The sequence below is a fragment of the Cornus florida genome, unplaced genomic scaffold, assembly GCF_030987335.1.
Source record: "Cornus florida cultivar Cherokee Brave unplaced genomic scaffold, ASM3098733v1 CherokeeBrave_3.0.0_Hap2_Chr10, whole genome shotgun sequence".
NCBI classification, from domain to species: Eukaryota; Viridiplantae; Streptophyta; class Magnoliopsida; order Cornales; family Cornaceae; genus Cornus; species Cornus florida.
The window spans coordinates 116,123,503-116,195,591 of NW_026775580.1; the positions used below are offsets into that span (position 1 = coordinate 116,123,503).

Sequence of the window (72,089 nt, forward strand, 5' to 3'; positions counted from 1 at the left end):
AAATTGAAGGTAAATTTAATGAAAAATATCTCATCTATGAATTTTTTCATAATTTTTTTTATAAGAAAAATATATTAAATGTAATTCAATAAGAAGGGGCATTATGGTCATTTAATGAAATATAGTATAGTCCTTGGGGTATGTTGTAATAAAATAAGATAGTTTAAGGGGTTTTATGCACAAAATATAGTTCAAGGTGGGTTTTTTGTACTTTATCCTATTTTTTTTTTAACATAACTTGTGCTTTCAGTTGGCTATTCGATCACTCTAATTTTCTTCACTTAATTATTACAACGAGCAAGGTTTTATTATTTTTTTCCCTAATATATATTTTTATTTCCTTGAAACTCGGTCGAATATTTTTGAGAATCCAAATCTGGGGTGGTCATGTTTATTTTCGTGAATTCGTGAGTCAATATCTATATATTTGGTGATTCACACATAAAAATATTTGTTGGTGACTTGAATCATATAATATACAGTATGTTTTTAGAAAAGAATTTTTCTATTGACTTGATCTTGGACGCGGCTTGACACTTTAAATGATGTCCAAATCTGAACTTTGAAGTTGAATTCTGGATTAGTCCTGGCTGGTCTGTTGGAATTCAAAGTGGTCCAAGTATATTCCCATTTATAGCCCTGAGTCCCTGACAGCCCTACAGATTTTCAAAAGATTACGTGGATGCAAGCTCGTCTAAAATGCTTAAAAGGTTCTTGTAAAAAAATATTCTTATATATCTTTTAAGATAAAGTGTAATAAATTCTCCTTAATTATACCTCAATTAGCAATCGCAACTTGCCCATTCCAGTGACCTGCGGATGCTTTTTTAAAGCATGCCTGGCACGTGAAAGGAATATTTTCTGTAAAGCCTCGTACAGCCCTTGTGGAATTCAGAAAACTATAATGCCGTTAGTTGACCATTGGTATTTGGACCCAATACCCACCAAAACAAGCGCTAACGTCTCTCGCCCTACACATGTTTTGATGTTCCGTAATCAATTATGTCATGCGTGATCATCAACCCTCGGTATTTGGACCCAATACCCACCAAAACAAGCGCTAACGTCTCGCCCTACACATGCTTTGATGTTCCGTAATCAATTATGTCATGCGTGATCATCAACCCAGATCTCCAACATCAAAGATATGTAGAGAAAATCTGATATCCAAAATCAAAGATGTCCGTGTGTATATGCATATTTGGATATATATGACCCCCCGTCCATGGACGTAGCCGCCTCTGCATCAAGCCATGGATAAGGAAAAGCTGCCTACATTGCCGGCATGCTGTCATCTCCCATTTTAGAGTCACACACTTAAACAACAACTCGCGCATAAAACCCGACACCCCATAAGGTATAAAGACCCAAATCGTCGTGGTCTTCCCTACTTGTGAAGGCTAGAGAATTTTCAGGTTTTGACCCCTCTTTTATTGTGATGACTCCAAAATTTCGAAAGTAAGCTATATTATGAAACTCAATAGGAATCAATATTGGCTGAAACTAGAAACTGACTCAGAAATGAAATTAATTAATTTCCATTTCTTGAGTGATAAGAAGAATCTATACGCTATACTTTGAGGTATACAGATAAATAGATTTTTAAAAGAGGAAAACTTGGAACGTTGTAGTATAAATATTATTAGTAATTGAGATTCTTTGCTAATTGAGATTATGTAAGGATAGTTTTGTTTTTAAAATTTTATCTTTCTAAGTACAGTACAACTGTTGTGACACATCACCATCGGCTTGAATTTTGGGCCTGGGAGTATCTCCAGCGGTATGTTAAAAAACTCTTTTGTGTAAAATATACACTTCGACATATGATTTGTAAATTTTTTTCACCTCCAGCAGTCTGTTAAGAGCATCTCCAGCGCTATGTTAAAATACATTTTTGTGTAAAATATACACTGCCACTTATGATGCGTAAATTTTTTCCTAACAGTATGTTAAGATACATTGCCACACCACCAATGTGTAAAAAGGTTGTGTAAAATACACAACCTATTTACACAGCCAAATCAATATATTTCCTTTTTCATCCTTCTTTCTCATTCCATTAAAGAATCAACCATATATAAAGTAAGTTTGTAAAAGTTATGTGGGTCCTGGTATGACACATGGTTGATTGTTATTGGGAGATATATTTTTACACAAAAGGTATAAAACAACCGTTGGAGCTAAAATTAAATAATTCAAAATTTTTGTGTAAATCCATCATGACACATTAGATTTACACAAAAAAATATACACAACGGTTGGAGATACTCTAAGATACACTGCCACATCACCAATGTGTAAAATGGTTGTGTATTTTATGTAAGCATATTTTCTCTCTCCTCTCCATTTTCCACTTGCGATTCTCTTTCTTCTCTCTCATTCCTTTACGTCTCTTTGTTTCTTACTTTTCAAGAGTGCAATAGAGAATAATCTGTAACTGGCGGCAAGGTAAGAACTGCTTGACCATCTTTTATTTATTTATTATTATTTTTTTAATAAACATAATTTGATTCATCACTTTCATTTGATCTTATCTTCTGTAATCATACTATAGATTCTACGATTTTTTTTAGATTTTTTATATGTACTAGCCAAAGATTAAATATATATTTTAATCACGTAGTTTTTACATACTTGAATCTTATTTTATTATTTGTTATAAGTTAGAATTTCGGTGGCGATGGCGTGAAAGGTTTGCTATTGGCGGGATGGAAAAGTGAAATATAGAGGGAAATTATTATTTTTTTTCCTAATTGATGGGGATGGGGATGTGAGGCTTGATCGCCAAAAAGTAAACGGAAAAAAGTAGGTTTGTAAAAATTATGTAGAGCATTGGGTATGACATGTGGTTGGTTGTTATTGGGGGATAGTGTTTTACACAAAAGGTATAAAACAACCTCTGGAGGTAAAAATAGTTAATACAAATTTTTTGTGTAAATCTACTCTGACACATCAGATTTACACAAAAATTTTTAACAAATCGCTTGAGATGCTCTGAGTATTTGGTGCAAGTATCATATTTTTCCATAAATATAAATGTTAGAGTAGGCCAATGAACAAATTCAGTTTGGTCCATTGTGAGCTAACTATAGTTTCAGAATTAACTAAGTTTGAACATTGTTTTATTAAGATACTTTCCCTTAAACTCATTAAAATATCTTCTAAACCATGCATGCCAGCCAACTTTTAATGTTAACTTCCCTAATAAGCTTGTTTATACCCTACTATATATTAAGAATCAACATATATATAGTAGAATAAAGAAAAAAGATGAAACCTTCAACCACACCTCCCCCTTGCTGGCCACCTAATCAAGGGCGGATTTAGCATTTCTGAATGGGGTGGGCTAACTTTGGATTAGGCTAATTTGGGGTGGGGTACTATTAGTAATTCTTTTTTTTTTTTTTTTTTTTTTTTTTTTTTTTTTTCCGGCTGGGCTTAAAGTAGTATGGCAAAAAAAAAAAATTTTTTTTGGGGTGGGTTTCAAATCACCTAAAACCATTATTTCATCCACCTTTCCACACCAAAAAACTTCACCCTTCCTCACCACCTCAACTCAGCACCATTCCTAGCACTCAAAGTTCAACACTGAAAGATTTAACATCACATCCCACGAAAAGAAAACCTCCCCTGCCACCCAAAGTGGCCTACTCCCTGTAAACCCTCACTGACCCACACATATCACATTCCTTGTAAGCCCTCACCACCACCTGAATCCTTAGGAGCAAAGGACTCGAAAAACCACCTACCACGTCCTCCTTCGGTCACTGGTGCAACAAAAGAAAGAGTAAGGCTCACACTTCAAAATGATATAATTCTTAATCCCAAAGGTTTGGAAGTCAGCGATGTGGTCCTGTTGCCGGATGGCATTGATGCAGCCATCATGAACACATCTATATTCGAGCTTTTGGAAGAGGTTGCAAGACTCAAGGCCCTGCTACATGAGAAAGATTTGGAGCTTTAAAAGGTATGCAGCAGGATCAATGAGGCTATAAATGTTTCTGTTTCTGAGCTATTGCGGGAGCTGAAGATGATTATGGATGGACTTCGGCCTACATGTACAGAGGTATCACTGGGCAAAGGTATGGCACACGCGCCAGCCAAACAAGCAACAATGTAATTGGGGGTTGTTGCCTCTGCACCAGCTGGATTTCCGGATCTGCAGGTTTCAAATTCAAATTTAAATAAGGATTCAAACTCCTATTTTCCCCCTGTTAGCTTTGCAGTACCACCTCACGTGATGGGCCCCACCCCATATTATTAGGTTTGTTATGACTTATTCTTATTCAATCCCAACCAAACGAACCCAACTAACCACAAATAAACCATATCACAACCAATCACATAACCAACGTGGATGAACACAACAAAGACACTTTGGAGGAAGAAAATAAGGGTCACAGCAGGGCATCAGTGGTATAGTTCCCCTTGGATTACTGGGATTTTGAGTACTTTGAGCCTGCATTGGAGGATGATGGTATTATTGTCGAACCACCAGATGAAGTTTGGGAGGAAGGCAACAATTATTGGAGCAGCTGCCTGGTTGGTTTTTCAGAAGAACCTTGCCATTTAAATTATCTCTAGAATTGCTTTTAAACTTTGGAAAAATAGAGGGCTTCTTAAGGTTGTTGTCAACAAAGTTGGTCTTTTCTTCTTCAAGTTCCAGTCCCTGAGGGAATGCAGATCAATTTTGGCTGGCAAACGATGGATTATTGCAGGTATGCCAATCACTTTAAAACTCTGGCAGGATGATGAACAATCTTCAAGTTCAAGTTATATCATTTCAAATACACTCAATATCTGGATCAATCTCTTTAATGTACCCTTTAATCTGTGGTCACCCAAAGGTTTCAACTATATAGCTAGTGCAATTGGTAAACCCTTATTTGCAGATGCTAACACTCAAACAAGAAATAGGATTGACTATGCAAGGGTGTGTGTGGAAGTTAGTCCTATGTCTCATCTCCCCAAATCATTCCCAGTTAGAAACAAGGGTAAAATGGAAATAATTAAAGTCTAGTATCCCTGTCCCTGGATGCCTTCCAGTTGCACCAAATGTGTTGCCTTTGGCCACTCCACTAACATATGTAGGACATTGAACAGATCCATTTGACTGATAATGGGGGATTACAGCCTAATGAATGGCAAAATGTCACAAAAAAGAAGAGAAACCACTTGACCAATTGCACACCAATCCCCAATCTTTTCCTATAAACCCTTACTAGTATAACCCAGTAAGAGGCTTCCACTTTAAATGGTCTTCTACAACTAGCTTCTGAGATTGTGAACTGTCCATCAGCAACAGGAATTTGTAGGAACTCCATGCCTCTCACTGCAAATCCACTTGAACATTCATTGTAAGCTGAAAATGACAATACTTCTCAATTGGACATAACCACCTAAAGGTTTTCTTCTGAATCACTGGAGCAGGCTGATAGACAACATGTCTTAATGGTCAATGTGGAACCATTACTTCAAGCTGGTTGCCCAATGGGTTTAAATTTGGTTGTAGACTTATCAAGCCATAAAATGTCTGATTCACATGGAGCTATGCTAGTACCATCTACTGTCCCAACCTTAAATTCCTTTGTAGCATTGGCTAAGGCTCTAAACTCTGAGGATAATGTTGAAATCAATGACTGCTATGAGAGCAGTGAACCAGAAGAAAATGATTTAACTAGTACCAATCAAGATCCATCATACTCACCTATCATAAACAAGGCCCTCAAGCCTAGAAAGCCATCACAGGGCAAACATTCCAAAATAAGTAGAAAGACAAAGGTGATTAAGCCATGTTTGGCTAATGTTGCTACCATGAAGGGGTTTAGAGGGTTGTGTAAGCTCACTAGTTCTTCTCAATGAACTGGGGAGCATGGAATACCAGAGGGCTGAACTCCCCCTTCAAACAAGTGGAGGCAAAAAAATTAATTGTTGATAATGAGTTGTGTCTTTTAGCTTTGCTTGAAACTAAGGTTAATTGTGTCAATGTGGATAGTATACATAGAGCCATTACTCCAAATTGGCATATTAAATGTAATTAAAGTTTCTCTGTGCTGGGTAGAGTGTAGATCTTGTGGAATCCATTGAAGATATCACTCCTTGCAATGTCACAAAACAGTCAAGTGGTTAACTGTACTGTCATGCTTTTAGAATCTAATATCAAATGCTTGGCTTCATTTATATATGCTGCTAATACAACCATTGAAAGGGAGCCACTTTGGAGAAGTCTTACAAGGCATAATGATCTTGGAGTACCATGGATACTCATGGGATATTTTAGTGTCCTTTTGCATGTGAATGAAACATTTGGTAGAGCTCTAAGGTGGACTCAAGGAATGGAAGATTTCAAGAATTGTTTGCATCACAATGAGTTGGAGGATATGAGATTTTCAGGAATTTTCTTCACATGGACCAATAGTAGTTTGGGGTGTGCCAATATTTCAAGAAAATTGGATAGGGTTTTGATAAACCAAGTATGGATGAATGTTTTCCCTAATGCAGCTTGCGAATTTTTGACCCATGGAGTCTCTGACCACTCACCAATGGTGGCCAAATTCGGATTAAAAAGGCAAAAGAGGAACCTCCCATTTAGATTTTTTAACTTCTGGACTGCCAATTCTAAGTTTCTGGACATTGTTCAACAAGGATGGCATACACATGTCCAAGGTACAAAAATGTTCTCAGTTACACAGAGATTAAGAGCCTTGAAACAACCACTTAAGCTGCTATCAAGAATGATTATGGGGATATTTCTTCAAGAGTTGCTACTTATAGAGATGAATTGATTCAATGCCAAACAAGCCTAGATTCTAATCCAGCTGATGATCTTCTGAGGCTAAATGAGAAGACATTGCAAGGAGATTAAATGAGTTTTGCTCGGCTGAGGAGATGTTTTATAAGCAAAAAACTCAGAATCATTGGCTGAAGGTTGGGGATCAAAACACAGCATTCTTCATGAAATCCTTTTCATCCAAAACAAACAAGAGAAAGATTGTCTTAATTGAGGACTCTAATGGCAATGCTATCTAAGGGTTGGAGTTACAGAGGGAATTTATCAGACACTTTCAAAGCTTACTTGGCCATAGCTACAACCATTACACAAGTATGTCATCTTTCTCTTCCTTTATCTCCAAGTCTGTCCCATCTCATATATTACCACAACTTACTGAAATTCTGTAATTCCCCTAATTTTAAAAGGATAGTCTCGGTATTTTATTAATTATTTTATTACATTTTTATTTGATTATTTGTTTATTTGCTGATTTGTTTAATTGTTTTTATTTATTTAAATTAATTATTTAATTATTTTGTTTATTTGAATTAATTGTTTAATTGTTTTGTTAATTTAAATGAATTAATTGTTTAATTGTTTATTTAATTGAATTAATTGGTTAATTGTTTTATTTGATTGATTATTTGATTTATTTGTTTTATTTACATTTATGCTTAGGTGGACTTAGTTTAAATATGAATTAAATGTATTATATAATTCTAGGGTTTTATATTCTTCACGGGTTAGCCGACTTGTGTTTTCTTTTCTTTTCTTTTCATTCCCTAAGTGTAATTAGAATTAAGTTATCCTAAGTTAGCTTATAAATACATCATTAGTGGTCTGTCAAGGGTTTAGAACCCTATTCCCGTAGCAGTAGAGGCAGAGAGAAAGAGCAGTGAAGTTTGAGAGAATAGAGAAAACCAGTAGAGTTTCAGCTGTAGATTAAATGACGGACCAAAGAGGAGGGAAGGTATTGCTTGTGGATTTAAACCAGAGCAGTAGGAGGTTGACAGTGAACAAAAGTTGTCAGAAAACTTAGGAAGATGACGTTAAGGTTTCAAAACTGAAATCTTCAAGGAAAGTTTTATTCTTACTCTTTGCCCTTGACTTGTGTTCTGTGCATGCCTAGAAGATCTTTAGGATTTTAATCAGACATTAAATTAATCTTCTATGCTTATTAAATCAGAATTAATCTGTATATGTGTTGTAAATTTAATCTGTTTCTTCGTATCAATTATTTTCTCATATGTGTTCTAAATTTATGTTAATGATGAATACTGGAGTTTATATGTTTTCTGGGTAATGTTGGGACATACATTGAACATTAGGAAAAGTACTAAACATTACAGAGGGTTTTGCAACGTCGTTGGAGGCGAAAAAAATGAACCAGGACAGTTTATGGCTCTCTGGGGAGAGAGAGCCGGCTCCCTAAGTAAGAGAGCCGGCTCTCCATGTAGGAGAGCCGGCTTCATGAGTGGGAGAGTCAGCTCCCTTGTTTAAATACACTAGAAGGTGTATTTTTGGGCATTTTTGGCAATTCAGGGGTTGAAATGGAATTTTGGATGTTAGTGGGGGGTTTTAAATGATTTGAATCAACTTGTTAAAATCCTAAAATAGTTAGTATATGCTAATATGCTAATATTACTGGAGATCATGAAATTTAATTATTTATTTGCATGCGGTCAGTGGATGTGGAATATTTATTTACTTGTTGTTCTTCTAGCAAGTTAATTGGATTTGTATAATTATACCTAAGTATAATTGAATATAATATGCTTAGTTAGTTATCTGATTTATATTATATCATTCTCTGGATTTTAATTGACGCTTTATTGATTACTACTTTGTCAATTATTGGACTGTCTTGTGGATTAATTGAAGTTTAAATTAAATTATTTAAATTGCCAATTACATGGATGTTATTCTGGATGTTAATTGATGAACCATTAAATTATGTTTTGTCAATTAAATGGATGTTATGGATTGTATGCACCAGTATGGAACGGTGGCATACTAGGGATGGTTTAGCTCAAAGCGCTAAGTCCTACCTACTCTGAAATAAGGGAATGGATTATAAAGTTAAATCCTTCTTATATTTAAGTCAGATCAACTGAGTAAGTTGAGTGACTAACTGGATTACTTGTTAGTTGTATTAAAGTCAGATCAACTGAGTAAGTTGAGTGACTGAATGGATTACTTGTTAGTTGTATTTAAGTCAGATCAACTGAGTAAGTTGAGTGACTAACTGGATTATTTGTTATTTATATATAAGTTAGATCAACTGAGTAAGTTGAGTGACTAATTAGATTAGTTGTTACTTGTATTTTATGTCGGATCAATGAACAATTGAATGACATACTCTGGTTTTGGATGGATTTTAAATATATGATTATTGTACCACGATTTGAGCTTGAGTTTCAGAATCGATGGTTAGGGAGTGTATATGCATTGGGATGCATAGCTGGCTATGATGGTTGAAGTGTACCCTGTTAGGTCTAGGTACTCATGCCCACCTCTGGTGCGTTTTGCATGTTGCCTTCTATTCAGGTTGAGACCCCCTTTGTAGTCCAGTGAGAGTTCCTTAGTGTGGATATATATATGTATGGACTAGATAGATATTGTTGAGATATCTAGGATGTATCTGCGTATCAGGTGTCTGTTTGGATTGTAGTTAGAATGGAACTTGTTCGTGGGTCTGACGCACTATCATTTTTTAAGTATCGGACGGTTCTAGTCTTAAAGCTTGTTCAGGCTGAGCAGAGACGGTCATTCACTCTTCCGACAACGAAAGAATTTCTTTCATATTTTAGTTTTGGATTTTATTTCTGTAGTTCACTTTTTATTGGGATTTTATTAGGGGTCCACTAAATGGATTCCCAAGTTGTACGTATTGAAGGTTTTAGAAAGTTTGGATTATATTAATTTATAACTTTTGAGGATTTTATATTTAGAATTTTTTTTCAGCTTTATTATGTATTCATTAAATTCTTTTATATTCTGTGTTAATTTAAATATTAATTGTTTGGTATTCCCTCGGGTTTGGGCTTGGGCCTGATCAACCTACGTCTCGGAGTCGAGGGGTATCATAAATTCTAACAGACTTGGAGATTCAGAGCTGCATTATTTCCTTTCACCCTTATAAAAGCCCTGGACCTGATGGCTTTAATTATTGTTTCTTTAATCATGCTTGGCCAATCATAGGCCAAGACATCACTACTGCAATAAGGGATTTCTTTATCTCTGGAAGAATGCTCTCTGATATTAACTGTTCATATATTGCTCTAGTTCCTAAGGTACCAAATCCCATTACAGTTAGTGACTTTAGACCAATCTCTTGTTGTAATCTTCTATATAAATGCATATCCAAGCTCATTACAACCAAGCTAAGCACTGTATTACCTACTCTCATTAATCCTGCATAAAATGCTTTTATAAAGAATAGACAAATCACAGATAATATCATACTTGCACATGAGCTTTTGATTAATGGTTACCATAGTGCTTCACACTCACCTTGTTGTATACTCAAAATTGATCTTAAAAAAGCTTTTGACTCCTTGCACTGGCAGTTCATTTTATACAAACTATTTTTGTATGATTTTCCTGATCAATTTATTAAATGGATTGAGCAATGTATCACCACACTTTCTTACTCCATCTCTTTGAATGGAGAGCTGTTTGGATTCTTTAAAGGTAAGAGAGGAATTAGGCAAGGGGATCCATTATCACCCTTATTGTTTGTTTTTGCTATGGAGGTCCTTTCACTGGCTATCACCAACTCTGTTTCACGGAATCCTAGCTTCAAATACCACTGGAGGTATAGAAAGTTGGGAATTACATATTTGACATTTGCAGATAATGTAATTTTGTTCAGTTATGGTAACCTTTCCTCTGTGACAGTCGTGTTTATAGCCTTAAATAAGTTTTTAAATACATCAGGCTTCTCTGTCAACCCCTCCAAAAGTCAACTTTTCTTTGCTGGGGTAGATCCACAAACAAAATCCAATATCACTTCATTGTTACAATTTGATGTTGGTGTTTTACTAATCAAATACCTGGGCCTTCCACTCTCTTCCTCAGCTATAAACTCCACTGACTGTCAAACTTTGGTACAAAGAATCATAGCAAGAATAGGTATATGGGCCTGAAGGTTTTTGTCAGACGCAGGAATAACAGTCCTAATCAAATCCATCTTCTTTTCTATACAAGCCTATTGGACACAAGCCTTCATTCTTCCATTGAAAGTCATTGATCAGATTAATCAGATTATTAGAAATTATTACTGGTCAGGGATTGAAACAAGAAAGGGATGGGCAAAAGTGGCATGGTCAGCCATTTGTAGAACTAAACTTAGTGGTGGTCTTGGTTTTCCTTGTTTGGATTTGACAAATAGATATTCAAGCCTTAAGCACATTTGGAAATCATGTATCAAAAAAGATAGTCTTTGGGTTGCTTCGATTTATGAATACCTTATTAAGGCAAAGAGTGTCTGGACTGTCAAACCCTCTTCATTGAGCTCAGGGTTTTAGAGAAGAATACTCAAGCTAAGGGGGTATGGCTAGGGGTCTTGTCAAACATAAGGTGGGGGAGGGAAAAAATACAAGTTTATGGTTGGACTACTGGTTACCTGATGGCCTTATATCATCACAGCTTGGTTTGACTGATGGTGAAGTTTTACAGTTGGACCCCAGCTTAAAGTTGAGTGTCTAATTGATAATTCACAATGGACAGTCTGAGGTTTTCTACAACAGCATTCATAAGCATTTATTACACAACTTCAATCCCTTTCTCCCCCAACTGCAGCACTTGATTTAATACAGTGGTTTCCAAGTGCCCTTCTTGATTACTCTCACAAGCTTACAATGGAATGCTATGCACCACCCTCTTTGTTATTTGCTTGGCAGCATCTCATCTGGTTCAAAAACCACATCCCCAAAACATGGACATATTATGTGGTTGGCACTCAAAGCGAGGCTGTATACTCTTGATTCTATTGTAATGAGGAAAACATTACACCAATGCCTGTTATCATTGCCTTGCGGACTGGGAATCATTGGACCATATTTTCTTCAAGTGCAGATACGGTTGTGCAATTTGGGAGTTCATTCAACATGTGGCAGGCTTCTACACCAAGCCTAACAGTTGGAGAGAGCTTATTGATTGGTGTTCTTATAATTGGTCTCATGGTAAATGGCTTACTCATAAACTTCTTCTCTCTGCAACTATCTATTTCATTTGGCAAGAAAGGAACACAAGGGCATTTATAAATAGATCTTCCCATCCCTATCTCATCATAAGAATGATTAAGACTAGCATCAGAGCTAGACTTGCTTCAATTCAACTCAAGTGTGGAACTGATTTGAGGCGTTTAAGACCCCGAAACAAAAAATTAATTTCATTAGCATAATTTAAATTTTTGTTAAACATGATTTATATATAAATATTTTATAGAGTACGTACGTGGGTTATTTTTGTGAAATTTAAGTGTTGGGTTAAAGCTTACAAAGTAAGCTAGTAGCATGGACCTCGTTTGTGGGTGTGATTACATGAATATATTTGGTGAATTTAAGTTGTGAAGTGGGTGCATGATACATAGGTGTTGGTGAACTTAGTAAAATATAATATTATGGTAATGGGTTACATTATAAAGTTTCTTTTGGATGCTTGTTTTGTGACTAAGCAATTAAATGCATGTGGGTGGCCAGTACTAACTCACACATACAACACGTAGCTACAAATTAATATGTGTATATATAGGATTGATAAGAATAAAGTGTGGTGGAGTCTTTTGTCGTTCAAAGTTTTATTAAAATAAAAGATATATGTATATACATATCTGCTGAGTAATGGGACATGTGTTTCCATTATGCTTGTTTGTGGAATGTAAATTGATTATGTATAGATATGTGGTGGTGTTTAAGATATGTGGTGGTCTTAAAGTTTCTGCTGGAAGCTTGTTTGGTGACCCATTTAATTGTAGTCAAAATAATATTAAATGGGTATATGAAGGTTTCTTTAAGTAGTTTTTTTTTATAAGGCGGTGGGTTCTTACAACAGAACCAAGGAGTAACGAAAAAAAAAAAAAAAAATAGAATACAGTGAACTTTGAGAAGTTTAAGCAGGAGAGAAGAGAATAGGTTGAGGGAAAAAGAGTGAGAAGAAAAGAGAGAGAAAGAAGGAAAAGAAAAGAAAAGAAAAGAAGAAATATTGCTGGGCTGTTCTATAAAAAGTAGTAGAGCTGAAGTTCATACTTTTCTTTTTATTATTTTATATTGGGTATTTATTTTGTAAACTCTGCAGAAATAGCCTGGTCAATTGGTTATGTGTAATTAGCACCTATACTTATTTATTTTATTCAGTTCAAGTATTGAATTCTTTGGGTTGATAAAAGCGTTAGTGAATTAGAATTGTTGTTTTGAATTTTGATATAAATATTCAGGAGTAATATTCATGTTATGATGGTATATGGAGATTGAGGTTTATTAGTAGGGTGATGTTTATTATTTATTTCTCTTTAGAAATGAATATGACATGGTTATAATATTGTTTAGGTAAGGAAACGGAAAGGACCACATCAACAGTACCGAAGGAAAAATAAATAATTTGAAAAGTAGCCAAGATGAGTGTACTCACTGGAAGTTTTATATTTGACTGTGATAATTGATGTATTGAGAATGTTTATATGAAATGAGGATTGTTGATATAATATGAATATATTATATAAGGTCCATACTCTGACCTGAAAGGAGAGTAATATATTTATATAAGGTCTATACTCTGGCCTGGAAGGAGAGTAATATATTTATATAAGGTCCATACTCTGGCCTGGAAGGAGAGTAATATATTATATAAAGTCCATACTCTGGCCAAGAAAGAGAGTACTATATTTACATAAGGTCCATACTCTGGCCTAGAAGGAGATTACTATATTTTTATGACTATAAAGCTGGAAGTTATATGTTAATGTAATTTAATTGAAGTTGTCAGATAATATTTGTTAATATTATGCTGATGTGGTAGTGATGCATTCACTGGGCTTTAAGCTCACTTATTCCATATCTATATTTTCAGGTACAAGGTTGGGTCGCTACTGCAAGGTCTAGAATCTTGAGTGGGAATGGGGAAAGGAACAATGGAACGTCTTATGTTTAAGATGTAAATATTGTAGTAGAATTTAATAGTGTAACTTGTCGTTAACGATTTAGTTTGTCAAAATTTGCATAACAGGCCTATAATTTGTTTTAAATTATAAATTGTTAAGCAGGTACTCTGATATATAATTGGTGCGACCAAGCGTGTGCACAAAATAATGCACAACACTTTAGGTTTAGAAATAATGTCAAGTGGGCACCATATTTTAAAATTTATAAAACCACTAAACACTTATACTATGGAGTATGAAGTGAGCAGGGATCGTCCCAAGAGATCTAAACAATTATAGGTTTTTCAGAATTGAATTATACTTTAGTGCTTATATAATTGCTAAAAAGGTTTGGTTTTGTGATTAGACTAATTTTAAACTTAATAATGCAAATAAAGAGTAGAGTATAAAAGATTGGAAATAGACTTAGGGTGTAGGATTCACCACTAAGCACATTCCTTAATTCACTCACTTTCAACTAATTGGGGAAATAATTAAATGTAATTCTAATGTAACTGATACTCGCAAAGAAAAGTATGAAGCATCAATTTCAAGCTTGAATTGCATACCTAATGACAAATAAACTAAGTGTAGTGCAATTTACCAATCCAAAGAATGGTCCATCAATTCAAGTTACAATTCTAGCTTACATTAATCTAGAAGATAATGCAATTGTGACAAAAAGTATAGAATTCAAACATAAGTATGGATGGTCTACTTATCTAATAATTGAATTGCAATTAAATTAATTAATCTTAAATTAAACTAATTAAACATGAATTTAAAACTAATTAGACAATAAATTAACCTAAACATGTAGTGCCATCCATCAAATAAAAGTAATTTTCCATCAATTTGAACACGATTACAACTAATTAACCACATGCATAGACATCACAAGAATCAATTTACAAGGAATTCAAGTGTATAGCTTGTTTATTCATCAATAACACATAAGACAACATGAGATTAATACGAATAAACAATTGAAAGAATTAAATTATGTTATTCAAGCCTATACATCAATTACATAAATAAATCCCCAAAAAGTATGAAAAGAGAGAGAGAATAGGTTACATGCTTAGGGTTTATCCAACCCTAAGTAGGAGAATTAGCCACTCATGGTTGATGGAGTTGAAGACAGAATAATCTCCATCCTTGGATTCATCATCTCTGAGCTTCTTCTCAAAACCCTAGCCTGTTCTTACTTTTTCTCCTCTTTCCCGTGTTTTTCCAGAGAATAAAAATATCGATACAGAATACTAAAAACTTAATAATCAAAATAATATTCACCTAAATAAAATAAATACTAACCCTAATCTAATGGCTTACTGGGCCTTAAGTAACAACCCTATTGAAGTCCAATAGTTCACAAAATAAGCCCAAACAATAAAAAAAAATCTGTAATGTTGCCAAGTCCTGGGGGATCGATCCCCCAAGAGTTGGAAATTTCCTTTAAGCCTTATTTAGCTCTGGGCTAATTGGTTTGCTTCTTCATCTTTGGGAACATCATCAAAGGTCCGAGATTGACCGCTTTCGAAGAATAAACACACTATACGAGCAATGGGCTACGACCTCTTTTTGTCATTTTCTGAACTTTTTATGAATATCTTTGCTTGACTCCAAAAAGGCTTTAATGGACCGTTCTTTGCTCATTTTAACTTTATCACCCTGAAATACACATAAATATAAATTAGGACTAAAACATGAAATTAAGATAGATGCAAAGACTGAAATACCCTAACTTAGGTGCTGAAATGTGCAATATTTAAGCACTTATCAATAATGATGTCATGTTGAATGAGGTTAATGCAGATGGTTAGATATATTCCAATTTATTCAATTTATTAAGTAGTGTAAATTTGGTTAGGGTGTGTCAAGGCATATCAGTACAGTGGCAGAATTGCAAGAACTTTTGCCAAAGGTTGTTTATTTGCTAATGGCCAAACTTTGTTGCTGGATTAGTGCTATGGAGCTTGTTGTGACTGGATTGATTGTTGTTTTGTCATGGCTGGTAGATTGAATTTGCAGACATAGAAAAGTTGGGCTGGTAGTTGGAATACTCATTGTTTGGTCAGTGCATCTATGTATTGTGAGTGCAGATTTGTTTTGTTTTGCCTGTTATCCCTTGGAGAATGTTCCTAAAGTTCTTTTGTCCAGCTTTGGACTTGTAAAGCTTTTTCTCTTTTATAAAAGCTTACCCATTCAAATAAATAAAAAAAAACACAACAGTGAAACTGCACGAGCTTGTTGGTTGTAATTCAATTAGGCCAATACAAGATGAGTTGTGATACTCACACCGAATATTTGCAGTGAATTGCCTAACCAAATAATTTTTAATTGACTATTTATACCAAATACAACTAAGTAGAGGACTCTATTTCCAACTAAGTAGAGGGCTCACTGCAACACTTCTGTTTGGTGCATATTTTATTTGTTATCTTTAAATTAAGTTAAAATTGTAGAATTAATTAATATTTAATTAGTCATTTTCATAGTCCAAATTAATATACTGCATTCATTGTTAGCTCAAATAACTGTCCCTGGCTGTATGCTTTGTCATCATACAATTTGTTGTGGTACACATTCTGATTCATAAACTCTATATACTCATAAAACAGCAAATTTTGGAAAGTTTTGTACGAATTCTTAAATAAGTCTGGGCAAATCTAAAAAAATGAAATAATTTGCTCAAATTTCATAAATGAATCTTCAAGGCTTAAGACATTATGGGAAAGAGTCAGAGTATACATTGCAATCAAACTTATTTATGCTAATAAACCAAATTAGGTTAGTTTAAATATAAAACATTAATTAGTAACAGGTAATTACAAATTAATTGAACAAATGATGAAAAAAAAAAAAATCAGGCCCTCGTGAAAATATGATCATGTGATGTTGTCTTTAGTTCCTATCTAGCGTTGAGAAAACTTTTGCAAATCCTTCCCCAACACTTCCTATCCGGTTCAGCTAGCAGTATTTTTGATTTCACGTCTTCCGCAAAAGTTTTCTGTAATTGTCAAGTAGCCAAAAATTAGGATATATGACATATATATATATATATATTTTTTAATAAAAATTGAATGAATAAGAAACTAATTAAATTGAATTACCTCTATAGAGTTGTTATTTAGAAGACGCTGAATGATATTGTTAAGGATGTCTTTGGTGTACTCCGGATGGCCTTGAATCCCTAAAATGTGTTCTCCAATTGTGAACATCTCCACACCAGTTTTCTCTGAACAAGCCATCACTTTAGCACCCACAGGAACTTGCCACACCTGTTGGATCCATTTATTGTTGGAAATTACTTTGTTGATCTTCAACGTATATATATATATGTCTTTGATTAATATATAATAATACGTACATATATAATTGTACACAATGCATGTATATATAAAAGAGAGATCTAGAGAGAGTGTTACCTCGTCTTGGTGGCACTCAATGATTGAGAGGGCCGGTAGATTTTCATCCAAACCATCAAGAAAGCTGCATGGGGAGTCGTCTTTCATTATATTCACTTTTCTTAGCCCAAGATCCCAACCACTATAAGATTTTCCTACTTTTCCACCCAATGCTCTGCACAGAACTTGTAAAAAAATCCATAAAAAAAATTTACATTATTAAATATTTAAGTATTCACTACCAACAACCGTTAAACCTTAACTAAGTTCCTTCATATATATATATATATATATATATATAAGTTAATAATTACCTGGTGACCGAAGCAAATACCAAGAAGTTTCTTGTTCATTGAGTCTAGGGTTTGCAAGAGAAAGCAAAGTTTGAGAATTCAGGCTTCATTGCCATAAGCATCGAAAGGGCTTCCACTGATGACGAAACCATCATAATTGTGAAGATCATTCATGTCTGGAAATTCTCCTTCAACAACCCTAAACAAGTCCCATCTTTCTCCTTCTTCACGAAAAGCTGCTACAAACACATTGAAGTAGCCACCATACGTCTCCTTCACGTACTCGGAATCATTTGCCGCGCGAGTAACAACCCATACCTTTTCTCTGTTGTTTGATTAACCTTCATCTTCCTGAGCTAGCTAGGTACCCAAGAGATCAGAGAACAAAACAAGAAAAAGTATTGCTCGATGGAAACTAAAACTATTACTGCGAGAGAGATATGTAGAGAGAGAAACAAGAGAGCTAGATATGTAGGGAGAGAAACAAGAGAGCTAGATATGTAGAGAGATAATGGTTGAGTTTGGAATTTTAGAGAATGGCTTTAATTTATAGGAGGAGCAAAGACAAATAGGTTGGTCATCAGATATTTTGGAAACCAAAGTTTGCAGTGACAATATGGAGTCTATTCATCACTTCATTGCCTCACAGTGGCAAATCAAATGCAATTACCTATCATCAGTTTTAGGAAGGGTTTGGGTTCTATGGGATCCTCAGAAAGTTTCAATGCTTAGAGCAATGGAGCATTGTCAGGTAATTAACTGTGAAATTGAGCTTATTGATCTCAAAAAGAAGGTATTGGCTTCATTTATTTATGCTGCTAATACCACAGTAGATAGGAAATCCCTATAGAGAACACTAAATTCTTTTAGCCTTTCATGTGAGCCATAGATTTTGATGGGTGACTTTAATGTCTTGTTCCATGTGAATGACTCTTTTGGAGGAGCTCTTAGATGGACAACAGGAATGCAAGATTTCAAGGAGTGCTTGGATAGAAATGGGCTGGAAGACATGAGGTTCACTGGGGTTTTTCACACTTGGTCAAATGGAAGTTATGGATGTGCCAATATCACAAGAAAGCTGGACAGTGTCCTGGTTAATTACAATTTTATTTCCCTTTTCCCATAAGCTGAATATGAGTTCCTCCCACAGGGTATCTCTGACCACTCCCCAATGGTGGTAAGGTTTGGAGAACTTACTCTTAAAAGAAACATCCCATTTAGGTTTCTTTAACTTTTGGATTCTAGATCCCTCCTTTTTGAACATTGTTTCTCAGGAATGGCAGAGAGTGATCCATGGTTCTAGAATGTTCATACTTGTACAAGAACTGAGATCACTGAAGCAACCTCTTAAGCTGCTAAATAAAGCATCCTTTAGTGATATCTTAACTAGAGTTGCAGCCTGTAGAGAGGAGCTTTCACTCTGTCAAAGAACCTTGGACCTCAACCCTAATGATGACTCACTTAGATTGAATCAAAATGAGTTGTCTTCCAAGTTCACTGAGCTCTCACTTGTAGAAGAATTATTCTACAAACAGAAAGCCCAAGTGCACTAGCTCAAGAAGGGGGACCAGAACACTGCTTTCTTCATGAGGAGTTTTGGTTCAAAGGCTAACAGAAGAAAAGTCCAATCAATTTTTAACTCGTATGGCTCTCAACTGTTTGGGGAGGATATGAAGAATGAATTTCTCAACCATTTCACCACTATTCTTGGGTAGGATTATGCACATTATCAAGGTATGGCATCTTTTTCCCATCGCATTACTAAAACTATTCCTAGTCATGTCCTTCCTACCCTCACCTCTATACCTATTAGCCTTGAGATTCGAAATTGTATACTTTCATTTCACCCTTCAAAAGCCCAGGTCCTGATGGATATAACTCAGCCTTCTTCAGACACACATGGCATATCATTGGTCAGGATGTCATTTTAGCTGTTAAAGACTTTTTCCTCACTGGCAAAATGCTCACTGAGATCAATTGTTCTAACATTGCCCTAGTACCAAAGATCTCTAATCCCTCTACAGTTAATGATTTTAGACCAATCTCATGCTGCAACCTTATTTACAAAACCATCTCAAAGCTGTTGGCTAACAAGCCCGCACCTTTACTTCCATACCTAATCAGCCCAAACCAGAATGCTTTTATTAAAGGGAGATATATCACTGAAAATATTATTCTAGCCCATGAGTTATTGAATGGTTACAATAAGGTTAACCATCCCCCTAATTGTGCTCTAAAAATTGACCTCATGAAAGCCTTCGATTAAATTCATTGGTAGTTTATTCTTGACTTCTTACATCTCTTTGTTTTTCCATCAACATTTATTCATTGGATATCTCAGTGCATCACCACCCCAGCCTATTCCATCTCCCTCAATGGTGAACTGTTTGGATTTTTTAAGGGTAGGAAGGGCATTAGACAAGGGGATCCCATCTCTCCATTGCTTTTTGTCCTTGCAATGGAGGTTCTCACTCTCACAATTAACCACCAAGTCAGGCAAAATCCTAGCTTCAAGTATCATTGGAGGTGCAGAAAATTGAGTATCACTCATCTCTCATTTGCAGATGACTTGTTGATGTTTTCTCATGCAAATTCTGATTCAGTGCAAAGTTTGGTGAATGCTCTTAACCTGTTTTGTTCTTTTTCTGGTCTGCAACTTAACCCTGCTAAAAGCAAAATTTTCTTTTCAAGGGTGGATTCTCACATAAAATTCTCTATTTTATCACTCTTGCAATTTGATGCTGGTACTTTACCAGTAACATACTTGGGAATGCCCCTCTCTGCTACAGCAATTAAGGCAAGGGATTGTCAAACACTTGTGGGAAGAATCACTAAAAGAATTGGCTCTTGGACATCTAAGTTTCTCTCTTATGCTGGAAGGGCAGTCCTCATTAAATCAGTGCTGTGTTCTATCCAAGCTTACTGGTCTCAAGCTTTTGTGTTACTTAGGAAGGTCTTTGATGAAATTAACAGGATTCTTAGGAGCTTCTACAGGTCTGGGGTTGAGATAAAGAAAAGTGGAGCTAAGGTTGCCTGGAATGCAGTATGTAGACCTAAAATTTATGGGGGATTGGGATTTCCTGACCTCGAGCTCTCTAACAGAATTGCATGCCTTAAGCATATTTGGAAATTATGTCTAAGGAAGGAAAGTCTTTGGGTTGCTTGGTCCTATGACTATCTTGTTAAGGGGAAAAGTTTCTGGTACCTAAAGGCAACCTCACTCAGCTCTGGTTTTTGGAGGAACTTGTTGAAGCTCAGAGAAATGGCTAGAAGTATCATTTATTCTAAGGTTGGCTGCGGAAAAGACACAAAGCTTTGGCTGGACTTTTGGTTTCCAAAGGGCCCAATTGTAAATCAGTTGGGATTAAATGTGTAATACCCCGTATTTTATTAAAGAGTTTAGTTTATTTAAATTCATTTATGTGTGGATTTCTTTACTTATTATTGTGCATGCTATATTATTATATTAAGTTCATTTAATGGTGCATGTAAATTAATTGTATATGTTAAAATAGTAAATTTATTCATTTAATTGTGTATGTATTATTATTAATAATTTTATTTGTTGATTATGTTTAATTAAGCAATATTAGTTAATTAAAGTATTATATTTATGTTATAAAGTATTATGATGATATAATGTATTCTTATGTAATAATAATAATAATATAATAATAATATTTATAATAATAATAATTATAATAGTTTAATAATAATAATAATAATAATATTTATTATAAATAATAATAGTATTAAATCAATGTAATGATGAAGAAATTAAATCTTAGGATAGGATTTCATTCCCATAGTTGAACCTTAGGACATCTTGCTTGACTTGGCTTACTTGCCTTAAAGCCATATGGTTGGGAATGTGGTTAATTAAATACAAAAATAGATATTTGTAATATTTATATTATATAAATTGTATATAAATTAGCTAGCCTACCTTAGAAGGAAGGAAAGGGAGTTAGAATCAAATTATAACTTTTAGTGAGCCATTGTAAAAGTGTGGAAAGGAAGAGAGAGAAAGAAAGGAGTTTGGACCGGTGTAGGAAAAATTTACCCGATTACGCGCAACCGGCGGATTTATTTTAAATCCAAAAAGGCAAGTTATTATCTATTTTTCCCCTTTGAATCCATAAATTATTCAATTAATTTATTCGGCTATTGTAGAGGTTAGAAGCATGCTAGGAATTTTAAATAAATAAATTTTTAGTTTATTAAAGAAATGAAATTTTAATTATTAAAGGTGTTAGATATTTATTTATTAGCCTATGTAATTAAAATATAGCTAAAAATAATTATTTAAGGATTTGGGAAATTTTCTAGAATTTTCTGGAATTTTTCGGGATTTTTCTGTAATTTCCGGCGAATTTTCCGGCGAGATTCCGGTCACTGGCAGTGGGGAAGACAACCGGAGTAATCCGGTGTGAGGCAGCGCACAAGAGTTCCCATGCACTTACATCAGCAGCCGTTGGATTAGCTTTTGACCACTAGATTGATTCTATGTAGCATAGTATACAATATTAGGATACGTGCAATTCAAGGACCATTGGATTAAAGGATGATCATTGAGATCAATCCAGTGTAGCGCGCCCACATAGAAACGGTACAACCGACCAACCAGCACACGCCACGTCAGCAGGAACCATTAATGCGCGCGTGGCAGCGCGTGCGCGCGCGTGACTGATTCCAGACGCGCATGGGGGCGCGTGCAAACGCGTGCGCGTGTGGGAATAGTGGAGGCGCGTGGGGGCGCGTGAGGGACCCATACAACTACTGGAAAAGTCCAGAATACCCCTATGGACTGTTTTGTAATTTCCAGAACCTTAAACTTGCATTTTTGGGCCTATGGTTGGTACTTACGGGTTTAACGGGACATTAAATTATTATTTTATTACCCGTTAGTTATTATTATGTCCGATTAATATTTTAAATATTAATTGTATCGTTTTCAATACAGATCACCATTAAACGAATGTAGTTAATTTAATGACATTGTTAATTATTAATTGTGTTATTATTTTATTAAACGGTATTAATCATTAATGTTAAAATTAAATGATTACATGGTTTTAATTCAAATAAATTGTCTGTTATACATTACAGGATTATTTATGTTGTTAATGATATACAAATCATTATTATTATGCTGTGTGCATTTCCGGAAAATAAATGGACTGTTTAAATTATGTCACATTTATATTATATGAATGTGTTGCCATATAGAACCATGTGAGCTGGCTAATAAGTTTAGACTCATTTATACCTTATGCATTCGTTGCGATAGACAGATGTGTGGCTGTCGGGGTATGTGGTTTAATATTATTGGCATGTGTTGCCTAATTGATATGCTCAGTATATTCATTAGTACATTGAGAGGTGTTATCACTGTGTAGTTCGTTATAGTCTGTGTTGTCAGTATCGTGCACCATGTATAATAGCTGATTTCCCAAGTAGGGAAAGGCGACACTTAACCACCTAGTGTGAGTCTAAGTGATCACCGTCTATTCTGGTTGAGGTCATGTTATACATTTGATAGTTTCCTTAGGATGTATACAGATATAGTACTCGTCCGATTCATAATGATTAATTTATTTGATTATCTGATTTGGGTCATAGTAGAGAGAACTTGCTCGTGGGGTTGACCCACCATTGTTGTTATTTCAGGATACGGTCAGTACCCGTTCCAAGGTTGAGGTTAGCAGTGTGGGACCACCATCCGAACTCATCTACTCTTACGATCCAGTTCAGGGTAGAAGTTTTACGTATTACTTCAGTTTCAGTTTTTATTTACTTTTGACGTTGAACTCTCAGGTTTATATTTAGGGATCCTTGACATAGGATTTCCAAGTTGTAATGGAGTACTGTATTTAAATAAAGGATGGATGGATGTTGTATTATTTAGTGTTCCTTTCCTGTCTAAATTCTTTTATTATCATCATTTTGTATTCCATGCTTGTATATTGCCAATTGTTTTTGATATCCCTCGTTTTTCGTGTATAAGCCTGATCAACTTATGCGTGAAAAATGTTGGGGGTGTCTCAAAATGACTTAGAAATTCTTCAACTGGACTCCTCAGCCACAGTTGATAGCCTAATTTCCAATGGACATTGGATGATCCCTCTATCTCTAGCTTACCCTCAATTTTTTCAGTCTGTTAATTTCCTTTCTCAGCTGTACTCTTTACAATCTCCCTCAGAGCAAATGGATAGTATTCATTGGTTGCCTAGTTCTTCTGGAGCTTACTCATTCTTCCAAACTATTGCTTACTTTGCCCCTTCTTCTCCATTCTTTATTTGGCACAAATTAATTTGGTTCAAACATCACATCCCTAATCATAGTTGCATTGTCTGGCTTGCTGTTAGAGGTAGACTGTATACATTGGATTCAAAGCCTATGCTTCACAAGCATTATACTAACAGGTGTTATCTATGTATGGCTAAGAATGAATCAATGGATCATTTGTTCTTCAAATGTTGTTTCAGTTCACATGTTTGGATTGCTATACAAGAGGTTGTAGGATTCTATATTCTACCCAACTGCTGGAATGAGCTGATTAACTGGTGCTCAACTCATTGGTCCTCTGGAAGATTTTTAGTTCATAAACTTTTGTTGTCTGCAGCAATCTACTATCTCTGGTTGGAGAGAAATAGAAGAGCATTCAGAAATGCATACTCCAGCCCTAATCACATCTTCTCACAAGTTAAATCTTGTGTTCGAGCTAAACTAGTAGCAATTAAGTTAAAAAACTGTGCTGAGCTAAGAGGGATTTCAGCTGAGGTTGATCTTCACAATTTGTTTGCACAGGCTTGTGGAGCAGCTTATGGGCACTCTTGGTTGATTACTTAAAGCTGAATCACTGGTTTTTGAGGTTCTGGAAGGTAGAAGAAGCTGTGATTGGAATATAGCAATGTCTCCCTTCTTTGTTCACAAGAAACAAGACTTGGTTTTTGCCATGTTTCAATGGTTGCTGTGTATTGTATAGGTCCTTTAACCTTTTGTTGTCTTTTTGTCTCTGTTAATGGCCTTAGCCTTCATGTGATTTTGTTATCCCCTCTTCTTTGAGGGTTTCATGTATCTATTTTATCTTCAATACAAGCTTACCTTTAACTAATTTTTTTTTAAAATAACATATTTACTGAAAAAATAAAATAATGTGTAAAATATATATATACACACACACAAACACACGGAGAAAATAAAAGGGAGTTTCTGTAGCCATGTGAAAAACAAAGACACGGTTTCTTCTGGGTTGTAAAACAACCACGTCCCTTTCAAGCACCTGAATAATGCATGGTGAAATAAATAAATAAAAATCGCTTACTTTTGAAGCTCCTGAATAATAATGCATTTCCTAATTTATTGTAGCTCGTTCGATCTGTAAGTTTACTCAATATCATTTGGTGATTCATACATAAAAATAAAATATAGGATGGTGACTTGAATCATATATATTTGGTATAATAGAATTGTTCTACTACTGACTTGATATTGGACGCGCTAGACCCTATATTGATAATTAATTGGATTAGAGGGCTTGATTGGGTTATAATTAAGTAGGCTGCTGGGTCCTTGGGATTCAAAGTGGTCAAACTGTATGCCCTTTTGTAGCCCAATCACCCCTACATATTTTCATATTCTAAGCAGGGAATTAAACAAAGAATATGTATGTCAAAACATATATAAATAGTTTATGCAAACCTCACCATCACAATCTACCCCAAGAAAACCTCCCTTGCCACCCATAGTAGAATATTTGTAGGCTACTTATTTATAGGTGGAGCGTAAACAATTATTAATAAAGCAATTGAATATTAATAGAGATTATTAATATTTAATTAACAACCTTTGCTACCAAAGAAGAAAATAGAGATTATTAATATTGAATTTGTTTAAGGGTAGTATTATAATTATATATATATTTTTTATAACATTACTTTTCTTCCCTTCTCTATAAAGTATGTCACATCCATTTTTTTTTTTTTCGCACTGGGCTATTCACATTTCTTGTGTGATATATTATGCTTTTGAGGTATACCGATAACTTATATAGAGTGCTAAAAGTGAAAGTTTTGGGATGTTATAGTGTAAAGAGTTCTGTATGGCCATGAACTGTCTATACCAGAAATAATTATAATGATCCAAGGTCCGAACCACTAACCGAGTCCTTACCCAAACCCGAGGTCATCTAAGTCAATACCATTAAGTTCAGGATTATTACATCATTAACATATACAAAATATGATCAATAAAGATCCTAAACGACTTTCCAAGACTCGTGGATAATTGTACTGGAAAGAGAAAGCAAAGTGAGCAACCAACGGCAAATCGATAGACTGAAATGGAGCTTTGGTCGGCCGGAATAGCTCCTGTACCGGTCGACCGAAATGGCTATTTCGGTCAGCCGGTTGTGGTCCAAACAGTGATGGAAGCTACTTGAAGAATCGGTCGACCAAAATGGTCCTGCGAGCTGCACTTTCAATTGAACTGCCATTAACTTGAAACTATGCATAAGTCTTGCTATAAATCCCTACAACTACATAAATCCTGTCCCAACACATAAGAAATCATAGAATATGGATTACAACATTTACTTAAGTTCGTTAACAACATAATTACACATGATTCTGCATAGTCTCTTACAAGATAACAAAGTTTATAAAATTTACATTCCATGAGTTCCATTTGCTTCCACAATTTCTACATTTGCAACATTATACAAATTTCTTCTCATTATTATTACAAAAGATACAAAACAAAAGTCCCAATCCCGTTTAGAATTGTGGTGAGTTGTCGTCCGCCACTTCTTTCCCTGAACCTGAAAAATGTTGAAATAATGGGGTGAGCATAAACTCAGTAGGAAGTTTCTAAGACACACTTCTTATAATCCCGTGAATCCACACAAAAAATAGGTAAAAAAAGTAAACGGGATCATACTATAGGGAATACATTTCAACAACTACAATAATGAGTGTATAATGAATGTCATCCAATCACAATCACACCACATATGCAAATAGAGTGCAATGTCATGTAAGTGTCGCTCCCCATTTTCGAAACAATTCAGTTTCAACTTCCAAACCGTTACTATAATCCGACCTAAGGCACCTCCAAGGCGTCACGAAAGGAGGATTGACTAACTATCCACGACCACAAGGCGCTTCCAAGGCGTCGCATCCGGCCTAGTTAACTCAACCACACTCCCTTCTAGATTACACTAACATCGTGGACCACTAGGTGCCTCCTAGGCGTCCGATTTTCGCAAACACTTTTAGAAATTTTTTTCCCAAAACAATTTCACTTGTTTTAAAACACTTTTCCCCCTTTTCTTTCCCAATGAATGCATAAGTGCTTTATGCTTCTAGTCATCAATGTAACCATAACATTCTCATACAAGCTACTCAAGATAAATTGCTAAAGTATACAACTCATACTTTCAATCATCATTGATTCAACATAGTAAGTACATAAAACAAGAATTTAATCCCATGTAAGCATGCTTATTCACAACACATCAACTATCACATATTTGCACAAAATATGTAATTAACATAAAATGAGCATGCTTGACACAAATAAAGGAGATTCAACTCACAAAAGTATAAGAACTTGTGGATTAGAGACCCCTACCTGATCAATGGATGAGAAAAGCCTCAATTTTTCCCAATTCCAAGCCCTAATTCGAAATCCAAGGGTTGGCCAAAATACTGTTTGGCTTCTTTCAAATTAACGGCCTCGACGAACTCTACAACTTTGCTTCACAAGGTATCAACAAATTCCTAAAGGGGCTAGGCTTAATCAAGCCTTGAATGCTTGATTACAAAGAAAAAGAAAAAGAAAAAGAAAGAGAGGGAGACAGAGAAAAGGGAGAGAGGCTGCCGGGTATATAGAGAGAGAATAAGGCCAAATATGGCTTTATGGCCACTAAAACAAATGGGTTAGTGGTGGTGGGTCCCACCACTAAGAAATATCTTTCTTTTTTTCTTTTTTATTTACACCACACATGCGAATGCACATCAACCATATAAAATCTACATTTAACACACTAAATAAAATAAATGTGATGCAAATGAACCCAAGCAAAACCTCCACCCGGGACTTTTTGGCCCGAGAAACGAAAAAATGCTGAAATGACAGCTGGTGCATTTTCAAGAGTCCTAAATTCAAAGAAACGCCCCAACCAATCCTCGGACGCACCCGACACACCCCACGATGTCTGGCATGCAAAACGAGAAAAAAACAAAAATACCCCCAAAAATAAAAAAATTACAGAAATTAAAAAATGACAAAATTCAAGAACATCACAATAACTGAGTTTGAGCATTGTTTATTGAGAGATCGACTTCCCCTCAAACTCAAACTCATAATTAATTAAACTTCCTTGAGCATGTTTGCACCAGCTTATGTAACCAAGTTAATATTGGTTGCGTTATTAAATTAATTAGGCCAATAGGAAGTTCCCATCCTTCTGTTTTAAAGTTGAAATCATAGAATGTTTAATTAATTAGTCCTTTTTATAGTCCAAATATACTGCATTCATTCATTGATAGCTCAAATGTCTGTCATAAAACAAGAAATTTTGGAAAGTGCTCTACTGATTCTTCAATATGTCCCCACAGATCTTCTCGACAATCGAAACAATTTGCTCAAATTTAACAAATGAATCTTCAAGGCTTAAGACATTAATATTGCTTAGAGTCAAACGTGAGATATATATATATATATATATATATATATATTATAAAAGAATGTGAATATTCCGTACTTTTCCTTCATTATCAGATGGAACTTGTATACACTGGAATTCGCTAACCAATTAAATTTGGTTAGTTTAAAAATACAGAACATTAGTAACTGGCATTAATTAGCGCCCCCACCCCCACAACAACAAAAAAAAAAAAAAAAATAGTAATTAGTAATTGCAAATTAATTAATTAAACAAAGGAACAAAAGGGCCGGTTGGGCCTTTCATGAAAATATGATAGTTCCTATCTACCGTGAGAAAACTTCTACTTCATTTTAGTAAACCACTAACTTGAAACCTATTAATTTGGTCCCTAATTTATCCAAGTTACGTGTTGGACTCATATATACATACATATATAATGATGAAACCCTTTTGTGTAGTATTCACATATACATAAATACAGTATATGTCACATATATATATTTATTTATTTATATGGAGGAGAGAGATCGCTTCTGTAGCCGTGTGAAAAACAAACACACGCTTTCTTTTGGCTGTAAAACAATCGCCTACTTTTCAAGCACCTGAATAAATTAAAAATGCATGGTAAAAATTATATTAATAATAATAAAAATTCTGCGTAGTTTTGAAGCACCTGAACAATGCATGACTACTGTTCCTAATTTAAAGTAACTTGTGCTTTCAGTTGGCTATTCACTCTAATTTTCTCCACTTAATTATTTTCTTATCCATTTACTATTTTTAATAAAAATAAGATAACTGCTTCAATGAGCAAGGTTCTATTATTTTTTTCCCTACTATTTTTATTTCCTTGAAATTCGGTCGAATATCTTTGAGAATCCAAATCTGGGATGGTTAAGTTTTGTTTACGTGATTTCGTGAGTCAATATCTATACCTTCACACATAAAAATATTTGTTGGCGACTTGAATCATATAATATACAGTGTGTTTTTTAGAATAGAATTTTTCTATTGACTTGATCTTGGACGCGCCTTGACACTGTAAATGATGTCCGAATCTGAGCTTTGAAATTGAATTCTGGATTAGTCCTGGCTGGTCTGTTGGAATTCAAAGTGGTCAAATTATATTCCCATTTATAGCCCAGACAGCCCTACAGATTTTCAAAAGATTATGTGGATGCAAGCTTGTCTAAAATTCTTAAAAGGTTCTTGTGAAAAAATATTGGTATATATTCTTTAGGATAAACTGAAATAAATCCCCCTTAATTACACCTCAATTAGCAAAAAACTCTGCTGAAATTCTTAAGTGGCAAAAAAAAAAAAAAAAAAACCTAAACTTATTTTTTAAAGCATGCCTAGCACGTGAAAGGAATATTTTCTGTAAAGGCTCATACAGCCCTTATGGAATTCAAAAAACTATAATGCCATTGGTTAACCATTGGAATTTGGAACCAATACCCACCAAACAAGCCCTAACGTCTCTAGTCCTATGATCAAATTCCACATGTTTTGATGTTCCGTAATCAATTGTATCGTGCGTGATCATCAACCCAGATCTCCAACATCAAAGATTCATATGTAGAGAAAATCTGATATCCAAAATCAAAGATGTCTGTGTGTGTATGTATATGTAGATATATATGACCCCCCGGCCATGGACGTAGCCGCCTCTGCCTCAAGCCATGGATGAGGAAAAGCTGCCTACATTTTTTTTTTTTTTTTTTGAAAAGTAAATAAATATTATTATTAATAAACTTTGAAAGGAACATAGTTAGCCCAGGCTAACCAAAATACAAGCCCAAAGGCAGCCCCCAAGGAGCAACAGAAATAACGAAAGCCCAAGAAGGACGCAACACAAAGCTGTGAACATGGAGAAGAAAACTCTCCCAATAGAAACTAAATAGTGTCTGGAGGCTTTGTCGGAGGACGGATAACGGAGGCTGGTAGCTCCCACTCTTCAATGATACGCCTGGAACTCGGCGAATCTGTGAGTGATGCTGACATGAGTTCCAATCTAACTGTATCCAGAATTTGGTGCAACAGAGCATTTTGAGATAGGGATCTCTTCCTGAAGATGCGTCTGTTACGCTCCATCCAGATACTATAAACAAGTGAGCTCAGAGCTAGCTTTGCCACTGAATTGCTGTAGAACCCTTTGCAATTTCTCCAATGATGAGATGCCCAGTTGATGAGGCTCTGCCATGAGTTAGGAAATATATGGAAACCACATCTTGTTTGAAGAAATGACCACAAGGGCTTTGTGAAGATGCATTGGAAGAATAGGTGATCATGGGACTCTAGGTGAGAATTGCAGAGTGTACAGATGGTAGCATTAATATGGGATGTACATCTTCTATTTAAAGTAGGAAGTTTCTGTTGGATAGCAACCCATAGAGTAAATGAATGTTTGGGAATTGAATTCTTGAACCAGACAAGGTGAGTCCATGGTGGACTTGGTAAGTGTTGATTCATGTGCTTTAGGGTTTGTGCTAGTGAGAATCCTCCACTGGGAGATGGAATCCACAACACTTTGTCTAGTTTTTCTGGATATGGCAGGGGCATGTTATTGGCTTGCAGTAGCTGGGGAATAAAGTGGTTATGGAAGGGGGGAAGAACCAAGAAGAATTTGATATGAAGTTGCTCAGTTTTGTTTTGGAGTCAATGCCAGTATCAATGAGCTGTTGAGGAGAGATGAGAAGGTGAAGTGGATCTAGGCTGCACCAATTGTCAAACCAAAAATTGGCAATTGTACCATTACCAATTTCAAGTTTGACAAGAGGTTTGATAGAAGGCCTTAGGTTGAGAAGTCTTCCCCAGCTCCAAGAGCGCTGTCCAGGGATCTTGACTTCCCAAATGCTTCTCCCTTTGAGCAAGTATTGATTGATCCACTTAAACAACAACTCGTGCATCAAACCCGACACCCCATAAGGTCTAAAGACCTAAATCATCGTGGCCATCCCTACTTGTGAAGGCTAGAGAATTTTCAGGTTTTGACCCCTCTTTTATTGTGATGAATCCAAAATTTCATTATGAAACTCTATAGGAATCAATATTGGCTGAAATTAGAAATTGACTCAGAAATGAAATTAATTAATTTCCATTTCTCGAGTGATAAGAAGAATCTATATGCTATATATACTTTTAAGGTAGACAGATAACTTATTTAGATTTCTAAAAGTGGAAAACTTGGGACGTTGTAGTATAAATATAAATGTTAGAGTAGGCCAATGAACAAATTCAGTTTGGTCCATTGTGAACTGACTATAGCTTCAGAATTAACTAAGTTTGAGCATTGTTTTATTAATTAGATACTTCCCCTCAAAATCATTAAAATATCTTTTAAACCACGCAGGCCAGCCAACTTTTAATGTTAACTTCCCTAATAAGCTTGTTTGTACCCTACTATGAATTAAGAATCACGTCCACCATATATGTAGTGAAACTGCACGAGCCTGTTGGCTGTGATTCAATTAGGTCAATACAAAATTTCCATCCTTCTGCAGTTTGGTACATATTTTATTTGTTATCTTTAAATTAAGTTGAAATCGTAGAATTAATTAATTTTTAATTAGTCATTTTCATAGTCCAAATTAATATTCTGCATTCATTTAGCTCAAATAACTGTCCCTAGCTGTATGCTTTCTCATCATACAATTTGTTTTGGTACATTCTGATTCACAAACTCTATATACTCATAAAACAGCAAATTTTGGAAAGTTTTGTACGAATTCTTCAATAAGTCTGGGCAGATCTAAAAAAATGAAGTAATTTGCTCAAATTTCACAAATGAATCTTCAAGGCTTAAGACATTATGGGATAGAGTCAGATATGATATAATGAAATAGAATGTGAATATTCAGTACTTTTCCTTCATTATAAGAGAGTATACACTGCAATCAAACTTATTTATGCTAATAAACCAAATTTGGTTAGTTTAAATATAAAACATTAATTAGTAACTGGTAATTACAAATTAATTGAACAAATGATGAAAAAAAAAAATCAGGCCCTTGTGAAAATATGATCATGTGATGTTGTCTTTAGTTCCTATCTAGCGTTGAGAAAACTTTTGCAAATCCTTCCCCAGCACTTCCTATCCGGTTCAGCTAGCAGTATTTTTGATTTCACGTCTTCCGCAAAAGTTTTCTGTAATGAATTGTCAAGTAGCCAAAAATTAGGAAATATGACAAAAAAAAAAAAAAAAAAATTTTAATAAAAATTGAATGAATAAGAAACTAATTAAATTGAATTACCTCTATAGAGTTGTTATTTAGAAGACGCTGAATGATATTGTTAAGGATGTCTTTGGTGTACTCCGGATGGCCTTGAATCCCTAAAATGTGTTCTCCAATTGTGAACATCTCCACACCAGTTTTCTCTGAACAAGCCATCACTTTAGCACCCACAGGAACTTGCCACACCTGTTGGATCCATTTATTGTTGGAAATTACTTTGTTGATCTTCAACATATATATATATATATATATGTCTTTGATTAATATATAATAATACGTAAATATGTAATTGTACACAATGCATGTATATATAAAAGAGAGATCTAGAGAGAGTGTTACCTCGTCTTGGTGGCACTCAATGATTGAAAGGGCCGGTAGATTTTCATCCAAACCATCAAGAAAGCTGCATGGGGAGTCGTCTTTCATTATCTTCACTTTTCTTAGCCCAAGATCCCAACCACTATAAGATTTTCCTACTTTTCCACCCAATGCTCTGCACAGAACCTGTATAACAATCCATAAAAAAAAATTTACATTATTAAATATTTAAGTATTCACTACCAACAACCGTTGAACCTTAACTAAGTACCTTCATATATATATATATATATATATATATATAAGTTAATAATTACCTGGTGACCGAAGCAAATTCCAAGAAGTTTCTTGTTCATTGAGTCTAGGGTTTGCAAGAGAAAGCAAAGTTTGAGAATCCAGGCTTCATTGCCATAAGCATCGAAAGGGCTTCCACTGATGACGAAACCATCATAATTGTGAAGATCATTCATGTCTGGAAATTCTCCTTCAACAACCCTAAACAAGTCCCATCTTTCTCCTTCTTCACCAAAAGCTGCTACAAACACATTGAAGTAGCCGCCATACGTTTCCTTCACGTACTCGGAATCATTTGCCGCTAGTAACAGCCCATACCTTTTCTCTGCTGTTTGATTAACCTTCATCTTCCTTAGCTAGCTAGGTACCCAAGAGATCAGAGAACAAAACAAGAAAAAGTATTGCTCGATGGAAACTAAAACTATTACTGCGAGAGAGATATGTAGAGAGAGAAACAAGAGAGCGAGATATGTAGAGAGAAAGAGAATGGTAGAGTTTGGAAATGTTAGAGGAGGAATAGCTTTAATTTATAGGAGGAGCAAAAACAAATAGGTTGGTCACCAGATAGTACGCTTAACGCGGCAGTTGCTTTCCAAATTTTAAAATAACATATTTACTGAAAAAATAAAATAATGTGTAAATATATATATATATATACACACACCCAAACACACGGAGGAGAAAAAAGGGAGTTTCTGTTGCCATGTGAAAAACAAAGACACGGTTTCTTATGGGTTGTAAAACGACCGCGACCCTTTCAAGCACCTGAATAATGCAATGCATGTTGAAATAAATAAAAAAATAAAAAATGGCTTACTTTTGAAGCACCTGAATAATAATGCATGTCTACTGTTTCCTAATTTATAGTAGCTCGTTGGATCTGTAAGTTTACTAAACCTCTTCTTTGGTCAACAGTATGACCGTTTCATAGCCACGCCGTAATGAAAATTGGGCCGAGAAGGAAACGTATTTGTCCAGTGATAGGCCCACTCTGCCTGAACAAGCAAATTAAATGAATGGCTTCTAACAAAGATAAAATGATCTTTCTCATTTTTGATTCGGAAGCGGAGAGAGGGGACAAGAAGCGATTGAAGTCTATTTTAGCTTCCTTGACGCCACATCTCGGACAATAGATAGACAGTACTGCATGTGGAATGAATCAATAAGGGATTTAATAGAAAAGGCGGTCAATTTAGCCTCAGATTGACTGTACATTTCTTGTTCAACTTCCTTATAATGCAATTACAGTAATATACGGACGTGTGTAGGTGCAAGCAAGCTGTCTTTTTTTTTTTTTTTTCGGAAGAATAGAATAGTTCTACTGACTTGACTTGATGTTATTGGACGCGCTAGCCGCTAGACCATATAAAATGATGCCCCAATCCGACTGTAAAGTTGAATTCTATTGATAATTAGTTGGATTAGAGGGCTTGATATATAATAGTTTATGCAAACTTGTCTAAATTAATTTCTCAAATCAACCTTTTTCTTTATAATGTAAATACCCCTCAGAATATGGTTCCAATCTTCTTATGCAATATCACAATCCACAATCATGCTTTTAATTAGCAGCTTAGAAATTAAGATCGAAAAATTATTAGATAAACTCTGGATATAAATTTATGCTTCGTCCTGCCAGGGAAAAAAAAAAAAAATAGATGGAAGAATAAGAAGAGATGAATTATTTTTAATTAACAACCTTACTTTGTTATGAAAGAAGTAGTAAATAGAGATTACTAATATTGAATTTATTTAATAATAATTAAAAAGTAATACTCAGTATTATAATATAATTTTTTTTAATAACATTATTTTTCTTGCCTCCTCTATAAAGCATGTCACATTCATCTCTTTTTGCCTTTTCCTCCTGTCTTCTCTCTACTAAATAAAAGAATTTTATTCGATATTTGTATATTTGTTCTCTCTATCCCTCTTTTTTTTGTTTCTTACCAAACGGACCATAAAGACTAACATTCAACAAGTATAACAATTCCCCCTTTTTTGTTTCCTACGGAGCTGACCATAAAAACTGACATTCAACAATTATAACTTTTATTATTGGGTGCCATCCATGACTTCCATGTTCCATAGTTGAGAACAAAAGGAAACAAATTGCACTACCATTTAATAACCTCTGGCATGAAAGTCCATTCTTGCAACCAAACAAGAAACTATGAGAAATACGTGAACGCGTTAGTGACTCGGTAACGTACACAAAGGCGAAACCCATCGAGTATGTTTTGTATTGGAAGTCTTATATTGAAAAGAATAAATAAATATTTCAAATACTATATTATACTAGTGGATTGCACATGCCAACACGTTTCATGTGAATGGCATGTCGTCCAGTATTTAAACTTTTGTCTCTGAAATTTTGTTACTTCTCATTTTCCACTTTTCACAAAGATAGCCTGGTGATACAAAAGATCGAGTTGGTAGATTCATTATTTTCACCACGTTTAAAAAGGCCATAGATCCTCCACCATCTTACTTTAATATAATAGTGTATATATATATATATATATAGGAATAGATAGTATATATTGTGATCAAGATTCGTCGCATCGACCGATACATTATATATAAGTTGATTCGTAAACTTGTTTTAAAGGCCCGATATCGCTATACACTTTTATGAATCTATCAGTTCGATCATTTTACACAAATATTCGTCTGAGTCCATTACCGCGATTGCGGCAATACCCCAACTGCAAACCATAATTATGACGGGTCGATTAGACACAAAAGTGATTGTGGCAGCCACCATGTCGTGGTTAGTAATTGTTACTATTAATTTTTGAGAGTTAAAACATACCCCTAATTTTAAGAAGTTTTAAATTAGGGTAGCTGATTAGCTAGATAGATTACATTAAAATTTAAAATGATACCGTAATTATGTGTTCTTCTATTACGTGATGTTCACTAACACAAAAAAGAATCCTCTTAAGAATCTTCCCTGCAAGATTCTGTAGGCTTAATCAGGTGGTCTAAATTTAATCACGCCATTCTTTTATTAAACTTTATCACTTGCAATTAAATCGCATAATTGAGCCACGTATGGCCTGTATATGTGTCAATATTTTATATATAAAATTGAAAATTTAACTTTCGAAAAAGAATAAAAAAATAATTGAGCCATGTATAATAATCCAACAGAGATATTCTGAAGTAGAGGATCCTTTCATATTAAGACAATAGGATTGGGCTATTTCGAATTTTAACAGAAAGAAAAAAAAAAAAAAGGGGTAAAATGAACTTTAGAAATGGGCTTTAATAAAAGTTGGTGCCTTTAGCAATGGGCTATATTGGACTTGCGTTTCTAAAACTTTTCCACTCTGGCCTAGTCACAGATTTAATAGACATATCAAAGTGTGGCTTAGTGCTCCACAGATTTAATTAGGTGCTGTTTGATAAAACTAAAAATTAAGCATTAAAAATTTCAAATACTGAATTTTAAGTGCTAAAATTTTAAGTATTGAATGTATTAATTTGAAAACCTGTTGCTAAATTCATTAAAATTGTTTGTTATATATAAAAGTTGAAGTCTGAAAGTTATGCATATTACATTTTTGCCCTCAATTTGTGATACTTATAACAGTTTTATATTTAGAATATAAAAATATTAATAAAACAACCACATTCACTCAATTAAATAAATAAATATGAAAATTTAAAATATATGGATTTTGTATTACATAATATGTATGTATGGTATCGAAAAGGGTATTATAAAGATTAAAAAAGTAAAATTTAAAATATATGAGTTTTGGATTGAATAATATTTAGGTAAGGTATTGAAAAGGGTGCTACAAAAATTAAAGAAAATACTTGAAAAAGAATTCTTATTTAGGAATAAAATTCTATTATATAAATAATTGATGGAAATTTTAAATGTATGGGTTTTGGATTACATAATATTTATGTAGGTATGGTATTACAGAAATTAAAAAAAGTAAAATTTAAAATATATGTGTTTTGAATTACATAATATTTATATAGGGTATTGAAATCACATAAAGGAGTCTAAAAAAATTGTAGAGAGGCCCTAGAGAAATCCCTAAAAAAGATAACATAATTATATGAGGGTAGAGTAGTCATTAAAAAGTTATTTTTTAAACCCAACCACTTACCGTCTTCTGCGATAAGCCCCGCGATTAAAATTTTGGCCTCTTTTAAATAGTCCTTATCATATTAAACTTATTTTTAAAAATCATTTACCGTGTTATGCATTAAGCGCTGAAATCAAACAGGCCCTTAGTGTAACAGGTGATTCGATTCAAAAATTTAAACTATTAGTCAAGAGTAACACCAAACCCATATATACCCATTCACTTTTCCCGAACAAAAACAGAATAATATTAGCAAATACATATCCCCTTACAGTAGCAAACCTTAAGGTGAAGACCAGTTTCTGATTCTTTAAGGCGCAAATATGCAGCTTCAGGAAGCAGCTTTCTCCACATCATTCCCTTTTCCTCATCTTGTTTCTCTAATTCTTTCTGATTACTGCTATCTAATTTCTTGTTCATGTCAATACTGTTACTGACAGTAACTTCCTTTCTCAGATACAAGATTCCCTATATATCTCAACTAACATTTGATAATATAGGTTTTAATTTCCCTCATTTGGTGTAAATTATTTCTTAAATGGAGTGATAGATTTGTGTATGTGTGTATAAATATATATATGTAGTATTCAATCTACAAAAACGAACAAAACATGATAGAATTTAGATATTTATTACCACGGAAATAGCAAATGTTGTATATTCATCAATTTTATCTAAGATAAAAATGAATAAAATCATCCATGTAAACCAAATTCACTATCAATAACTGACTACCTATCAGTCTATTCAAAACAAATATCTTGAGATAATTGAAAAAGAAAAAACGAAAAGGAAAATTGATGCCGTCCAATAAGATCCCGTGATAATAGTTCTTCCTTTGATCTACTCATCAACGGCTAACGGAACAGATTCAGCCTGAAATTAAAATTCGGTAAGTTAAGCATAAAGTACCAAGAAATTCTCTAAAATAAAATTAGAGTCACTGGCTGAAGGGGCTTACCGACTTTCGATACATCAGGGTATGAAACATTTCGATGTAGCGACGTTTCTCAATCTCACGTTCATCTTTTTTGGACACATGCTTCCAAAATCCATAAACACCAGCCAAATTCATCACCCTCTCAGAGTAAATTTGCCATGTAAAACTATAAAAACAGAGACGTACAAGTAGTAATCAGGAAAAAGAAAAAATACTTACTGAGACTATATAAAAGAAACAGATATATTTAACAAAATTCATCAACAATAAAGGATGGCATATAGACTTACTTCTCAAGAATGCGCTTAAGGCCTCCAGCCGAAATGGCTTCCCAATGAGTGGGGTCATCCCTGCACTTTTCAAAGAAATTAACAAGCACTTGAGCAACCTCATCACCATGGTATGGATCAATGTGGAAGCCAGACTTTCCGTGCACAATTATCTCAGCTGGACCGCCATGCAATGTAGCAAATGTTGGTAAGCCACAGGTCATGGACTCCACCACTGTCAGACCGAAAGCCTCATAGAAAGCAGGCTGCACAAAAGCTCCTCTCTTGTCTGCAATGTATCGGTATAGTTCACCATTCCTCTCCCGGTTCATCTGGGAAGAAATCCATCTGAACTGACCATTCAACTTGTAGGTGTCTATGAGCTCATACATCTTCTTCATCTCTGCTTGCTCTTCCAAGTCCTTGGATTCCTTCCTACGATCTCCACCTACCACAACCAGGTTCACCAACTCCCTAAGCCGAGCACTCTTACCATACATCTCAACAAGTCCTGTCAAGTTCTTCACGCGATCCAGCCGTGCCATTGTGAATAGAATGGGCTTGCTCCTGTCTTTCAACACACATCTGCATACACCAACACCATTAATGTATCAGTGATCATTCAGTCAACAGGACAAATGGGACATTGACATAGCAAAGAGAAAGAAACTTACAAATGTTCTTCATTTTCAACAGCACTAAATAGAAGCTCTTCAATTTCAGGGTGGAAATTAGTCAGTCTCCTACTCTTCACTGAGTAAGAGAAGTAGAGGGACATATCAGCCCCTGGTGCAACAATGTTGAATTTGGGGTCGAACGCATCAATCCCATGGACAACTCGGTACAATCCAGGCATGGTAAAGGCTGTATGACTTTCATACTGTCCATAAGAGTTCTTACTGGAAACATACAAATAATAGTTTAGGGGCTGTCATTTTAAAATAAATAATTGAAAAACAAATTAATTATACACATAATTAGCTGATTAACAAGAATTAATGGTACCTTCCAGCAATCTCCTGGAAAGTGCTAGTGATAATGAAATCAGTATGATTCATTGCAATGAGATCAGCAGTAAACTGGGAGGAGAAATGATACTTCTCCTCAAATTTCTTCCAATATAGGTCAGAATTTGGATACTTAGTTTTCTCCAAAGCATGAGCAATGGTACTCTGCAAAAAAGGTCGAATGCTCACATAAGTAACACATATTTGGTCCACATGGTTGCAAAATGAAGCTAGGTAAGAAATGCAGCTAGATTGATCCTTGAGAGGAAGAAAATGATTGAATAAAAAAAGAACATATTGTACCTGGATTGACCCAAACTTGTGAGCTAGCAAGGTGGCAACAAGGTTACCCTCACTGTAGTTGCCAATGATCAAGTCCGGCTTTGTCTGCAACTCTCCAAGAATTTCATTTGCAACATCCTAAGGAAATTGGAAACATAATTCAGAATAAATTTAATCAAGAAATGAGTAACTGAATGTGAAAGATAAAGAGAAAATGGTAAAACAAATATTGTTAAACTTATTTAAGTTCACCTCTGTGAAAGTCTCCATATATGGCCACACTTCAAAACGCGAGATCCACTTGCGAAGAATTCCCTCCTCAGTTCTAAAGGGAACTCGCAGAATGTATGAATGCTCTGTTCCATAGACTTTCTCAATGCGTTGATTGCACGTGGTGCCAACTGCATCTGGCAGAAGGCGAGTGACCTATGACAGAATATCAAGCATTAGCACTAAAACAAATGGATCACAAACCTGAATTATAAAGAAAACTTCAATACTAACAATGATAATTCTAGGGATGATATCATTAAGTCCTTGCTTTTTCATCCGTTTAAGCATCTCGCGTTCCATGGCAGGAACTTGATCCAAAATGTAAACAACCTGTAAAGTTAACAAATTTAGAGAGGATCAAACAACAAAGTAAGGGACAAAACTTTTTGATCATAAATATTTTAACATACCTGGCCACCAGTATCAGGATAGCCCAAGACATTGTCTTGAGCAAAGTAACCATGGGGTGAGAGAATAACAACATTGAAAACCATAGGGACTGTCCCGAGAAATTTCTCGACAGCACAATGGTCAGGAGCCTCCAGGAGTTGTAAGAGCAGATTAAGCATGTCAGACACTGATTCAGCAGTATCACCCCAACCCCTTTCCAAACCAATCACTTGAAACCTATCTTCAAAATCAGAAAATGGGGTATCCAAAGGCAGAGTAGACAGATAATCCACTGCCTCTCTGACAACAGATTGAAGTTGGTTCAAGTTCTGAATTCTATCATTCACCATGAGTGACTGCACAATAACATCAAAGTATAACATTCATTTACAGTGTGTGGGAAAAAACAAAAGCTTACTCATAAATTATTAGGTCAACCATCAAAATTTACCTTGCCCTTGTAGTTATGAAGCCGAAGAAAATTCTCCAAACGCTCCTTAAGGCTACGACCACAAGTCATAACACACTCGGCCATAGCTTACCAAGATTTTCCAGACGAGACCTTCCATGCAACACAAACAGAAATTAGTTATCAAAAACAAAACATAGAAAAATAAAAGTGATCATCATTGGATTTCATGTTCATCCAAAATAAATAAATAAAAAATCAATACCTTACTTATTAAAAAAATAATATTAATAATAATAGTAATAACTCAAAAACCATTATACACAAGAGAAAAGGAAAAGGAGAAATCTTACAAGAGGAGAGATGTGTATAGAAGAAGAAGAAAGAGAGTAATAGTGCGGACTGAATGCAATTGGCGTGTGTGAATTTATAGAGAAGGAGGGATAAAAACTCTCACACACCATAATGGTAAATTAGGTTTTACAATTGAAAATAGTAAGAAATTGGCACATCAGTTACCTTTTTCACTTAACCTTCCATAAGCACCCAAGAAATCCAAACCGACGTGCTTTTTCTATAAAGGGAAACCAAAAATTTCTATATAATATGAATGTTGCTTTATTATTATGGAAGATTGCAGAATCTCTAAGAAACTTACCATTTTTCATGATCAGAGGTAAAGATAGAAGAAGAGGTTGATGTTTGCTTATATATATATATCTAAAATTATAACAAAATTTTACCTTTGGATTTGTAATGACATTACAAAATATTTATTTACTTTGGTTGTGGCAAAGCATAAATATACAATATTAATCAAAAGAAATAAAAAATCAAAGTTTAGCATTAAGAAGGAAGCAATACACATTTAGAATTGATAATTTCTGAATTTATATTATTCCACAATTAGCCTTAAGTTAAGCTTGCAACTTCTTTGTCTTTCTCGGTTGGTCAACCACTGGGATATAATACAAATCTTGTTTACCTGAAGAAACACAAAAATCTTCCTTCAACATGTATCCTCATTCCTCAACAATTTCAGCTTCACTGTCACTGTAATCTCCCCAACACTTAGTTGGCTTTTCCTCAACTGCTGTGCTGTTGCAGTTTCACTAGTGCAAGCATTGTAGCATATGCAAAGTAAGCATTCTTTTTTACCAGTAAAAAGGAAAAAGAAGTAGAACACACAAATAACACAACAAATAAATTACCTTAAGTGACCTTCACTGGAGATAGAAGCATCTGGTTTAGGAGTACCATTGCGTGCAGCTTCCTGCTGTTCCAGCAGAGCCTTGGACCCAAAATACTCAAGCCGCTGCAGAAGCATAAATATAAAGTTGAGGGACAAGGGCCAAATGTGAGGTTCAATTACTAAAGGTGGAACTTTATCTTACCTGTGTACGTAGATCATCTGATCCAAGCTTGGTTTGTTCATGCTGAACACTCAAGGAGAGTATGCTTCTATCAAAGAGAGAGCGATTGCTATAGCATGATAGCTGCCAGCAGTCTGAAGAAACCAGATATACAGGTTAAACATGACCATATGCAGGCTAAAATATACTGCTCCAACAATTTTACACAAGCATTTGGTGAGCGTTCATATTCCAAGAGACATGCAAGTGGTAAAATTCTCTCTTGGATCAGTGGGTGATATTGGCCAATTGGAAAGACAGTTAAAATATATATAGCTAGCAATATCTGATTTGAATAATTTCCGAAAAACAAAATATCTGATTTGAATATTTAAACTCAACTTGTTTGATCATGTTTGGATAATTTCATATTTAGCATAGGGAAAGTAGGTTTCGATAGTCTGGGAACCATTCAAACCTTCGTAATTTGCCCCCATACAACAAACTTGCTTTTGGTCACTTTGTATAGACTTTGTCGTTCAACACCATGAAAGCAGTTTATGTACATCAAAATTAGTTAGATTACTATTTACACTCATATGATGAATGTTTTCTGGTTACATTTAAAAATTGGGAAGTAATTATAAATTGGCAAAGCATATCAGTTAATCAATGTTCTGCTTCAGTCTGGTCAGAACCAGGAACTATTTCAATTTAACGAGGAAATTCAATATCAAGTTCATAACTCATTTTTGCTTTATCCCTTTTGGAGTTTAAACATTTTCATTTTGTAGACCATTTTATTGTTAACAGCAACAGCTACAAAGTTTACTTCCTTGATTAATAACACAATTCGTATGTTACTACCTCTGTCCACTTTAATTGTCCTGTTTTGGGAACCTTGACTCACCGTTGTGAGTCAAGGTTCCCAAAACAGGACAATTAAAGTGGATGGAGGGAATATAATCCATCTTGTACGTATTATACAAGGTTGCAACCATACGCATCAAAATTACCTTTCTTTTCCTTTTCCAAATTCCATTCCCAAAGGATTTGGTTGTGACCAAAGTATAAGATGATGATCCTCATCTACTGAGATGAAATGTTATCAATTATGCTCTCAGAAGAGCTATTTCAGTTACTATAACACAACCAGGACAGGAGCAATATGAATTCAATGTCCATCTAATTGGTTGTACTCCTTAACGAATTTCCCAGGCCTACTTGTAATAGCCTATTTATTAGATTTTCCAAATTGACAAAAATGTAAAATCTGGATTTTACATCAACATTTGGCTACAAACAAGAAAAAAAAAAAAATGAAAGATGGGTAGTAGCAGACCTTCAGACCTTCCTATTTCCATTCACAAGCATCATCCAAGAGGTAATGCCTGAAAAGTAAAACCAACAAAACTCAAGCAGAGAGGATCTAATTTACTGAACTACTCAACAGCAACTTCTACTGTTATGTAGATTTCTTTCTTATACCAGCCTATTATCCTCAAGACTCTCTATGTTAATATTTTACATCCCTTTCTGCATCAAATTCAAACTGTATTAGCCAGGATTCCCTACGGTGTAAACTTTGCAGTGAAAGGAATCCACCCCTCGTTAACTCTTCTCACAAGTTAAAGCTTGCAACTTCTTTGTTTTTCTCGGTTAGTCAACCACTGGGATATAATACAAATCTTGTTTACCTGAAGAAACACAAGAATCTTCCTTCAACATGTATCCTGGTTCCTCAACAATTTCAGCTTCACTGTTACTGTAATCTCCCCAACACTTGGTTGTCTTTTCCTCAACTGCTGTGCTGTTGCAGTTTTCAGTAGTGCAAGCACTTGGGTTCTTTTTTTTTTTTTGGGGGTGGGTGGGTTCAGCATTTCTTTAGGCCTTCCATCTGCAATCACAAGTTAAACCCTTTCTTGCCTAGAGGATATTTGAATAAGTCAAACTTTACAATTGAAAACTTTTAGGAATCCAGCAATGATAAACCTCAAAACCAAGAAATTTTCAATCATTTGCAATCCACATAGCCTACAACTTTCTCTACCTTTGAAATCACTAAACCAACAAACACCTCCGCCCAACCATACCTAAGATTCTTCTAGCATTATTCTCCGCTAACTTGACTTCTGTTATCTAGTAATAACCCAACTATAATTATAAAGCCTCATAACAAATTGAGAGTTCATGCAGAACACAAAACTTTAAATCGTTTTAGTGATAATACATGGAAAAGGCAAGAAACAGCTTATTAGGGCCCGTTTGGCGTTGCTGTTGATATGATAAAAGTGCTCGTCTGTAGAGCTGCCAAAAAAATGCGATTAGTAAAAAGTATGTTAGGTGTTTGGTGATACATTGTATAAAGTATTTTTCACAATTAAATTACTTTTTAATCTGTTTGGTAACAATATTTTTAGAAGCACTTCTATTGCTAATTTTACAATAATGTCCGTTAATAGAATGTTTACTATATATGATAAACCACTTTCTAAAAGAAGGCGTGAAATTGTCTTTATAAAAAATAAAAAAGAATAAAATTGTCTAAGGAAAACCAGTTATCCTAAATATAGACACTCTACCCAGAATTCCCTTTTAAACGCTAGAACTTTTAGCTTCAATCAAAAGCTCTACTCAACTAAAATTGGTAAAAAACACGTCTAAACGCAATTTCTTAAAATAAAAATAATTTTAAGCGGTTGAAAAACAATCCCAAACGGGCTCTTAATAAATAGTTATTTGAATCAGTTATTCTTTAAAGTGGTTGTGATATTATTTTTCTGACAGGTAAAACTTTTTTTTCAATAATTAACTAACAGACAAACTTGTTTGAACCAAAAGAGCAATTTCCAAATTCACTGTAATCCTGCATTGCTGTTGAACCAATAGAATTTCTGTCAATTCCAAATATTTATACTACCTCCGCTCAAGGTTCCTGTGATGATCCGAATTTTATGATTTTTAGACTGTCTCTATTTCTTAATTATTTATTAATTATGTATTTATTAAAGTTAATGGGTTTTGAAATATAATTTAGTTTTGTTATTTTATATATATATATATATATTGTATGTTGATGAAAGTTGCCAACCGTGGGAAAAGGGAAAGATTTAATTGTAATGTTAATTTCGGGTTTCACTTGTACGATATTTTATGGTCTTTGATTTGGTTTTTTTGATTTCATATATATATATATATATATATATATATATATATATATATATATTGTCAAAATGCCAATGGAGCTGCTGCCGAAATGGACTAGAGAAAGGAAAAGTGGAAAGAGAAATGATGAATTTGTCATTGGCGCGGGTACCACAGGAGTAATGGGTTGGTTATATATTGTCAAAATGCCAATGGAGCTGCTGCCGAAATGGACTAGAGAAAGGAAAAGTGGAAAGAGAAATGATGAATTTGTCATTGGCGCGGGTACCACAGGAGTAATGGGTTGGTTTGTTTTTTTTATGGTTTCATTTATTATATATATATATATATATATATGTTATTTATTGGAAGGTGATAAAGTAGGAAATAAGAAAGAGAATGTGTGGAAGAGATGTGAATAGGTGGACGGCTGAGAAGAAAGGAGATGAAGGGTTGTAATGATGTATTCGCGGGGCCCATAGTTATTTTAGTTTGGTAGAATTTATGTTGTTTTGATTTGTTCACGTGGGCTTCGAAAATTGAAAAGAAGGAAGAGAGCAAGTCAGCCGAATGGAAAATGAGAGAGAAAAAGTTGAGATGGATGCGGGTCCCATTGGAAATGATTAAAGAGTTTTATTTTGTTTCATTATATATATATATATATATATGTAATGTCTGTTGTGATGATAAAGGAACAGCCGAGATTGGAGTAGGAAAAGATATGGGCTTCACGTGGGTGTCTGATGGAGTGTGCATGTGATGGAGGGAATTGAAAAGATAATGTAAGCAGTGGTCACGTGGGTTTGTTGGTGGAATGGTCTTTAAATAAGGTGTGTGACTTTGGGTTTGCATGAGGAAAGCAAAAGATAAAAATTATAGAAGACGGAGAGTTTTGAGAGACGGAGAGAAAGTTTGAGAACTGAAAGTGAGCCAAGAGTTGCGGAGGAGGTTTTGGAGCTTGAAGTTTTGATGATCTAGTTCAGGAATTCTTTTTCAGTGTAGGGTTTTCTATACATTGAATGGCATGGGAAAGTTTTGATTAAATGATTTATAAAATATTTTGATTAAATGCATATTTATTTTGTCTATATACTCACATGATTATGTATGTTTTGTGAAACTGTTTTATTAAACTTTCATGAGATTCTTATTATGGTTTTTCATACTGGGACTTTTGTCTCACCACCCTCCAGTTTCAGTTACCGAAGATGGACGGGGATTGTAGAGACGGACTTAGGATGAAGAGTTGGCGTTGCAGGATTTATTTTATTTATTTGGAGAATTTTTGTATATTTGAGGAAATTGATTTTTATATAAAAGAGAGGGCAATTTTTCTGATCCTGGGTGTATTTTGATGTATTTGTATATGAATAAATGGAGGATTTTATTGGAATTGTCGGGACGTGACAGTTCCAAAATTTTATACTACCTCTGCTGTACTCTGAACACGGCACATATGAAATCCCTTTACTGTAAAAACTGAATATGGCAGGGAATAAAAGGAATGAAAAGAATGAGAAATTGTTTAATTGGTATTTCCCTTGCTATCAGGAAAACCACCGATTCATTCTGTATATATAGATGTTTAATACAATTAATATTTGACAAATATTGACAGCTAACAAATCCCAAAATTATAACTAACCAAACTAACGTACACGTTACAGTTGTTGTAATCAAGCTTTCCAGATTTGATTTTGCTGGTCTATTGTTGTAATGCCTTGATTGTCTCCAATACTCCCCCTCAAGGTGGAGCGTGTATGTGAGTAACGCCCAGCTTGCTCATGAGACAATGAAACTGATCCTTACCCAAAGGTTTTGTAAAAAGGTTGGCGATTTGTTCAGTGGATAGAATGTAACAAGGAGAAATCAATTTGGACTGAATTTTCTCGCGAATGAAATGGCAATCAAGTTCAATGTGTTTTGTGTGCTCATGAAACACCGGATTCTCAGCAATGTGAATGGCTGCTTGGTTATCACAATAGAGAGTGATGGGTGCTGTGTGAGAGATACCAAGGTCATTCAAAAGGTATTCAGCCATTGAAGTTCAGACGTAAGTGTTGCCATGGCACGATACTCTACTTCAGCGGATGAGCGAGAGACAGTACTTTGCTTCTTTGTTTTCCATGAGATGGGATTAGAACCAAGGAGAACACAAAAACCAGTGGTAGAGCGACGAGTTGTGGGGCATCCTGCCCAATCAGAGTCACAAAAACCTTTCAAAATGAGTGAGGTTAATGAAGATAGCATTATACCTTTTCCAGGTGTGACTTTGAGATAGCGAAGCACTTTAGTGGCTGCATCCATGTGAGGAGTGCGCGGATCTTGCATGAATTGACTCAAAATGTGAACTAAATATGCAAGATCAGGTCTAGTAATTGTGAGGAAGATGAGACGTCCTATTAGTCGACGATAGGAAGAAGGGTCTAATAAAGGTGTACCATCAGTAGGAGTCAAATGAAGGTGCTGTTCCATGGGAGTGGCAGAAGGCTTAGCACCAAGTAATCCTGCATCTTTAAGGATGTCCAATGTATATTTACGTTGGGACAAAAAAATGCCTCACTGGGAATGTGCAAACTTAATTCCAAGAAAATATTTTAGTCGCCCAAGGTCTTTGATGAAAATTTTTTGTGCAAGAAATTGTTTCTATTGCTGAATTGCATATAAGTCATTACCAGTAATGATGATGTCATCGACATACACCAAGACAAAAGTGGAAGATTGTCCTTTGATCCGGGTAAACAAAGAATAATCTGCTCGCGATTGGGAGAATCCAGCATCATGAAGAGTGTGGGAAAACTTTGCAAACCATTGGCGAGAAGCTTGCTTCAAACCAAAGAGAAATTTATGTAATTTGCAAACTCGAGTCCCCCCTTGTGGAGTAAAACCAGGTGGAAGATTCATGGACACTTCTTCATCCAAATCACCATGAAGAAATGTGTTGTTCACATCAAGTTGATGGATAGACCATTTTTTAACAAAAGCAACTGATAGAAGAGCTCGTACAGTAACAAGCTTGGCAACGGGGGCGAAGATGTCATGGTAATCAAGCCCTTCAACTTGTGTGAAGCCCTTAGCAACTAAGCGGGCTTTGTATCTTTCAATGATGCCATCAGAGTGATACTTGATTTTATAAACCCATTTACACCCAATAGGTTTCTTATTGGGTGGTAAAGGAGTGAGGCTCCATGTGTGGTTGTTTTCAAGGGCAGTAAGTTCTGCGGTCATAGCATCACGCCAATATGGAACCTTGATTGCTTGGGAGAATGACTTTGGCTCTTCATTGGAGGAGATGGCAAAAACGAAGGCTCGATGGGCACCTAAAAAGTTAGTATATGTAATATATTGATCAATTGGGTAGAGGAAACTGATCTGATTAGAAGTCGCTGGAGTAGGTAGTGCAACATTAGTGATCGTCAAACAATGATAGTCTTGAAGGTAGGCTGGTTTACATCATTCTCGAGGGGAATGAATGGCAGGTGAAGGAATGGTGATATGAGGAGTATCTCCTTGAGATGAAGGCATTGGCTGACTTGATTGGGTGTTAACAAGGACAGGTGGAACAAATCTTTTTCTATGGTATGTTTGAGTAATGGGAGGACGCTCTGTTTGATCTTAAGGTAATTCCATTCGAAAGGAAGTTGGATTTTTTTGTAGTGGGTGCAGTTGAGGGTGGGGCCGCATAATCATATTGTGGATGATCCTCAATAAGTAGTGGGATGACTGGTGATAGCTTGGAAATTGAAGTAACATCGTGGAAAGGAAATATAGCTTTATGAAAAACAACATCTCTAGACACATAAATTCTTTTGCTTTTGACATCATAAATTCAATATCCTTTCTGGGCATAAGGATATCCAACGAAGACTCCGGGTTTGGCATGTTGATCAAATTTGTGTTTGATGTGAGCGTTATGAGCAAAAACTAGGCAACCAAAAACACGAAGGTGAGAATAAAGAGGTGGCTCACGAAACAATACCTCATGTGGTGATTTGTTTTGTAAAAAGGGTGTGGGAGTTTTATTAATTAAATAGGCAGCAGTGAGTATGCATTCTCCCCAAAAAGAAAGAGGTAGGCTTGCCTAGAATCTTAATGCCCGAGCAACCTCTAAGAGATGCCGGTGTTTCCGTTCTACAACACCATTTTGTTGGGGTGTGGACATGCAACTGTGTTGATGAATGATGCCATTTTCAGAAAAGAAATCTTGCATTTCTTTTGACAAAAATTCCGTGCCATTGTCAGAACGGACTTGTTGAATTTGAGGAAGAAACAAGTCCCCTTCACCAGAAAATACTTGTTTTATCTCACAATAGAATTGGGTTTTTACCATGGTAAAAAACGATTTTAAATAATACTTTGTATAAGACTTAAAACGCATGAGGTATACCCAAGTACATCTTAAAAAATCATCGACAATGGTTAAGAAGAAACGTGCACCACTGAAAGATTGCTGAGAAAAACTTCTTAAATGCCAACATGAATTAATTAAAATGGCTTATCAGACGAAATGGAACTAGTAGGAAAACTTAATCTTGTTTGTTTTGCCTGTGGACAAATATCACAAACATATTTATTGGAAAAGGAGATTGAGGGAACATTCTTAGCTAATTCAGACAAACGATGATGAGAGGGATGTCCAAGCCGCCAATGCCAAATGTCGATTGTGGGTGTACCGGTGATGAGATGTGCAGAAGGGGTCTGAAGATAGTAGAGGCCGCTATGTGCACTACCCAGTCCAATCTTCTTCTCGGATAGGTCCTAGAAAACACATCCATCATGGAAAAATGTTACTGAATATGGGTGAGTTTTTGTGAACTGACTGACAGATAAGAGATTAAACTGAAATGAAGGTATATGGAAGACATGCTCAAGTTGGAAGGCTGAAGAAAATTTTACAGTTCCAATATGAGTGACTTGTGCATGTGAACCATCGGGTAATTGAATATGAGTGGAACAAGGTGAATATGATGAGAAATATGCCAAAGAGGAGCATGTGTGATTGGAGGCTCCAGTGTCAATAATCCAAGCAGAGTCTAATGCGGCGAGTGTTATACCTGCTAAGTTTGCTTGGGGATTAATGTTACCTGAAGAAAGCATGGCAAGAATTTTGTGGTATTGCTCCCGTGTGAAAAGTGGTGGAGAGACCAGTACCCGTTCATCAGATTGGTGAGGTATTGAGGGAGATGGCCTGGAAAAATTCTAGTTTCGAGGATGGTTCCGTGATCTATCAGTGGGAAACCATGAAGCTTATAGCATACATCTCTGGTGTGATTGTTGTAGCCACAATAATCACAGTGAAATTTGATTTTCCATTGCGACGATTGTCCCTTCCATTATTTCGTTGGCTGTTGTTCGACCGGTTGGATGAGTGTGCACTTGCATTGGCATGATTTGTGGAAGAAATTTCAACAGTATTAATGGGTGCTTGGTTGACAGAAAATGCAGCAGCTTCTAGTGCATTGATAAGAGGGGGACAAAGAGTGGATTTCTTGCTGTTTTTCTTCTTGTCGAACTAAAGCATAGATTTTTGTGGCATTTGGGAATGGATCCATCAACAAAATTTGGCTGCGGAGAGCTGAATATCGATCGTGAAGCCCCTGGAGAAATTCCATCGCACGATCTTGTTGTTGTTGAGTTGCAATTCCCTTTCCATGTCCACAAGTGCAGGGTTTCACCACCGTGAGTGAGTTCAACTCATCCCATAATGCTTTCATCTTTGTAAAGTAAGCAGAAACAGAGTTTTTGTAACGACCCTAGCTGATGCCAAGAATTTTACAAAAAATTCGGCATGACCTCCCCTAAAAATAGGCCTACCATACCCTGTTTAAATTCATTTTTAACCTATCATGGCTCAATTTCCGAATTCACAGCAACAGTATATGATCATATACAATTAAATAACACCGATAATTACTTTAACTAAAATTATCCTTCCCATTCATCAACAAGGTTACATGACAAAGTTTTGCAAAATATACATATATACCTTTATACTTTTAGTGCTTTGCAAAAATAATGGGAAATATACAAAAGACACAAAAGTGAGCTTCTAGTATCGCTCAAGCTTGAGGTGGGTTGTCGTCCACCGATTCTTTTCCAAGACCTGAAAAAAATGTATAAATAGTAGGGTGAGTTATATGCTCAGTAGGTGACACTTAAGACACAAATCTTGTGTTCTTGTGAATTCAAGCAAAGCATAGGCCAATGGGAGATAGGGATCATACAACGTAGGGGATCAAATACAACATACAAGTCAATTCCAAGTATAAACAATGCAATGCAATGAAATGACATGCAATGCATGTCAATGACACTCCCCATTTTCATTCTCAAAATCATCACTTTCAAACGTTAATACAACCCGCCCTTTGGTAACCCCGCCGCGACACAAAAGGAGGATTGGCTAGTGTCCCTGACCCTTGGTAACCCCGTGGCGTCATTATGGGGCCCAGCTAGCTCAACCATGCTAGGGCGACTCCCTAGTCCCCTCTAGGCTATATTAACCTCCAGCCCGTTGGTAACCCCGCAGCGACCGGGTTTCGCATAAAACCATTTTATCAAAAACACTTCCTTGAAATTCCCCATATTTATTTTAAAAACAATTTCTCCCATTTCATGCAAACCCAATGGTATGTGCATGTATATATGTTCCATACATTCAATGTCATGGCATTTAAAATTTTCCATCATAAAATTAAACATTCAACATATTTAACATCTCCCAAGTAATTATTAACACATTAAGATACAACAAAATACATTTAAGCATGTGCATGTATATATATATATGAGCTCAACATCATGAATTGGGAAATTTGGCGCAATTTAAATAAGCATACTCTCATACATCAATTTCAGCATGCTAGCACATAGTAAACATAGGAAATCAACAACTAAATATAATTTGCACATGAACCAACCATATTCAAGATCGTGAAAACCCTCTAGACATCATTAATACCATCATAGATATAATTAACTCTAAATTAAGCATATTTAATACAACATGGAGGTAAAATTCACAATAGAACAAGATTAGAGTGGATTAAGATGCCCCTACCTCAAAATAGGCAAAACCCTAGAAATGGGTTTAAATTTTTGAGCTCCAAGGAAGGTAGCAAAACTGGAATTGCTGGTACTAGAACGTAGAGCTCGTCACACTCGTCGTTTTGCCTCAAACGGCACCTAAATCCGACAAGTAATGAAGATGGAATCAAAGCTTGAAGATTGGAACCAAAAAAAGAAAAAAAAAAAGAAGGGAGTTCTGGACGTGGGAGATAACCTTACGGGAATGAGAAAAAAAAATGAAAGCAAAGATGGTCTCATGACCATTTAAATGCTTGTGGGTCCCACTCATTAATTTTTCTTTTCTCTTTTTCTTTTTCATTTAAATTACACCCCACACACTAATATATACAGACATCACAGTTTTCTCCTTGTTTTAGAGATGCAATCGATTGCTTGAGTTGATAAATTTTCGGTGCATTTGTTTGAGTGAAGCGATCGCTAAGATCAAACCATATTTCCCTGGCAGTCTCGGTGTAGAGTATGATTGCAGGAATTTTGCTATCTGTCGAATTGAGGATCCATGAACTCACCAGCTCGTTGCATCTCTACCATTGTCGCAGCTTTTTGACATCAGTTGGTGGTTTGAGGGTACCATCAACAAACCCAAACTTATTCTTTGCGTGGACCGCCATCGTCATGGCGCGAAGCCATGTGCTGAAGTTGTCTCCCGTGAGAAGTGGAGAGACAAGGACTGTTGTAGGATTATCAGAGTGATAAACAAAGAAGGGATCATGAAGATCGTTGTTCAAGCCTTGTTCATTAGAGTTAGGAGTTTCAGTATCTGCCATGAGAGACGGATCTTTCACCGCTCTGATACCATGTAAAAACTGAACATGGTAGGGAATAAAAGGAATGAAAAGAATGAGAAATTGTTTAATTGGTATTTTCCTTGCTATCAGGAAAACCATCTATTCATTCTGTATATATAGATGTTTAATACAATTAATATTTGACAAATATTGACAGCTAACAAATCCAAAAATTATAGCTAACCAAACTAATGTACACGTTACAATTGTTGTAATCAAGCTTTCCAGATTTGATTTTGCTGGTCTATTGTTGTAATGCCTTGATTGTCTCCAATATTTACTTCCCGAGACATAATAGTAACTTAGAACAATTGATGGAGACTGAGAGTGAATCTAATGTCAGGTTCATATTCCTAAATGTATTGTTCGAGAGATGTATGAAACAAAGACTTACCAAGCACATATAATCTACAGCAAAAAAATAAATAAAACAGATAAGCTTTAACTGCATCACATAAATATAAATATCTGCGTGAAAAAAAAGCAATGCAGTGTGCTAGCCCTTTTTATGATAGCAAGCAATGGCAAACCAAAAGGAAAACAATTTTCAATTTAGAGTACTAGATAACATACTTCAAGGCCAACTCAGTGTGATGGAGTCGATAGTAGAAAACAGCTAGATCCCCATAAATTTTCATTGTATCCGGATGATCAAGTCCAAGCTCTCTCTCATTGATATCCAATGTTTTTTTGCTGATATATAGTAGCTTGATCAAGTAATTAACAACAGTGTGATCATGCTAAATCACATGTGAAACAGCAATCATCTGGTCATAGATGTCTTATATATTAATATTTTTAAGTTGACACTTCAAATTGAGTAAATATGAAGTTGATTTCGAATGAGAATGCTGATTTTTTTTTTTATAATTAAAATAAAAAAAAAAAAAAAAAACACCTTAATGTTAACTCGTAATTGTAAATTAAAGATTTAGGCTTATGCTTTTAAATGCTTTAGCCTCTAATGTCTTTGTCCAATTTGTGCACTTCTGATTTATTTGTCTTCCACAAAATATCAAACACAAATTATAAACATTGCAAATTAGTCTAATCAATATCTTAAATGTAAATGCATATTATCACAATATAATATAAAGGACAGAAAGAAGTGGCCATGAAGGTGCATAAGGAATTCGTTGCATTTCTGAGTGCTCATGTATTTGCAATATGCAATCAGTAAACAGCCTCATGTTTACTCGCATCCTACGCCTATAGGTGTGGCATGAAAAATCAGTCAAAATATATATATATATATATATTCTATTCCTCTCAAATACAATTAAAAAAATACTGTATTCCTTTAATATAAAATTAAATTCAATGGTTGTTCTTATATTCCAGCCCTAAATTCCTTGTGTTGCTGCTCTAGGTGCATTCCTAGGTCACAAACTGGGGAGATGGATCAAGCCAGGCATGGTGGGATGGGCAACGGCATTAGTCAAAGAATCAATTTTTCCAAAAACTAAAAAGAATTTTAAGTAAGGCAAAAGAAGAAAACAAACTATGCGCTACAATATCTTTTAAAAGTTCTGAACCCTCATACATTTTTTATTTTGTAACTTATTATAATCTTCTAAATGTCAATGACTGTTGACAATCATTTGAATATTGTCATAAAACTGACCAGACACTTTCCTTTCTATACCCGTGTTCACCTTCAAGACTTCTTTGGCTGCACTTAAGGTCATCCCATCACCGTTTGGATGCCCATAGCATGGATTAGGATGTCAAACATACGACAATTATCAATGGAAATCACTTGATATTTTTAGACAAAACTGGCACCACATACCAGCATAGCACCAGTCCCATGATATATGAAAAGGAGTATCCAGGTATTATAAAGCACATACCTGATTAAAATCCCGTGTGTGGTAGAGAACTACAGCCAAAAGACCATATGCCCCCGCTGTCATTCGGTGATAAGGGCCACAGACTGACACTAGTTTTGAGAGTGCCTTCAAAATTCAACAAGGAATATGGGTCCAAATTATTATTGGATTTATTAGATAACCATCAGATAACTTCAAAAGAGAAGAAACTACTTTCTACCTTAGTGCCATAGTTAACAGCATCCTCCAATTTGCCTTTATCCAGGAAGTCTTGGATGATTCCAGCAATGTACGCCCATCAGCAGATGAACATGCAACATGCTGCATGTAAAATTCAATACGTCAAGGCTATAAAGAGATCCTAATAAACTTTCAACGCACATTTCCTGACATGAATTGTCTGTGTATTTTACTTTATATACAGGGACCATGCTTACAAAGCTGACTTCTTGAAAGGAAATGCAGAGTCCATATCATAGTCTCTGGGAACAAGCTCTAGTCCAACCTATCGAAAGATGACTCCTTTTAAAATTATGGCAAAATGAAGAATAGGTGGGAGGATAGACCTCCAATTAAACCGAGAGCAAATCATTATACCTTGTGGCAAAGCCCGCGGAGAACAACAAATTTTCTTAGACCCTGGAAGCTTTCAGATTTCCATCGCCACCCAAACCTCTTCAAAAGGAAAGTTTCCACCCACTTCCATTTCAATTTATCATCATTAGTAACGTCTGCAACAGCATTTTCTGTAGACGAGGTGTTCCTAGAAATATATTTAAACAGGATGCCACAACCCCAGCCAAGTCAGCAACATTATTAACTGCTGCTACAATAGCTTGCAATACATGTTTGTAGGCTCGAACTACCATCTCATGTATACAGAGTGATTGTACATGAGGGAGCTTGTGTGCAAGTTTTACCTGACATGTAGAGAGGAAAACAAGATAAAATAAGCTTCAAAATCCCAAACCATCCAGCCATATATAAGTAGAAGTAGTGTTGGCTATTAGGATAAGTGAGTAGTGTTATTGAAAATTTAATTTAGATGTCTTGTAACCAAGAAATGGGGGGGGGGGGGGGGGGGGGGGGGTGATATCAAAATAATTAGGGAGATATCAAAATAATTAAAGTATTTCAAACAAGCACAGAAGACAAAGTGAAATAAAAGAATAAATAATGCGCTGAAGAAAACTAATAAATAAATATTACTTAATGATTCTCCAACAATTACAACTCGAAAATCCCTTAACTCAAGGACTCCTTAAAACATTATCCAATAATCCAATACTATTTAAAAGTACACAAGATGAATAGATGAATGACAGTCTCCCAGCTGCGGATCCTCAACCTCGAGACTGGAACCTTTATTAACCTGAAAAATAAATCGTGGGTTAAACCCTACGAGCAAGTTCACTCTACCAGACCCCTGAAAACCAATAAGTAGATCATCTCTGATCAAACCAAACCTAATAAAATTTTAACTTTAATAAAGCACAATATACATGTCTATATATAATTATATATATCATACTAATCACATCCGTTAATAGGTTTATTAAATTTTCATACCTATTAAATAATTATTAAAATAATATTCATACCTAGACCAATCTACCATTTCATTTTAAAAAAAAAAAACGCCTTTGACCTTAATCCCATCCTAGTCAGTTGTTTAATCATTTAAATAATAAATTATAATAAAAGGCATATTATAATTAATCTCAAAACCCGATGATGATTTTAACTAAATCACATATCCAAAATCTCAGCATTGACAAATCATCCATGTCTTCACAGGTATATTTTTTTATTAATATAAAATAATACACTAACCAGTAAGTACTAGATTATTCTAATTTAAGAATATATAATCCTAATCTAGACTATACATACAATAACCATAGATGATATTTTAATCATCTAACACATAACAATTTAATTACGCTTTGGCAAATCAACCATGCCTCCACAAGTATATTTATTATACATTGGCAATTCAACCATGCCTCCGTGTATGTATATTTATACATTGGCAATTCAACCATGCCTCCACAGGTATATTTATTCATACATTTAATTAGCAATTCATCCATACTTTCCATATATGTATTCTGTTCATACAAATATTTAGGTAATATATTTAATCCTTTGACAATTCATCCATGCCTACACTTTAACCATGAATTAATTTTAAAATTAACAATACGCTAAATCATACATAGCCATCTCGTGCATATTATACGCATATCATTAATTTAATAACCAGTCCAGCCATATATACTAAGTAAGAATAATAACACTAAATATCTTAATTTACATATATATACACATATATTTTATAATATATATGTGTATAATCCATCCTTAATAATCCATAATTATTTCAGATCACATATACATATATATCAATAATTATATATATATATGTACAACTATCCATACAACTCATAAATTAAATAAACCATATATACAAATATATAAATATATATATATATCATCCATCCATAACCAATTATTAATTTACTATATTACACAAATTAATGCTTCTTAATATGTCTGAGATAGTTTCCCTTAAATACTCCATATCGGTTTAAATAGTTTTCCGACACCGTCTCACTAAAATGTAAATATCTTCTAGTAGGATAGGAATCTGATAATGAAATTGGTATCATTGGAAAGATGACGAAAAATTCTTGAATTTGAGCTCAAGAATGACCCAATTTCGATTTAAAATGACTAAGTTATGACCGTTTTAATTTATAGTGTCGAAACAAGCCAATAGTGATTTCCCACGTGCGCCCACGCGCTTACTATGCACTTACGCGCGCTGGATTCAAGCCTCCTTGTGTGCTGGTATTGGCTAAGCTCTTTCAGCTACCGTGAGCTCACCACACTGAATCCATCACTTCCTTTATGCCGCATCTAATGGTCACAAATCAGTGCGCAAATGAACACGCTCACACTGGATTATTTTCTATTAACTATAATAGATCTAAGGTCCAGATCAATGAGTGCACCATCTTCTCATGGTCTGCGATACACCAAATAATCTCATAGTTGACCAGACCACTTCTATGGTCCAGATACACATGCGCACCAAACTTCTATGCGCCGCGATGCACCATATCAATTCACATAAGTTTAATTAATCAAATGGCCCTAATTGGCGTATACACACTATTATCCTACACCGCGCCGCGCTGGATCAATTCCTTATTGTGCCGCTGCTCCACATGCGCCAGTTACGCAGTATATATATAATTATTTTCCTAACAAATAATAGGAAAATAAATCCTAATAAATTCCTAAAAATATCAAAAAAATTCCAGAAAATTGCAGAACAATTCTAGAAAATAAAGAAACCATAATTAACTCTCTTGGGTCACAAATCCACCTATAGATTGATTTTAAAATATACATATAACACCTAAATATATCAATTAAAATCCAATAATCTAAAAAACAAATATAATAGTTTATACTTTTTAATTATTCCGATCTAACCATAACTTTTAAACAAATAAATTTAATTAAAGCCTTGATACTCAAGGTGAAATCCTTATGAGTTCTAAGAGGAAAATTAGAGAAAACTCGCCTGAAGGTTTCGAAATGAAACCGACGCTTCAAGCTTTAATTATTTCTTCCAATTCCGACGTCCTCTTTTTCATATCCGACCTCCTCCTTGTCAGCCCTTCTTCTTCCTCTCTCTCTTTCTGTTTTATTTTTCTAACGTGTAAAACCTTTAACCCTAAAGCTTTATGTGTATTTTTATACACCTTAAATTCCAAATCCTATTCCAACTAGTATTATGAATTAAAATAATAACCTTTAAATAATTTATATCTATAAACATATATTATATTACATATATATATATATAAATATATATTCCTTCCATAATTAACCCATTAGTTAATTAAATCATATATACATATATATATCAATAAATATATATCTATATATATCTTTCTATAACAATTATTAATTAATTATATTTATATATATATTTATAATTAATACAAAAGTGATCATTTAAATAATTAAATAACCACGGGCCTTCATTAATTAACCCAATAAGGTTTCATACAAGCCCAAGACCACATCTTTTGGTCCAACTTTCCTTAAACCCAATCCAATTAATTTAAATAAATAAGATAATTAATTAAATACTGAAATTAAAATAACTAATTACATGAAGCACATAAACAAACAAGAATTTACAATTAAGTCACACAATACCAATAAAATCAACACACCAATAATTCAATCAATAATCAACCACACAAACAATCAATCATCATACATAATCACGAAATATAACTTAATTAAAATAAGATAATTAATCTAGCACTCAATAAAATAAAATAAATCATTGAAAAATAAAATAAAATAATTAGTCCTAATTAATAAATCCTTTAAAAATATCGGGGTATTACATTCTTCCCCCCTAACAAAAGGAATTCCATCCTCGAAATTCACGAATCCATGAAATAAAAACTTTGATTATTTAATTTCAAATTTCATTATTCCTTTTATCCGTGTGGAAATTAACCCATCCACACATATTCATAACTAGCAGACACATCTCGTAATTAGCTAATTCCATATTTATATAATTGATAAATATAAATACATACTAGAGACTCTCACTGGACTAAAACAGTCTCAACCGGATAGTGGGTATCTCATGTAAAACGCACACAAAGGTGGTCACGAGTCCTCCTTCTATCAGGGCCCACACATCCTTAAATCCAGCTACCCATCTTAATCGGCAATATACGCCTCCATCCTAACCACTGATCCTAAGACTCAAGCTCATATCGTGGCACATATCTATATAATCCATTATATCCAAACATAAAAGTAAATTATCCAACCATATTATTTCAATGGCATGCCATCCAACTATTCCGTTGACCTGACACGAATAAGTAGGACTTAACTCTATGGTTAATCCGTTCCCTTATAAATATATAGGTAGGACTTAATTTCTTTGGTTAATCCGTCCCTGAAATGCCACCGTCCCATACCGGTGCATTAAACCATACAATCCATAAATAAATAGGTAGGACTTAACTATTCCGTTAATCCATCCCTAAAATACACAAATAAGTAGGACTTAACTTTTCCGTTAATCCGTCCCTAAAATAGAACCATATTATTTTAATGGTGCATAAATCCATAAAATCCATAATTGATGTAACATATATAATTATACATCAAATAATCCAGAAGTAAAGATAATAAGAATCCGACAAATACATAATTATATTATATGCCAATATATGATTAAAATCACATAAATATACATTGAAATAACATTAAGTAACTAAATCCTCCATTCAACACAAATTAATTAAAATTTTATATTGTTCAAGTCCTTAGCATATTAATGTATATTATGCATTCTGAAATTTTAACCAGTTTATTTCAACCATGTAAATCACCTAATTTGATCTAAATAACCTTGGAACACCCCAATCCTCAAAACAGAACTTAAAACCCAATTCTGCAACTACATTTATTCTCCCTGAAAAATACTGAGTGTAGAAGTAATAACTTCCCACAATTCAGTTATCTACACTATCTCGCATCTGTGTGTTACTATGTGAACGTAAACTATCGACATTCATAGTCTATGTCATTCAATCAGTTTCTACAATAAATATTGTCTCACTGATTTAGCAACCAATATTGGCACCTACGCTCTTGCCTCCTTAAATACCTTCCAAATCGATGTCTTACCGTTTGTAGATAAGACTAAACGATTTAACTATAGGAAGCACTAACGGACCAAATTTAGAATACAAAGAATCCTAAACTTAAGCTTTAAGTAAAAGAGTACATAACGCGGAAGTAACACAACGAAAGACACCCTAGGGATACTTGAACCTGGAGTGCTCTGATACCAACTGTGATACCCCCTGATTTCAGAACACGGGTTGATCAAGTCCGCGCACAAAATTAGGGAGATATCAAAACAATTAAAGTATTTCAAACAAGCACAGAAGACAAAGTGAAATAAAAGAGTAAATAATGCGCTGAAGAAAACTAACAAATAAATATTACTTAATGATTCTCCAACAATTACAACTCGGAAATCCCTTAACTCAAGGACCCCTTAAAACATTATCCAATAATCCAATACTATTTAAAAGTACACAAGATGAATAGATGAATGACAGTCTCCCAGCTGCGGATCCTCAACCTCGAGACTGGAACCTCTATTAACCTGAAAAATAAATCGTGGGTTAAACCCTATGAGCAAGTTCACTCTACCAGACCCCTGAAAACCAATAAGTAGATCATCTCTGATCAAACCAAACCTAATAAAATTTTAACTTTAATAAAGCACGGTATACATGTCTATATATAATTATATATATCATACTAATCACATCCGTTAATAGGTTTATTAAATTTCCATACCTATTAAATAATTATTAAAATAATATTCATACCTAGACCAATCTACCATTTCATTTTTTAAAAAAAAACTCCTTTGACCTTAATCCCATCCTAGTCAGTTGTTTAATTATTTAAATAATAAATTATAATAAAAGGCATATTATAATTAATCTCAAAACCCGATGATGATTTTAACTAAATCACATATCCAAAATCTCAGCATTGACAAATCATCCATGTCTTCACAGGTATATTTTTTTATTAATATAAAATAATACACTAACCAGTAAGTACTAGATTATTCTAATTTAAGAATATATAATCCTAATCTAGACTATACATACAATAACCATAGATGATATTTTAATCATCTAACACATAACAATTTAATTACGCTTTGGCAAATCAACCATGCCTCCACAAGTATATTTATTATACATTGGCAATTCAACCATGCCTCCGTGTATGTATATTTATACATTGGCAATTCAACCATGCCTCCACAGGTATATTTATTCATACATTTAATTAGCAATTCATCCATACTTTCCATATATGTATTATGTTCATACAAATATTTAGGTAATATATTTAATCCTTTGACAATTCATCCATGCCTACACTTTAACCATGAATTAATTTTAAAATTAACAATACGCTAAATCATACATAGCCATCTCGTGCATATTATACGCATATCATTAATTTAATAACCAGTCCAGCCATATATACTAAGTAAGAATAATAACACTAAATATCTTAATTTACATATATATACACATATATTTTATAATATATATGTGTATAATCCATCCTTAATAATCCATAATTATTTCAGATCACATATACATATATATCAATAATTATATATATATATGTACAACTATCCATACAACTCATAAATTAAATAAACCATATATACAAATATATAAATATATATATATATATCATCCATCCATAACCAATTATTAATTTACTATATTACACAAATTAATGCTTCTTAATATGTCTGAGATAGTTTCCCCTAAATACTCCATATCGGTTTAAATAGTTTTCCGACACTGTCTCACTAAAATGTAAATATCTTCTAGTAGGATAAGAATCTGATAATGAAATTGGTATCATTGGAAAGATGACGAAAAATTCTTGAATTTGAGCTCAAGAATGACCCAATTTCGATTTAAAATGACTAAGTTATGACTGTTTAATTTATAGTGTCGAAACAGGCCAACAGTGGTTTCCCACGCGCGCCCACGCGCTTACTATGCACTTGCACGCGCTGGATTCAAGCCTCCTTGTGTGCTGGTATTGGCTAAGCTCTTTCAGCTACCGTGAGCTCACCACACTGAATCCATCACTTCCTTTATGCCGCATCCAATGGTCACAAATCAGTGCGCAAATGAACACGCTCACACTGGATTATTTTCTATTAACTATAATAGATCTAAGGTCCAGATCAGTGAGTGCACCATCTTCTCATGGTCTGCGATATACCAAATAATCCCATAGTTGACCAGACCACTTCTATGGTCCAGATACACATGCGCACCAAACTTCTATGCGCCGCGATGCACCATATCAATTCACATAAGTTTAATTAATCAAATGGCCCTAATTGGCGTATACACACTATTATCTTACACCGCGCCGCGCTGGATCAATTCCTTATTGTGCCGCCGCTCCACATGCGCTAGTTACGTAGTATATATATAATTATTTTCCTAACAAATAATAGGAAAATAAATCCTAATAAATTCCTAAAAATATCAAAAAAAAATCCAGAAAATTGCAGAACAATTCTAGAAAATAAAGAAACCATAATTAACTCTCTTGGGTCACAAATCCACCTATAGATTGATTTTAAAATATACATATAACACCTAAATATATCAATTAAAATCCAATAATCTAAAAAACAAATATAATAGTTTATACTTTTTAATTATTCCGATCTAACCATAATTTTTAAACAAATAAATTTAATTAAAGTCTTGATACTCAAGGTGAAATCCTTATGAGTTCTAAGAGGAAAGTTAGAGAAAACTCGCCTGAAGGTTTCGAAACGAAACCGACGCTTCAAGCTTTAATTATCTCTTCCAATTCTGACGTCCTCCTTTTCAGATCCGACGTCCTCCTTGTCAGCCCTTCTTCTTCCTCTCTCTCTTTCTGTTTTATTTTTCTAACGTGTAAAACCTTTAACCCTAAAGCTTTATGTGTATTTTTATACACCTTAAATTCCAAATCCTATTCCAACTAGTATTATGAATTAAAATAATAACCTTTAAATAATTTATATCTATAAACATATATTATATTACATATATATATATAAATATATATTCCTTCCATAATTAACCCATTAGTTAATTAAATCATATATACATATATATATCAATAAATATATATCTATATATATCTTTCCATAACAATTATTAATTAATTATATTTATATATATATTTATAATTAATACAAAAGTGATCATTTAAATAATTAAATAACCACGGGCCTTCATTAATTAACCCAATAAGGTTTCATACAAGCCCAAGACCACATCTTTTGGTCCAACTTTCCTTAAACCCAATCCAATTAATTTAAATAAATAAGATAATTAATTAAATACTGAAATTAAAATAACTAATTACATGAAGCACATAAACAAATAAGAATTTACAACTAAGTCACACAATACTAATAAAATCAACACACCAATAATTCAATCAATAATCAACCACACAAATAATCAATCATCATACATAATCACGAAATATAACTTAATTAAAATAAGATAATTAATCTAGCACTCAATAAAATAAAATAAATCATTGAAAAATAAAATAAAATAATTAGTCCTAATTAATAAATCCTTTAAAAATATCGGGGTATTACAGGGGGGGGCAAATTTATAATAATAAGAAAACTTATTTAGGTAGAGGATGAACTCAATCTAGCTATAGAGCTCAAAAAGGATGAAACCTGAAATCTTGAGTGGTTTGTGATTTCAGGTACCTGCAAACCAGATACAGTGAGATCCTGCCTAGGCCCTTCTCTTACACAATTTGTCATTCATTTAATTTAATTAGGCAGAGTTAGTCCACCTAGAAGCTATCTTTATTGTTCCATTTCAAAAGTACACAGCGCACATGGTATCAACACATTAATTTAATAAAAAAAACTGACACACCTAAAATTAGTATTTATTGTTCCATTACAAAAGCTTACCTAGAAGCTTACTGTTAGCCCCTTGACAGTTGTCCAAGGGAAGACATGGGCATTTCAAGGCCATGCCATGTCTTGGGGATACTTTGGCTTTGGTTAGACAGCCATGAGGATGCTCAGTGGGTTGTCAGCGTGCACAAGATGCTCAGCCTGCACACAAGATGCTTAAAAGGATACTCGGCGTGCATTGGGGGTGCTCAGTGGCACTTTCGTAAATATGGCGAAAAGTGAAACTTGGAGTTTTGACTCAGGATCTTTATGGGAGGTACCTTGAGTCCATAGAAGCTGGTTGGCACTGACGGCATTTAATTTGGATGTCAGGAAAGGCTTAAAAGGCCATTATGACTCCTCAAGCATGGGTGATGTTTACTCCTGTCAGAGTGCTGGATTTCCTTAAGACTATACTAGGGGGGGTCTGTTGAGCACATCGGTTGGGCTATGGCATGGCTTGCTAAGAGGGCTTAGCCAACGTGCATGGGCACGTGTTGCACCACTCCAAGATGGTTGCACAAGTGGGGAGCATCCAAGATATTGAAGGGCAAACAAGTGGGCACTGACACGCGCGCTGGTGTGCAGCGGCGCGCGTGCGGGCGTGTAGGTGGGCGCGCGGGCAGGCGTCCAACCTAGTGTGAGCGAGCATCTAGCTCAGCGTGCGCACGGGCGTCCAGGCGAGCGTATAGCCACGGGCGCATAAGGGTTCAAACATGGCGCGCGAAGAAGGGCACTAGTGTGTGCGCCAGCGTGCGCACGGGCGTGCATGGCTTGGCACGCCGTGCACTCAGAGCCATATATATATGTGGGTGCAGATTGGTGGTGTAATGTCTGTGTGTGGTGTAATTTAAAAGTAAAAGAAAAAGAAAAAAAAATTAGGTAGGACCCACTCCAATTTTAAGTCTATGGAATGGGTAATGGGTCATTACAGACCCACTGTTTTTTTTTTTTTTTTCTTCTCTCTCGGTTTACTCCCTCTCTGCCCGCTTGCTTTTCTTTTTTTTCTTCTACATAATTAAGCTTGATTTCTCCCTCATTTCTTGGCGGATTTAGGTGTCGTTTGAGACAAAACGAAGCCCACGACGAGCTCTACGCATCCATACGAACAATTCCAGATTTGGTGCCCTTTTTGGAGTTCAAAATTCAAGACCCATTTTAAGGGTTTTGTACAAATTTGAGGTAGGGACACCTTAATCCACTACCTTCTTGTTCCATTGTGAGTTATAATCATTTGTTATGCCAAGCATGCTTAATTAGAAGTTAATTGTATCAATGATTATTTTAAATGTTGTCTAGAGAAATTCATGTATTTGAATGTGAGTTGTTTTATGTGTAAAGCATGCTTAAATGTATTTTGATGTATCTTAATGTGTTAATAATTACTTGGGAGATGTTGAACATGTTGAATGTTTAATTTTATGGTGTAGAATTTTAAATGCCATGACATTGAATGTATGGAACATAGATACATGCACATACCATTGGGTTTGCATGAAATGGGAGAAATTGTTCTTGAAATAAATATGGGGAATTTCAGGGAAGTGTTTTTGATGAAATGGTTTTATGCGAAACCCGGTCGCTGCGGGGTTACCAACGGGTCGGAGGTTAATATAGCCTAGAGGGGATTAGGGAGTCGCCTTAGCGTGGTTGAGCTAGTTGGGCCCCATAATGACGCCGCGGGGTTACCAAGGGTCAGGGACACTAGCCAATCCTCCTCTCGTGTTGCGGCGGGGCTACCAAAGGGCGGGCTGTATTAACAGTTTGGAAATGATGTTTTGGATTATGAAAATGAGGAGCGACACTAGCATGCATTGCATCTCATACCATTTCATTGGATATACTTGACATTGAATCGTTATGCTGTATTATTTCCCGACATTGTATGATCCCCATTTCCCATTGGCCTATGTTTTGTTTGGATTCATAAGGACACAAGATGTGTGTCTTAAGTGTCACCTGCTGAGCTTTATGCTCACCCTACTATTTATATTATTTTTTTCAGGTCTTGGAAATGAACTAGTGGACGACAATCCACCTCAAGCTTGAAAATTGTTAGAAGGTTGTTTGCTATTTTGTATTTTGACAGTTCTATGTATATTTGTAGTTGTGGAAATGTAACTAAGTTAGTATTCATGGCCTTGTAACTTAAGAACGAACTTATCTTTTGTTTGATGTAAACGAAACTAGTGGAATTATGATATATGTTTCCATGCAATTGTATCATGTAACGTTGTAAGACAGGAACTTTAAATATTAATCTTGTATTTTGGGACTGTAACTATGATAATTTAGATTAATTGGTGTGTGGATGTTCCACCATGAAAGGAACTATGTTAAGGTATAATGAACGGATGAATGGGATGCTAGATGATTTTATGTGTTTTGTGTATTGGGACAGGTTGTTGAAGGCCCATTTTTAGGGGAGGTTATTCCGAATTTTTTTTAAATTTTGGTATCAGCTAGGGTCGTTACAAATTTGGTATCAGAGCGATGGTTCGAATACCATTAGGACGACGAGTAGAGGCTTGCCTAGGGTTGTCTGGGAAGTCATTTGCATTGTTATTTTCTTATTTGGAAAAGTGTTTTGCTATGTGAAAAAGCATGTTTAACTGCTTACTTGCTTACGTGCTTATGTGTTTATATGCTTACATTAATGTGTTCATTGCATAGTATTACATGCTAAATGTTTGTACAGTATGTTTTTGCATTGGGTTGTTCACGGTTGGACCTTAGTGTTATCGTTATTGAATTGTTTCCTTTGTTTTATAGAATGATGTCACGGCGTGAGGAAATCAGGGAAGTTGGCCCTAGACCGACTAGGGGTGATGTTGGCGAGAGCTTCAGCTCCAATCCGGAGGAGCTAAATGATGAAGACACACTTCTTAGGGACTTGATTCCCCCGAGAACTGTCCCCACAAGGAGGGATAATGTTGAAGCACCCGTAAAAGTGGGTGAAGGTTCTGTGGCACTGGAGTTTAATCGTTTGTTACAAAATGTCGTGAGGGCAACGATTGCTGCTCAATCGCAGTCGACACCACAACCTATAGTTCAAGTTGAGGGGACGCCAGCTCAGAAGCGTCTCAAGATTATTAAGGGGTTTTCTCAGCTGATGCCGGTTATGTTGAGAGCGGTGCGGATCCAATGATAGCAGATGACTACATGGAGCAAGTTGAAACTCAATTGACTTCTATGGATGTGACAGAGGATCATTTGAAGATCATTCTAGCTATTTATAAGTTTGCTAAGGATGCTAAATTATGGTGGAAGTCGGTTACGAGCCGATACAAGGTGGAAGAGATGAGTTGGGACAAGTTCAATGAATTGTTTTATAAAAAGTACTTTCCGCTTTCCAAAAGATGGGAGTTACAAGACCAGTTTCATAACCTTATCCAAGGGAGCATGTCAGTGGCAGAATATGAAAACAAGTTCACTTCACTTTCTCGCTTTGCTCCAGAAATGGTGAGAGATGAAGTTAACAAGACTCGGAAGTTTGTTTCTAGTCTTAATGATCAGATGAGGCCGTTGATCACAGCACAGTTCATTAAGGTTTACTCTGAAGCAGTGGAAAGGGCTTTGATGCTGGAAGCTGATAATAAAGGGAAGGATGCAAGAAGGGAGCAGTTGAAGCAAAAGAGGGGTGCAGGGCCATCTTCAGAAGGATCTTCTTGGAAAAGGAATAGGGGCGGTCCATCTCAGTTTCAGGGACAGCAGTCTGCACGATCTGCTCTTACCACTCCGTTGCCTGCTGGGTCTGATAGGAATGCAGTTGTTTGCTTTCAATGTCAACAGTCTGGGCATTACAAGTCCAGTTGTCCTATGAGATTGACTTCAGTTTCTTCAGCTCCGAAGGCTTGTTATGGGTATGGCCAGCAGGGCCATTTGATTCGGGACTGTCCGAGTCAGAGAGCAGGCACCACTAGTGGCAGAGGGTCACGGCAGAGGCCGTTACAGTCGGCTACGGTTCAATCTGGTTTCAGACCACCGCCGCCACCACCACAGCCTGCCTTCTCTTCTCAGGGTTCACGACCAGCTAGGAGGGATACTCCTACTGTGTCGGCACAACAGTCTGGTGTTCAGATTAGTAGTTCACAGGCACAGGCACCGCAGGGGCGTGTCTTTGCCCTTGCACCGACTGATGCATCTCCTGGATCTTCAGTTCTCCGAGGTATATTTCCAGTGTTTGGTTCTTGGGCCCATGTTTTGTTTGATTCTGGTGCATCTCATTCTTTCATTTCGTTATCATTTGCACTTGCATCAGGGTTAGAGGTCAGTTTTATGGATCGGGCGTTATGTGTTGATACGCTAGTTGGAGTTTCAGTGTCCTTGAGCCGAGTCGTGAGGGACTGTTCCATTGTGATAGCCGGGCGGACTTTTGTATTTGACCTTATCCTCCTAGAGATGACTAGCTTTGATGTCATTCTCGGGATGGATTGGTCAGCTTCTTTTCATGCCACGATCGATTGTTTCAGAGGAAGGGTTACAGTTTATACTCCCGAGGGAGACTGTTTCTTTTTCGTGGGAGATCGGAGTGATTCCCACATTTCATCGTTTTATGGAATTCGTGGACGGAGTCATGGTGATTACTTTTTGGCTACCCTTATAGCCGAAGAGGATGATGTTGTGGAAGAATATTATCCTGCAGTTGTTCGTGATTTTCTAGATGTGTTTCCGGAGGATTTGACAGAGTTGCCTCCACACCGAGAAGTAGAGTTTACTATTGACTTGATGCCAGGTACTGCACCGATTTCTATGGCACCGTATCGTATGGCACCAGTTGAATTGGAGGAATTAAAAAGACAGCTTGATGATTTGAGGATGAAAGGTTTCATCCGACCGAGTGTGTCACCATGGGGCGCACCGGTCTTGTTTGCTAAGAAGAAAGATGGTTCTTTGAGATTGTGCATCGATTATTGGAAGTTGAATCGCGCCACCATCAAGAACAAGTATCCTTTGCCAAGGATAGATGATTTATTTGATCAGTTGAGGGGAGCCAGTTGTTTCTCCAAGATTGACTTGAGGTCTAGTTATTATCAGTTGCGGGTTAGGGATGAGGATATCCCGAAGACAGCATTCCGTACACGGTATGGACACTATGTGTTCCTTGTTATGCCTTTTGGCTTGACTAATGCTCCAGCGGCATTCATGGACTTAATGAACCGCGTCTTTCACGATTACTTGGACCAGTTTGTGGTAGTTTTCGTGGATGACATTCTTGTGTATTCACGATCTCGGGAGGAACACGGATCCATTTAAGTATTGTTTTACAGATTTTGCGGGAGCACCGGTTGTATGCCAAATATGAGAAATGTGAGTTTTGGCTACAAGAGGTGAAGTTTTTGGGACATGTTATTTCAGAAGGCGGAGTGTCAGTTGATCCATCAAAGATTGAAGCTGTTTTGAATTGGGAGCAACCCAAGAATGTGTTTGAGATCCGTAGTTTTCTTGGTCTAGCGGGTTACTACCGGAGATTTGTGAAAGATTTCTCCCGTTTAGCAGCGTCTATGACCCGTTTAACCCGGAAAGGGATTAAGTTTGCATGGAATGAAGCCTGTGAGTCATCTTTCCAGGAATTGAAGACAAGATTGACTACGGCTCCAGTGTTGGTGATACCTGAGCGTGGCTTGGGTTATGTGATCTATTGTGATGCTTCACGTGATGGTTTAGGGTGTGTGTTAATGCAGGATGGTAGAGTAGTGGCTTATGGGTCTCGACAGTTGAAGACTCACGAGTATAACTACCCTACTCATGATTTGGAGTTGGCGGCAGTTGTGTTTGCTTTGAAGTGTTGGAGACACTACTTGTATGGTGAAAGATTCGAGGTGTACTCGGATCATAAAAGTCTCAAGTACCTTTTCTCCCAAAAGGACTTAAACAATAGACAGAGAAGATGGGTTGAATTCTTGGAAGATTATCATTTTGACTTGCAGTATCATCCGGGCAAGGCAAATGTGGTAGCAGATGCCTTAAGCCGAAAATCTCGTGGAACTTTGGCCCGTCTGGTTATTCGGAAGTGGAAGATGCTTAAGGATTTGGCAGAGATGGGATTGTATTGTTTTGATGATGATGTTGACAGCGAGCCGGCATTTTTGTTTAGTCTTATGGCTCAGCCTACTCTTGTTGTACGAGTGATTGAGTCACAGAGACAGGACCCGGATTTAGATGCCATTCATGCTTTGATCTCCAGTGGTGAGACAGTGAAAGATTGGGCTTTGTATACAGATGAGGGTCTACGGTTCAGGGGTTTGTTGGTGGTTTCTACTGTTTGTCGTGAGGACGTCTTACGGGAGTTTCACACTTCCTACTTTGTAGTTCATCCAGGTGGTACCAAGATGTATCACAATTTGAGACGTCGGTATTGGTGGAACGGGATGAAAAAAGATGTTGCATAATTTGTGGCTAGATGCCTTACCTATCAGCAGGTGAAGACCGAGCATCAGAGACCAGTTGGTTTGTTGCAACCATTACCTGTAGCGCAATGGAAATGGGAACATATTGATATGGATTTTGTGACAGGTCTTCCAAGGTCACGAAGAGGCAATGAGTCCGTATGGGTCATCATTGACAGATTGACCAAGACGGCTCACTTTTTGCCTATTAAGGCAACAGATGATGTAGAGAAGCTTGGTGTTCTTTATGTGAAGGAGATTGTACGGTTGCATGGAATTCCAGTAACCATTGTTTCAGATAGGGATGCTAAGTTCACTTCGAAGTTTTGGGAAGGACTTCAAGCAACGTTTGGCTCAGCGTTGCACCTGAGTACGGCATTCCATCCACAGACTGACGGTCAGTCGGAGCGTACTATCCAGATTTTGGAGGATATGCTTTGGGCATGTGTGCTTGACTTGGGTGGTAGTTAGGAGGATCATCTTCCACTTATTGAATTTGCCTATAACAACAGTTATCAGGCGAGCATTCAGATGGCTCCATTTGAGGTGTTGTATGGTAGACCTTGTAGGTCTCCTGTTTGTTGGACTGAGGTAGGCGAGACAGCCGCCTTAGGACCGACATTGTACTCGAAACTACTGAGAAGATTAAATTAATAAGACAGAGGTTACTTACAGCTCAGAGCCGACAGAAGAGTTATGCGGATAAGCGGAGACGGTTGTTATCCTTTGAGGTGGGAGACCACGTTTTTCTTCGGGTTTCTCCACGGAAGGGATTGATGAGATTCGGGAAAAGTAGCAAGTTGTCTCCACGATTCATTGGACCATTTGAGATTTTGGACCGTGTAGGAGAGGTTGCCTACAGACTTGCTTTGCCACCACAGTTGGATAGGGTCCACAATGTTTTCCATGTATCGATGTTACGGAAGTACGAGCCAGATCCATCTCACATTTTAAGTTGGGTTGATGTAAACATTGATGAGGATGTTTCCTACGAGGAAGGACCAGTTCAGATTCTTGACACACAACAAAAGGTGTTGAGGAAGAAGACGATACCAATGGTGAAAGTCCTTT

The 72,089-nt window shown here is 35.5% G+C and overlaps 3 protein-coding genes and 1 pseudogene across 3 annotated transcripts; all 4 read right to left on the reverse strand.

The window, feature by feature from the left end:
- Positions 1-16,540: 16,540 nt before the first annotated feature.
- LOC132280081 (gamma-glutamyl peptidase 3-like) lies at positions 16,541-17,960 on the reverse strand (annotated as a pseudogene).
- Positions 17,961-30,181: 12,221 nt separating this feature from the next.
- On the reverse strand, positions 30,182-30,847 carry LOC132278453 (uncharacterized). The gene has a single exon (XM_059780238.1). The coding sequence runs from the start codon at positions 30,845-30,847 to the stop codon at positions 30,182-30,184; it is 666 nt and encodes a 221-aa protein (XP_059636221.1).
- A 1,328-nt stretch (positions 30,848-32,175) lies between these two features.
- Positions 32,176-33,479, reverse strand: LOC132280085 (gamma-glutamyl peptidase 3-like). Its single transcript, XM_059782202.1, has 4 exons — positions 33,156-33,479; positions 32,860-33,024; positions 32,539-32,706; positions 32,176-32,431 (listed from the first exon to the last, which is right to left on the reverse strand). Exons 1-4 carry the CDS (start codon positions 33,477-33,479, stop codon positions 32,333-32,335), a joined length of 756 nt encoding a protein of 251 aa, XP_059638185.1. The 3' UTR covers positions 32,176-32,332.
- Positions 33,480-37,883: 4,404 nt separating this feature from the next.
- On the reverse strand, positions 37,884-40,754 carry LOC132278036 (sucrose synthase-like). Its single transcript, XM_059779868.1, has 9 exons — positions 40,423-40,754; positions 40,244-40,342; positions 39,992-40,165; positions 39,761-39,877; positions 39,456-39,622; positions 39,125-39,349; positions 38,472-39,035; positions 38,203-38,347; positions 37,884-38,117 (listed from the first exon to the last, which is right to left on the reverse strand). Exons 1-9 carry the CDS (start codon positions 40,750-40,752, stop codon positions 38,085-38,087), a joined length of 1,854 nt encoding a protein of 617 aa, XP_059635851.1. The 5' UTR covers positions 40,753-40,754; the 3' UTR covers positions 37,884-38,084.
- Between the last annotated feature and the right edge of the window lie 31,335 nt (positions 40,755-72,089).

Bases quoted from the DNA above. Each gene is read 5' to 3' on its own strand.
- LOC132278453 (XM_059780238.1), bottom strand. From the start codon at position 30,847: ATGCCCCTGCCATATCCAGAAAAACTAGACAAAGTGTTGTGGATTCCA.
- LOC132278036 (XM_059779868.1), bottom strand. From the start codon at position 40,752: ATGGTGAATGATAGAATTCAGAACTTGAACCAACTTCAATCTGTTGTC. The intron at 39,623-39,760 runs GTACAATATGTT...CCTTTTTTGCAG, and splicing joins ACAAGTTTGGGTCAATCCAG to AGTACCATTGCTCATGCTTT. The intron at 38,348-38,471 runs GTAAGTCTATAT...CTGTTTTTATAG, and splicing joins CTTAAGCGCATTCTTGAGAA to TTTTACATGGCAAATTTACT.
- LOC132280085 (XM_059782202.1), bottom strand. From the start codon at position 33,479: ATGAAGGTTAATCAAACAGCAGAGAAAAGGTATGGGCTGTTACTAGCG. The intron at 32,707-32,859 runs GTAACACTCTCT...TGGATCCAACAG, and splicing joins TTGAGTGCCACCAAGACGAG to GTGTGGCAAGTTCCTGTGGG. The intron at 32,432-32,538 runs GTAATTCAATTT...AATTCATTACAG, and splicing joins TAAATAACAACTCTATAGAG to AAAACTTTTGCGGAAGACGT.